The sequence below is a fragment of the Medicago truncatula genome, chromosome 8 (genome assembly GCF_003473485.1).
Source record: "Medicago truncatula cultivar Jemalong A17 chromosome 8, MtrunA17r5.0-ANR, whole genome shotgun sequence".
In the NCBI taxonomy this organism is placed as follows: domain Eukaryota; kingdom Viridiplantae; phylum Streptophyta; class Magnoliopsida; order Fabales; family Fabaceae; genus Medicago; species Medicago truncatula.
The window spans coordinates 25,385,845-25,457,933 of NC_053049.1; the positions used below are offsets into that span (position 1 = coordinate 25,385,845).

The 72,089-nt window shown below is 35.8% G+C and overlaps 4 protein-coding genes, 1 long non-coding RNA gene and 1 other non-coding gene across 6 annotated transcripts; 5 read left to right on the top strand and 1 right to left on the bottom strand.

Annotated features, from left to right (window-relative positions):
• Window positions 1-14,764: 14,764 nt before the first annotated feature.
• LOC112417282 (universal stress protein PHOS32) lies at window positions 14,765-21,889 on the top strand. Its single transcript, XM_039828650.1, has 3 exons — window positions 14,765-15,636; window positions 20,885-20,928; window positions 21,601-21,889. Exons 1-2 carry the CDS (start codon window positions 14,892-14,894, stop codon window positions 20,890-20,892), a joined length of 753 nt encoding a protein of 250 aa, XP_039684584.1. The 5' UTR covers window positions 14,765-14,891; the 3' UTR covers window positions 20,893-20,928; window positions 21,601-21,889.
• Window positions 21,890-26,013: 4,124 nt separating this feature from the next.
• LOC25502590 (uncharacterized) lies at window positions 26,014-27,107 on the top strand. The gene is made up of 2 exons (XR_005643447.1): window positions 26,014-26,225; window positions 26,852-27,107. It is a non-coding gene; the product is annotated as an uncharacterized lncRNA (long non-coding RNA).
• Window positions 27,108-28,407: 1,300 nt separating this feature from the next.
• LOC25502591 (G-type lectin S-receptor-like serine/threonine-protein kinase At1g11300) lies at window positions 28,408-34,665 on the top strand. The gene is made up of 7 exons (XM_013590139.3): window positions 28,408-29,721; window positions 31,794-31,925; window positions 32,846-33,042; window positions 33,132-33,342; window positions 33,436-33,673; window positions 33,787-33,934; window positions 34,097-34,665. Exons 1-7 carry the CDS (start codon window positions 28,452-28,454, stop codon window positions 34,403-34,405), a joined length of 2,505 nt encoding a protein of 834 aa, XP_013445593.1. The 5' UTR covers window positions 28,408-28,451; the 3' UTR covers window positions 34,406-34,665.
• Window positions 34,666-37,472: 2,807 nt separating this feature from the next.
• LOC120577514 (G-type lectin S-receptor-like serine/threonine-protein kinase At2g19130) lies at window positions 37,473-38,889 on the top strand. Its single transcript, XM_039829078.1, has one exon. The coding sequence runs from the start codon at window positions 37,579-37,581 to the stop codon at window positions 38,887-38,889; it is 1,311 nt and encodes a 436-aa protein (XP_039685012.1). The 5' UTR covers window positions 37,473-37,578.
• A 1,096-nt stretch (window positions 38,890-39,985) lies between these two features.
• On the top strand, window positions 39,986-42,003 carry LOC25502592 (G-type lectin S-receptor-like serine/threonine-protein kinase RKS1). The gene is made up of 6 exons (XM_024772982.2): window positions 39,986-40,114; window positions 40,224-40,423; window positions 40,513-40,723; window positions 40,817-41,054; window positions 41,165-41,312; window positions 41,474-42,003. Exons 2-6 carry the CDS (start codon window positions 40,253-40,255, stop codon window positions 41,780-41,782), a joined length of 1,077 nt encoding a protein of 358 aa, XP_024628750.2. The 5' UTR covers window positions 39,986-40,114; window positions 40,224-40,252; the 3' UTR covers window positions 41,783-42,003.
• A 24,250-nt stretch (window positions 42,004-66,253) lies between these two features.
• Window positions 66,254-66,360, bottom strand: LOC120577788 (small nucleolar RNA R71). Its single transcript, XR_005643770.1, has one exon. It is a non-coding gene; the product is annotated as a small nucleolar RNA R71 (small nucleolar RNA).
• Between the last annotated feature and the right edge of the window lie 5,729 nt (window positions 66,361-72,089).

Here is a 72,089-nt window from a genome sequence, read left to right on the forward strand (position 1 = left end):
TGACTCTAAATGCATTGTGTTTGATGTATGAAATACCCAACGTGTTCTTATTTTCATTTGTTAATAATTAACGTGAAAAATATTGATATGAGGTATCTAATTAAAATTCGAGAGAAGCTTGATGCCTAAATTAAATTCATAACTTTGTTCCATATAATTAGATAAATTTGCCCCTAATAGTTACTCTTCCTCCAACAATGGAGGCGGTTGTGATTGTTAAGGCCATGAATTGAATTTTTTGCAAGTTGAAATCTATTCGAAACTACCTCCATCAAAACAAAACATCTGCAGACACAGGTTATAGAGGAGGTTCTAGATCCAAATTTCCTATGACCGTGGCACCATGGATAGTTACTAGTGAGGCGGTGATTGGTGAAATACCAGTGTAGAAAGGGGGTAGGAGGATATGGTGTACCGTATACTTAGATTTGGATTTTAGTTTTTTTTTTTGTTACAATTTGGATTTTAGTTAAGAGTTGACTAATTCAAAAGCTTTGTCACGTCATTCTTCAAATTTCGTAAGCTGTTTTTCGTACTAAACAACATTTTCGGATTCGAACCTGCGCGGGCAAAGCCCACATGATTTCTAGTCATGCCCGATAACCACTCCGGCACGTCCACTTTGATGCTAAAGAATTTCATTATCATATATTTATTGGTAATGCCGTATTTTAAATCACCATCATTGCTCATTGAAGCTAATACACGAAGAAAATTCAGGATCTCAAGGCTTTAAGTTTCCTTTTCTTAGTGTTATCAAGGCTCGAAGCTGTCCATCAATAAAAACGAAACTTCACATGCCAGATTGCACAAATATTAGGATATACTACTCATCTGTTGTAAAAAATAGAAGACACTAGAACATTTTAAATATACTAAATACAAATCACTATATTTTTTTTAACTATATGTAAAAATGATAAAAGGGACATATTGAGTATGCTTTTGATTTAGTTTTTGACATTGTAAGATAATATTAATACCAAGTATTGTAGACTATGTTTAGGACTTTAGCGGAGAGGGATGAGATGGCTTTGGAAAGAAATAAAAAGGAGAAAATGAAAAAGAATGGAAGCATAGTCCTTGGAATTGAATGAGGTGTTTTTTTCGATGACACAAAATTATCTCAATATGGAGAACAAAAAATGTTGAAAACTGTTGTTGATACATCTTGTTTGGCTGCAAATCACCTCAAGATCCATGATGTAACAATCACATCATATGTAAGATTTTACACCCGTCTTACATTATCACCGAAGTTAAAGAGCACATCCCTTTTACAGCCACAAGACTCAACATGACTATGATGCATGGACATACAAGTAAAGACTCGACAATGCAACATCATCTCATAATAATCAAAACAATATAAAGGACAACTTCCAATTATATTGATCACCTCAACAACATTTGCATTATCAAGTGTTTGCGTCCACACAACAATCAAGTCATAATTCAAATAAGAGTCATCATCACATTTTTACCAAACATCAATGATCATCAATATCATTCAACGTCAAATACATCATATAGTTTCACCATTTCAAATATTTCTCATATTCCAAGTAAGAGAAAATACAACATCTCATGATAAATATCATATACAACATCTAACAATTCATCACACATCATCATTTAGTCACATAAGTAGTTACGAAAAATTATAAGATAATTGGCTAAAAAGAATCATTTCTGATAAAGTCTGTATCAAGTGGCAAAAGCCCAACATTGATAATTTCCAAAGTAAAGTAACTTGTTCAAGTTTGAAATTTCACAGAGTAATCTTAATCAATCATGTAGTCACGAGCTAAAGCCGCTTACAAACTATTAGACATTAGTTCAAAGAATAGCTTAAGTTCGTATGAGAAAACCCAAGTTCACATTCTTCATATTCCCACCCAAAATTCAAGTTTGACATGATTAAGAGAACTAACCAACATTACAAGTCTTGCCTAAGTCTATAAGAGCTGTAGACTCAACTTGTAACATTAGTTAGTTCACAAAAGTTCATTTCGACAAAATCCGATAATTCCTAAAATTTCAAGTTCCAACCCAAAATGAAGAATTCCAAATTTGATTGAGCAAAACATGTTCCAGTAGGTTTAGGAGTTCAAACAGATGTTAAACAAGTTGAAAGGATCATTTTACAAAGCTCGGATTGGCCTCCTAAGACCCGGAACAAAAATCAAAAGTGGCTGAAACTAGGCAGGTTCGCTTAAGCGACCACCTGGTTCGCTTAAGCGAACAGGTTCCAGTAGCTACCAGTAAGTGTTCGCTTATAGTTCGTTTAAGCGAACAACTTCCATAACTGACTATGCTCGTTCGCTTAAGCGAACAGTCATAGTTCTGCAGAAAAATATTAACATGGTTCACAAGAACCCCCAATTTTGATCTCCCAATGCCCGAATGTGTTATAACATGGTTCACAAGAACACAACAAACATGAAAACAATGGTCATTTGAACATAATTCACCAATCAACCCATTTCTTACAAAACCAACAACAACAACTCATTTTTCATCATCAAATCATGAATTATGAATACTCAAGCCATGAATCATCAACAACAACATCACTTAGCAACAAAAACAACTATTGAACATGATTCTCATCATAATTCAACAACTTAGCATAATTCAACCAATTGAGCATAATTCATACCATACCACTTTCACATATTTTGAATCATGAAATTTCACCAACAACAATTCATTTATCACTAGTTTCATGCATTCAAACATATCATCATAATTGGAGCACGAATTTTAACAATTATGAACAATTAATCATTTACTCAATTAAGCACTTACTCATACAACAATGAAAATTAAACTAAATGATTATGATGAATTATAACCCCCCTTACCTTAGTTAGCAATTAATCCTAGCCCAAAGCTTCACTTTAGCTCCTAGGATCCTCACCTCTTCTTGAATCTTCAAGCTTCTTCTCTCTAACCCTTTTCTCCTCTTCTCTTGCACTTTCTCTCTCTACCTCTCTCAAAATATCTCTTATATTGAAATGAATGAGATTTTTCCTCTTAAGACATGGCTTATATAGGCTATTCCTCTAATGGACTTAACCTAATACCCTAGTGTACTTAACCCACTCAAACACAATTCTAAAATGTTTCTACTTCTTCAACGGTAAAATACAAATAACGTTCACTTAACGGTAAAATACTAACAACGTTGTCTTAACGATTCACTATTAATTACCACACTAGTAACTTAGTAAAATAATGTTTCTCACTAAACACTAAAAATAATCCTCATTAAAAATTACTAATTTACCCTTACTCGCAAAATGAACAATATACCCCTAAGTCTAAAATGACTAAATTACCCTTCTAACACGAAAACCCATAAATCGCACCCAATGATAAATGATCATACACAAGCACATATAAACACATAATAAAACAATTAAAAAATAAATCTAACCAAAATCGGGCTGTTACAACTCTCCCCCCCTAAAAAGAATTTTCGCCCTCGAAAATTACCTGAATTAAACAACTCCGGATACGAAACCTTCATCGTACTCTCCGATTCCCAAGTGGCACAATGACTAGTTGGTCCAACCTAAATCACTTTCACCAAAACAATCTCTTTGTCATGCAACCGCTTCACTTCACGATCCTCAATCCAAACTGGCCAAGTCTCAACGGTCAAATTATCCCTTACTTCCAATTCATCCACTTGGATCGCATGAGACGCATCATACACATACTTCCGCAATTGAGACACATGAAACATATCATGAAGATTCGACAAAGACGATGGTAACGCATTCTGATACGCTACAACCCCAACCTTCTCAACAACATCAAAAGGACCAACAAAATGAGGAGTCGACTTCCTACACTTTAAAGCACGCCCAACACCAGTTACAGGATTTGTAACAACCCGATTTTCGCTAGATTTATTTTAATTGTTTTATATGAGTTTATATGTACTTGTGTGTGATTATTTATCGTTGGGTGCATTTTAATGGGTTTTCGAACTAGAAGGGTAATTTAGTCATTTTGGACTCAGGGGTATTTTGGTCATTTAGTGAGCAAGGGTAAATTAGTAATTTTTGGTAAGGATTATTTTTAGTGTTTAGTGAGAACCATTATTTTACTAAGTTACTGGTGTAGTAATTAGTATTTTACCATTAAGTGATCGTTGTTAGTATTTCACCGTTAAGTGATCGTTATTAGTATTTTACCGTTGAGTGTGTAGAATTGTATTGGCGTGGGTTAAGTCCACTAAGGTATTAAGTTAAGCCCATTAGAGGACTAGCCTATATAAGCCTTGTCTTAAGAGCAAAATCTCATTCATTTTCATCATAAGAGATATTTTGAGAGAGGTAGAGAGAGAAAGTGCAAGAGAAGAGGATAAAAGGGTTAGAGAGAAGAAGCTTGAAGATTCAAGAAGAGGTGAGGATCGTAGGAGCTAAAGTGAAGCTTGGGCTAGGATTGATTACTAACTAAGGTAAGGGGGGTTAGAATTCATCATAATCATTTAGTGTATTTTCATTGTTGTGTGAATAAGTGCTTAATTCAGTAAATGATTAATTGTTCATATTTGTTAAAATTCGTGTTCCAATTATGATGATATATTTGAATGCATGAAACTAGTGATAATTGAATTGTTGTTGGTGAAATTTCATGTTCAAATTGTATGAAAGTGGTATGAAGTGAATTTTGCCCAATTGGTTGAATTATGATATGTTGTTGTTGAATTATGATGAGAACCGTGTTCAATTGATGCTGTTGTTGCTATGTGATATTGTTGTTGATGATTCATGGCTTGGGTGTTCATAATTCATGAATTGATGATGATAAATGAGAAGTTGTTGTTGAAATGGGTTGATTGGTGAATTATGTTCAAATGACCATTGTTTCTATATTTGTTGTGTTCGTTGTGAACCCTTTTAGTTGTATTAACCTATAAACAAATTCTGGAAACACATTTGGGTATTTAAGAATCAAAATTGGGGGTTTTGGGTGAAAAAGGGTTGAAAAACCGTAGGCTTAATTACTCTTTTGGTCCCTTAATATATTTTTTGGTTTCGTTTTGGTCCCTTAATTATTACAAGTTTCGTTTTGGTCCCTTAACTTACTTTTTGGTTTCGTTTTGGTCCCTTAACTATTAAAAGTTTCGTTTTCGTCCTTTAACTTACTTTTTAGTTTCGTTTTGGTCCCTTAATTCTTCCTCCGTCAACCACTTTGGTCCTTTATGTTAGGATGAATGTATTAGAGTTAAGGGACCAAAGTGAAACCAAAAAATAAGTTAAAGGACCAAAACGAAACCAAAAAATAAGTTAAGGGACCAAAACGAAACTTTTAATAGTTAAGGGACCAAAAGAAAACCCAAAAATAAGTTATGGGACCGAAACGAAACTTTTATAAGGAACCAGAACGAAACCAAAAAATAAGTTAAGGGACCAAAAGAGTAATTAAGCCAAAATCGTAATATTTTTCTGCAGAACTATGACTGTTCGGTTAAGCGAACCGTAAGTGACCAATAAGAGAACACTTACTGGTAGCTATTGGAACTTGTTCGCTTAAGCAAACCAGGTGGTCGCTTAAGCGAAACTGCCCTGTTTCAACCACTTTTGATTTTTGTTTCGGGTCTTAGGGGGCTAATATGAGCTTTGTAAAATGCTTCTTTCAACTTGTATAACATCTGTTTGAACCCCTAAACCAACTGGAACATGTTTTGTTCATTCAAATTTGGAATTCTTCATTTTGGGTTGAAACTTGGAATTTTGGAAATTGTCGGATTTTGTCGAAATGAACTTTTATGAACTAACTAAGATTGCAAGTTGGGTCTACAGTTCCTATAGACTTAGGCAAGGCTTGTAGTGTTAGTTAAGTCGTAATCATGTCAAACTTGAATTTCGGGTGGGAATGTGAAAAATGTGAACTTGAGTCTTCTCATATGAACTTAAGCTATACTTTGAACTAAAGCTATACTTAAGCTATACTTCTCATTATCGAGTCTATGCTTGTATGTCCATGCATCATAGTCATGTTGAGTCTTGTGGCTGTAAAAGGGATATACTCTTTTACTTCGGTGATAATGTAAGACGGGTGTGAAATCTTACATATGATGTGTTTGTTACACCATGGGTGACGATCTTGAGGTGATTTGGTACCACATGCATATATGTGTCGGTTTAGGCGCATATCATTAGACATGAGTCTTATTTGTGCATATGAATGATGAATGTTGGTGATAAATGTGTTTTTTTAAATACGAATTGATTCATGGCTTAAATATGCAAACCGTCCCTGTAATTTGGGCGCATTTTGATTCGTCCCTGTAAAAAAAAAAAAATTTAAAAACATCCCTGTAAATTTTTTTTAATTTTAAAAAGGTCCCTGGCCCCACTTTTTTGCTGACATGGGATGGCTTTGGCCACGTGGCAGTTGATGACTGTGCAACTTTTGCCACGTGGCCGTGACGTGGCAGTCCACGTAATTATTTTTTATTTTAGAAAAAATCTGAAAATATTTTTTAAAATTAAAAAAATTCCAATTTTTTTTTTTGAAATATGAAGAAATTTTTTTGGAAATTAGTGTTTTTAAAATCTAGAAATAAATTTATAAATTTTGAAAATATAATTTTCAGTTTTTTTTATTTTTAAAATTAAAAAAATTCAGATTTTTTAAAATTTTTTTAATTAAATATCGAAAAATTTAATTTTCAGATTTATTTTATGATTTTTAATTTTTTTTTCAGATTTTTGAAAGAAAAAAATTAATTAAAAATCGAAAAATTTAATTTTCAGTTTTTTTAATTTTTTTTATGATTTTTATATTTATTTTCGGATTTTTTATTTTAAAAAATGAATTTTTAGAATTTTGAAAAAAAATATAAAAAAATAAATTAAGTGCCATGCCACGTGGCAAAAGTTGCACAGTCAGCAACTGCCACGTGGCCAAAACCATGCCACTTCACCTGAATAGTGGGGCCAGGGACCTTTTTAAAACAAAAAAATTTTTACAGGGATGTTTTTAAATTTTCTTTTTTACAGGGACGAAAATCAAAATGCGCCCAAATTACAGGGACGGTTTGCATATTTAAGCCTTGATTCATTCATGTTTAACTGTCTATGTGAAGTACTTGAGATTGAATTAATTCTTCTATGCTCAAATATATTTCAATGATTATGTTTGATGTAATGCTTATCCCTAGTGGTTTTGACCGCCTATCTGTCTGTATGGATGGGTAGACGTTGTGCAGGATTAGTTGCTTGGTGAGTTGCTTGTGGTTGCTTGGATAGTGGGAGCTATCTCCACTATCGTGTCTTAGAGTCTAGGTTGGCTCTGATCTAGGTGTCCTTTGTGTTTACCCTAGATTGTTTGTTGGATTTTATTTATGGTTGGTTTGTGTAGAATTGAGATGGCTGGTGGTAGAGATGATGCTGCAATTGCACAAGCTTTGGCTGCAATGGCTCAGGTGTTGGCTCAGTCAAATGAGCATGCGACGATTGGTCGTCGGAATGAGGGAGAAGTTGAGGGGCGGAGGCTTGATCATTTCTTGCGAAACAATCCACCTAAGTGTCATGTTAATTATGGTAATGTTGATTTTGAGTTTGATCTTGTGTATCTTCCGTTGAAGCATATGGATGTGATTTTGGGATGGATTGGTTGTTGTCTTTTGGGGTTAGCATTAACTGTTTGACTAAGAGTGTAACGTTTTCGAAGCTGGTAGAAGAGTTAAGTAAGAAGTTCTTGACCGCGGAGCAAGTGAAGAAGTCTTTGGACGGTGAAACTTGTGTGTTTATGATGTTTGCTTCGTTGAATGAAAGTAGTGAGAAAGGAGTTGGTGATTTGCCGGTAGTGCAAGAGTTTGCAGAAATTTTTTTGGACGACATTACCGAATTACTGTCGGGGAGGGAAGTTGAGTTTGCAATTGATTTGGTGCCAGGAACGAGTCCTATTTCGATTTCGTCGTATCGGATGTCTTCATCAGAGTTGGGTGAACTCAAGAAACAGTTAGAAGAATTGCTTGAGAAGTAGTTTATCAGGCCGAGTGTTTCTCCGTGGGGTGCTCCAGTGTTGTTGATTAAGAAGAAAGATGGAAGCATGAGGTTGTGTGTGGATTATTGGCAGTTGAACAAGGTGACGATTAAGAATCGGTATCCGCTTCTGAGGATTGATGATTTGATGGATCAGCTGGTTGGTGCAGAAGTGTTTAGTAAGATTGATTTGAGATCAGGATATCATCAGATTAGAGTGAAGGCGGAAGATATATCCAAAACCGCGTTCCGAACGAGGTATGGACACTGAGTATTCTGTGATGCCATTTGGAGCACCCAATGCGCTAGGTGTCTTCATGGAATATATGAATAGAATATTTCATCCTTATTTGGACCGTTTTGTGGTGGTGTTTATTGATGATATTTTAGTGTATTCGAAGTCTGAGGAGGATCATGTTGAGCATTTGAGGATTGTGTTGTAAGTCTTGAAGGATAATCAGTTATGTGCTAAGTTGTCTAAGTGCGAGTTTTGGTTGCAGGATTTGAGTTTCCTTAGTCATGTGATTTCTAAGGATGGTATTTCTGCGGATCCGTCGAAGGTTGATGCAGTGTTGCAGTGGGAATCTCCTAAGTCTGTTTTTGAGATTAGAAGTTTTCTTGGTTTGGCAAGTTACTATCGAAGGTTCATCGAGGGATTCTCTAAGTTGGCGTTGCCATTGACGCAGTTGACTCGGAAAGGACAAGCTTATGTTTGGGATGCTAAGTGTTAGAAGAGTTTCCAAGAGTTAAAGAAGAGGTTTACTTCAGCTCCAGTGTTGATTTTGCCGAATCCGAAGGAATCGTTTGTTGTGTATTGTGATGCTTCTAAGATGGGTCTTGGTGGTGTGCTTATGCAGAATTGTCAGGTTGTGGCTTATGCTTCAAGGCAGTTGAAAGTGCATGAGAAGAATTATCCGGCTCATGATTTGGAATTGGCGGCAATTGTGTATGCATTGAAGATTTGGAGGCATTATTTGTATGGTTCTAAGTTTGAAGTGTTCAGTGACCACAAGAGTTTGAAGTACTTGTTTGATCAGAAAGAGTTGAATATGAGGCAAAGAAGGTGGTTGGAGGCATTATTTTCAGAAAGGCTAATGTTGTTGCAGATGCCTTGAGTAGAAAGACTTTGCATATGTCTACTTTGATGGTTAAAGAACTGAAATTGATTGAGCAGTTTTGAGACTTGAGTTTGGTTAGTGAATTGACGTCAGATGGTGTGATATTGAGAATGTTGAAGCTGGCAAGAAATATTTTGGAAGAGATTAAGAATGGTCAGAAGGAAGATTTGGAACTGGTGGTTCGAGTGGTGTTGGTTAATCAAGGTAAAGGTGGAGACTTCAGATTGGATGAGAACGGTGTTTTGATGTTTCGTGATCGAGTTTGCGTGCCAGATGTGCTTGAGCTTAAGAGACAGATTTTGGACGAAGGTCATAAGAGTAGTTTGAGTATTCATCCAGGAGCGACTAAGATGTATCAGGATTTGAAGAGGTTGTTTTTGTGGCCTGGAATGAAGAAGGAGATTGCGAAATTTGTGTTTGCTTGTTTGGTTTGTCAGAAGTCGAAGATTGAACATCAGAGACCGTCGGGTTTGATGCAACCGTTGTTTGTACCAGACTGGAAGTGGGATAGTATCTCTATGGATTTTGTTGGAGCGTTGCCGAAGACTGTTAAGGGTTTTGATTCGATTTGGGTGATTGTGGATCGGTTGACGAAGTCGGCACATTTTGTTCCTATCAAGACCGGTATGTCTGTGGCGAAGTTGCCTGAGATCTACATGGAGTAGATTGTGAGATTGCATGGTATTCCTTCTAGTATTGTGTCGGATCGGGATTCGAGGTTTACTTCTAAGTTTTGGGAAAGTTTGCAAGCTGCTTTGGGAACTAAGTAGAGATTGAGTTCTACTTATCACCCCCAGACTGATGGGCCGACGGAGAAGATTATTCAGAGTTTAGAGGATTTGTTGAGAACTTGTGTTTGGAGCAAGGTGTTAGTTGGGACGAATGTTTACCGTTGATTGAGTTTACTTACAACAACAGTTTTCATTCTAGTATCGGTATGACACCATTTGAGGCTTTGTATGGTCGGAGGTGTAGGACACCGTTGTGTTGGTTTGAATCAGGTGAAAGTGCTTTGTTAGGACCAAAAGTTGTGCAAGAGACTACGAAAAAGGTTAAGATGATTCAAGAGAATATGAAAGCATCTCAGAATAGATAGAGGAGTTATCATGATAAGAGGAGGAAGGACATTGAGTAGGATGAAAGTTTCGTATCCGGAGTTGTTTCCTTCACGTAATTTTCGAGGGCGGAAATTCTTTTTAGGGGGAGATTGTAACAGCCCGATTTTCGCTAGATTTATTTTAATTGTTTTATATGAGTTTATATGTACTTGTGTGTGATTATTTATCATTGGGTGCGTTTTAATGGTTTTCAAGTTAGAAGGGTAATTTAGTCATTTTACAAAGCTCGGATTGGCCTCCTAAGACCCGAAACAAAAATCAAAAGTGGCTGAAACTAGGCAGGTTCGCTTAAGCGAACAAGTTCCAATAGCTACCAGTAAGTGTTCGCTTACGTTTCGCTTAAGCGAACAGCTTCCAGAACTGACTATGCTCGTTCGCTTACGCGTTCGCTTATGTGAACCATCATAGTTTTGCAGAAAAATATTACGGGTTTCAACCCCTTTTCACCCAAAACCCCAAATTTTGATCTCCGAATGTCCAAATGTGTTTCCAGAGTTTGTTTACAGGTCAATACAACTAACATGGTTCACAAGAACACAACAAACATGAAAACAATGGTCATTTGAACATAATTCACCAATCAACCCATTTCGTACAAAACCAACAAGAACAACTCATTTTTCATTATCAAATCATGAATTATGAACACCCAAGCCATGAATCATCAACAACATCACTTAGGAACAACAACAACTATTGAACATGGTTCTCATCATAATTCAACAACAACATAACATAATTCAACCAATTGAGCATAATTCATATCATACCACTTTCACGTATTTTGAATCATGAAATTTCACCAACAACAATTCATTTATCACTAGTTTCATGCATTCAAACATATCATCATAATTGGAGCATGAATTTTAACAATTATGAACAATTAATCATTTACTCAAATAAGCACTTATTCATACAACAAGAAAATTACACTAAATGATTATAATGAATTATAACTCCCTTATCTTAGTTATCAATTAATCCTAGCCCAAGCTTCACTTTAACTCCTAGGATCCTCACCTCTTCTGGAATCTTCAAGCTTCTTCTCTCTAACCCCTTTCTCCTCTTCTCTTGCACTTTCTCTCTCTACCTCTCTCAAAATATCTCTTATATTGAAATGAATGAGATTTTTCTCTTAAGACGAGGCTTATATAGGCTATTCCTCTAATGGGTCTAACCTAATACCCTAGTGGACTTAACTCACTCAAACACAATTCTAAAATGTTTCTACTTCCTCAACGGTAAAATACTAATAACGTTCACTTAACGGTAAAATACCAACAACTGTCACTTAACGGTTCACTACTAATTACCACACTAATAACTTAGTAAAATAATGGTTCTCATTAAACACTAAAAATAATCCTCACTAAAAATTACTAATTTACCCTTACTCGCAAAATGACCAATATACCCCTAAGTCTAAAATGACTAAATTACCCTTCTAACACGAAAACCCATAAAATGCACCCAATGATAAATAATCTTACACAAGCACATATAAACACATAATAAAACAATTAAAAATAAATCTAACGAAAATCGGGTTGTTACAGTTATCACAAATGTCTTTATTGTTTTTCATAAAAATATGAACTTAAATAATGTTTTTTATGTGCCATTAATTCAATCATTCCTTATATATAAATAAAAAAAACGTTTTTCTTTGATCCTTCTTATCACCCTGGTTTTTTATTTTCTTGCTTCTACAAATATTATGAACTTTTTTTTCGAAAGAAATAATATGAACTTAATCAATGCTTTTTATACACCACTAAATCATTCCTTATAGAGAAAACTAAAAATGCTTTGCTTTGACGGATGTTTCCTATATGTAGAATATAGACATTGATTCTACTAATTTTTGCTCCCTTATTAAATAATAGCAGCTATGTTATTGTGAACTTAACTCAATTCATATGGACAATGCATAATATATGCAAGATTCGGGGTTCAAACCCCGACCACCAAAAAAAAATAATAGCAGCTATGTTGATACATGTTATCCTTCAAAAAAAATGTTGGTTCATGTTATATTTGTTTTTTTATACCTTTTCCCTAGTTTAGATGCTATCAATATTATTAATTTTTTTTTTTGTTCTGATTTTATAGAGAGAAAACCTTAAATTTCGCACATAAGTTTTTCAAAATTTTGAAAACATACAGCCGAAATTTTATATAAATTCTCATGATGCAAAACAAAAAATATGTAAACTATAATTAGTTATGATAGTGCTACGTATAAGAAACTTCAATACTGAATTAAAAAATGTCAATAAAATTTAAGGCATTATTGCATACATATAAATTGTTTATCGCAAATTAATTTCATTTCATATTCATTCTCCCACATTGTTATGGGTAAAGTTAATTTGATTAAATGTCATAATATTTTTAAATGAACTTTAATATGACAGTAAAGATAACTGGGACAAAGACAATCACTGAAATTAATGAAAAAGATTATGTTGTCTCTTTTTTTAAACTCGGTTTATATATGTCCAGAATTGTTTATTGGGCTAGGTTTATGACCTTTAGTTTTTTTATTTTAAATTTTTTTATTAATAAATTTTTCGCCTAAAAAGTTTGTTAAAAAATATGCTTAAAATATCTATAATTTACTATTTTAAATTCGAAAACTATCTTCAATACTACTTACAAATAAAAGACAAACTATTTTATTCATTATCATAGTTGAAAAGTGATATCTTTTATGTATTGAATTAATAAAAAAATTATCATATAAAATAAATGATTTTTTTAATGACAGATATTTGTATATAGTTGCAAAAGAAAACCATTAAGTTCATTAATTGGACCATTTCTTTAGAGTTGGAAGTCGTGATTATGTGTCTAGAGAAACCATGTCTCAATGGCTGATTGAAGCTTTTGATACATTCTATTGAAAAAACTATGATAAATGAAAAGTCATCATAGTAAATCAAGATGAAGTTAAGATGTGTTCTTATTAGTTTGTCCAAATTAGATCACGTGAACCAATTGCATGCAACCATTAGGATGATATGTAACATATCGGAAGATGTGTTAAGAATTTATCAAATAAAAGTTAATGTGTAATACAACATTTATGGAAGACAAATTTTTATAAAATAGATATAGATAAAAGCTAAATCAATCTATTGAGTAATATTCAAACAACATAAGGCATCTAATCTGTAACATATTGATTCTATATCAAATACAAAACAATGCTTTGACTTAAATTTATATTGCTGATTTTGAATGCCTTGAAGTCGAAGAATGGAGACACATGCTCTCCAATGGAACCTTGAGAAAGTAGAATTAGCAATAAACAATTAGATACACATAAAAAATAAAATCAGCCCCATAATCTACAACCAATTGATTAAATTTTCATGCTTTTTTTTTTGACAAAAAACTTTCATGCTTTTAAACCATAGAAAATACATTTTTTTTTTGAATTTTTTTATGGGGGAAGAGACATATGAAAATAATGAAAAAAAATTGTTTATTTCTAGGGAAAAAATTATGGCATGATCAATTTTGATTGGCCTATGAAAACTAAATGTGTCATGATTCATTTTGATTGACTAATAAAAAAGAAATGAGTCATGATTCAATTTGATTGTATGTTAAGAAAACATTAAATTATATGAGAAATGTGAAGATGCCACATGTACTCTTGATATGAAGGAAGGTAAATGTTTATAACAAATATATATATATATATATATATATATATATATATATATATGATTTGCTAGAACATACCCACTAGTTTTCATGTGGGAGTGTTTTAGCAAGCTACACCTTAATGTGTATTTAACTACTTTTTAGTTATAACTTGCTAAAACACACATTCTAAAAAATAAGTGGGTGTATCCTAGGAAATGCCTATAGGAGTTGCTAACATACACCCACTTATTTTTTAGAAGGTATGTTTTAGCAACATTCACCTTAAGTGTATTTAACAACTTTTTAGTTATATATTTGCTAAAACACACCTTAATAAAAACTAGTGAGTGTATCCTAGCAAACCCATATATATATATATATATATATTTTCTTCTATATCTCTCTAAATTACATCTTCCATTTAGTTTGACAAAGAGCATCTTAACTCCAAAACCTTAATGTGTATTTAACTACTTTTTAGTTATAACTTGCTAAAACACACATTCTAAAAAATAAGTGGGTGTGTCCTAGGAAATGCCTATAGGAGTTGCTAACATACACCCACTGATTTTTTAGAAGGTATGTTTTAGCAACATTCACCTTAAGTGTATTTAACAACTTTTTAGTTATATCTTCGCTAAAACACACCTTAATAAAAACTAGTGAGTGTATCTTAGCAAACCCATATATATATATATATATATATATATATTTTCTTCTATCTCTCTCTAAATTACATCTTCCATTTAGTTTGACAAAGAGCATCTTAACTCCAAAACACAAGAGCCCAACTTGTAGGGCACATGTCCTCCCATAGTCTCTCTCACTATTTATACCCTATCCAATCACTAACTTTCCATAATAATAAAATCCCAATCCCTTGATTAACACACTTCCCTACTTCTTAGCAAGTAAGAAACACATCATCTCTCTCTCTAGAAAACCCCTCTTTTTTCTCTCTTCTTGTCCAAAAAACCAAAAAAATGCAGAACCCCAATAACCCCGCATACGAATCCGACCCACAACTCCCCCAAATCAGAATCCACCACCCTTCCTCCCCTCGCCACCAGTCCGCCGCAACACCAACTCCCACTGCCGGCGCCCGTCGTAAAATCGGCGTCGCCGTTGACCTCTCCGACGAGAGCGCGTACGCTGTACGCTGGGCCGTACAACACTACATCCGACCCGGTGATGCTGTCATCCTCCTCCACGTCAGCCCTACCAACGTCCTCTTCGGCGCTGATTGGGGTTCCATCGATCTCTCCATCAACACCGATCCAAATTCAGAAGAAGAAGCCATAAACATTGCCACCAATAACACTGAGATCTCTTCCACGCCGAAACGGAAGCTAGAAGAAGACTACGACGCTTTCACCGCGACGAAGTCTGCTGATCTCGCTAAACCGCTCAAAGAAGCTCAGATTCCGTATAAGATCCATATTGTGAAGGATCATGATATGAAGGAACGGTTATGTCTGGAAGTTGAGCGTCTTGGTCTTAGTGCTGTGATTATGGGAAGCCGTGGATTTGGCGCGGTGCGTCGAGGGAGTGATGGGAAGCTTGGGAGTGTTAGTGATTACTGTGTGCATCATTGTGTTTGTCCTGTTGTTGTTGTTCGTTATCCTGATGATAAAGATGCTGCTGAGGCTGTTGTTGCTGTTAAGGAAGGTGATGAGGGTGAAGCTGTTATTAAGCCTGTTGGTTCTGTTGCGCATGAACATAAGAAAGGTTAGGGTTTTTGATGAATTTTGTTTTTGGTTGTGATGATTTTGAAGGTTTTTTTGTTGATTGCATAATTGAATTGAATTTGATGATGTTTGTGGTGGTAGTGTATAGTTTGATTGTTGAAGTAGCGTGTGATTTTATATGGCATGTGGTATGTTAGTGTATGGGATATGGATTTTATGTGGGGCAAACCACCAAATTAGTCGTTGATTTTGTAGGGATTTTTCTAATATATCATGACAGTGACGTTATGGATGATTAAAAAAGGTCTTTGACTCTATTAAACCGTCAAGTTGGTCCCTATATTTAGCCACCTACTATCAATTAGGTCCTTATATTTTAGCAATTTGCTCGTAGTAGTGACAAATCAATGTCCACTGTGATTCATGAACCATCCTTGATAGGCCGTGGACTTTCGAAGTTGGATTTATTCGTATCAATTATGAATCATGTGATAACATATTTGGTTTTAATCACAAAGCTTATGATATGGATTCTCATTTGATTCGTGTGACCTAGCAAATGAATCCAAATAACTCATTTATGATTTAGCTGGTCTAGGGTATTCCATAAGCTTTGTGGGTGTGGGGGAGGAACCTTGTGCGCGACAGCTGCAAGCATGAGATTTTCCAGGCTGTTGTGCTTGTGAGCTTAACGAGCCATTTCCACTTGCTTGATCAGCTTGTTGTTGAATTGTTTCAATATTGTGCTTCTCTGATTTGGAGTAAATGCAAATTGGATTGGATTTTAAAATTCAGATTCTTAAAAATATCTGTGACGTTATGGATGATTAAAAAAGGTCTTTGACTCTATTAAACCGTCAAGTTGGTCCCTATATTTAGCCACCAAATTAGTCGTTGATTTTGTAGGGATTTTTCTAATATATCATGACAGTGACGTTATGGATGATTAAAAAAGGTCTTTGACTCTATTAAACCGTCAAGTTGGTCCCTATATTTAGCCACCTACTATCAATTAGGTCCTTATATTTTAGCAATTTGCTCGTAGTAGTGACAAATCAATGTCCACTGTGATTCATGAACCATCCTTGATAGGCCGTGGACTTTCGAAGTTGGATTTATTCGTATCAATTATGAATCATGTGATAACATATTTGGTTTTAATCACAAAGCTTATGATATGGATTCTCATTTGATTCGTGTGACCTAGCAAATGAATCCAAATAACTCATTTATGATTTAGCTGGTCTAGGGTATTCCATAAGCTTTGTGGGTGTGGGGGAGGAACCTTGTGCGCGACAGCTGCAAGCATGAGATTTTCCAGGCTGTTGTGCTTGTGAGCTTAACGAGCCATTTCCACTTGCTTGATCAGCTTGTTGTTGAATTGTTTCAATATTGTGCTTCTCTGATTTGGAGTAAATGCAAATTGGATTGGATTTTAAAATTCAGATTCTTAAAAATATCTGTGACGTTATGGATGATTAAAAAAGGTCTTTGACTCTATTAAACCGTCAAGTTGGTCCCTATATTTAGCCACCAAATTAGTCGTTGATTTTGTAGGGATTTTTCTAATATATCATGACAGTGACGTTATGGATGATTAAAAAAGGTCTTTGACTCTATTAAACCGTCAAGTTGGTCCCTATATTTAGCCACCTACTATCAATTAGGTCCTTATATTTTAGCAATTTGCTCGTAGTAGTGACAAATCAATGTCCACTGTGATTCATGAACCATCCTTGATAGGCCGTGGACTTTCGAAGTTGGATTTATTCGTATCAATTATGAATCATGTGATAACATATTTGGTTTTAATCACAAAGCTTATGATATGGATTCTCATTTGATTCGTGTGACCTAGCAAATGAATCCAAATAACTCATTTATGATTTAGCTGGTCTAGGGTATTCCATAAGCTTTGTGGGTGTGGGGGAGGAACCTTGTGCGCGACAGCTGCAAGCATGAGATTTTCCAGGCTGTTGTGCTTGTGAGCTTAACGAGCCATTTCCACTTGCTTGATCAGCTTGTTGTTGAATTGTTTCAATATTGTGCTTCTCTGATTTGGAGTAAATGCAAATTGGATTGGATTTTAAAATTCAGATTCTTAAAAATATCTGTGACGTTATGGATGATTAAAAAAGGTCTTTGACTCTATTAAACCGTCAAGTTGGTCCCTATATTTAGCCACCAAATTAGTCGTTGATTTTGTAGGGATTTTTCTAATATATCATGACAGTGACGTTATGGATGATTAAAAAAGGTCTTTGACTCTATTAAACCGTCAAGTTGGTCCCTATATTTAGCCACCTACTATCAATTAGGTCCTTATATTTTAGCAATTTGCTCGTAGTAGTGACAAATCAATGTCCACTGTGATTCATGAACCATCCTTGATAGGCCGTGGACTTTCGAAGTTGGATTTATTCGTATCAATTATGAATCATGTGATAACATATTTGGTTTTAATCACAAAGCTTATGATATGGATTCTCATTTGATTCGTGTGACCTAGCAAATGAATCCAAATAACTCATTTATGATTTAGCTGGTCTAGGGTATTCCATAAGCTTTGTGGGTGTGGGGGAGGAACCTTGTGCGCGACAGCTGCAAGCATGAGATTTTCCAGGCTGTTGTGCTTGTGAGCTTAACGAGCCATTTCCACTTGCTTGATCAGCTTGTTGTTGAATTGTTTCAATATTGTGCTTCTCTGATTTGGAGTAAATGCAAATTGGATTGGATTTTAAAATTCAGATTCTTAAAAATATCTGTGACGTTATGGATGATTAAAAAAGGTCTTTGACTCTATTAAACCGTCAAGTTGGTCCCTATATTTAGCCACCAAATTAGTCGTTGATTTTGTAGGGATTTTTCTAATATATCATGACAGTGACGTTATGGATGATTAAAAAAGGTCTTTGACTCTATTAAACCGTCAAGTTGGTCCCTATATTTAGCCACCTACTATCAATTAGGTCCTTATATTTTAGCAATTTGCTCGTAGTAGTGACAAATCAATGTCCACTGTGATTCATGAACCATCCTTGATAGGCCGTGGACTTTCGAAGTTGGATTTATTCGTATCAATTATGAATCATGTGATAACATATTTGGTTTTAATCACAAAGCTTATGATATGGATTCTCATTTGATTCGTGTGACCTAGCAAATGAATCCAAATAACTCATTTATGATTTAGCTGGTCTAGGGTATTCCATAAGCTTTGTGGGTGTGGGGGAGGAACCTTGTGCGCGACAGCTGCAAGCATGAGATTTTCCAGGCTGTTGTGCTTGTGAGCTTAACGAGCCATTTCCACTTGCTTGATCAGCTTGTTGTTGAATTGTTTCAATATTGTGCTTCTCTGATTTGGAGTAAATGCAAATTGGATTGGATTTTAAAATTCAGATTCTTAAAAATATCTGTGACGTTATGGATGATTAAAAAAGGTCTTTGACTCTATTAAACCGTCAAGTTGGTCCCTATATTTAGCCACCAAATTAGTCGTTGATTTTGTAGGGATTTTTCTAATATATCATGACAGTGACGTTATGGATGATTAAAAAAGGTCTTTGACTCTATTAAACCGTCAAGTTGGTCCCTATATTTAGCCACCTACTATCAATTAGGTCCTTATATTTTAGCAATTTGCTCGTAGTAGTGACAAATCAATGTCCACTGTGATTCATGAACCATCCTTGATAGGCCGTGGACTTTCGAAGTTGGATTTATTCGTATCAATTATGAATCATGTGATAACATATTTGGTTTTAATCACAAAGCTTATGATATGGATTCTCATTTGATTCGTGTGACCTAGCAAATGAATCCAAATAACTCATTTATGATTTAGCTGGTCTAGGGTATTCCATAAGCTTTGTGGGTGTGGGGGAGGAACCTTGTGCGCGACAGCTGCAAGCATGAGATTTTCCAGGCTGTTGTGCTTGTGAGCTTAACGAGCCATTTCCACTTGCTTGATCAGCTTGTTGTTGAATTGTTTCAATATTGTGCTTCTCTGATTTGGAGTAAATGCAAATTGGATTGGATTTTAAAATTCAGATTCTTAAAAATATCTGTGTGATTATGGTGCTAGATGGCTGGTCTGATATGTTTTGTATTACTATACAGTTAATACTTATAAACACATAATTGCTACTAATTGAATCAAATTACTCAATTCATGAAATACTTATAATTCATAATTAAAAACAAAAGTCATAAGCAAAAGATACATTTAAATACCGACGTATTTTGAGGAGTATTTTGGTGCAACATCAGGCTACCTTAAAAATCAATTTTGTATCATCGGGTATTTTGGTGTGGCAACCTGCAGCTCTTTTTATTCCCAGCTGATATTTTTTGCACTAGTAATTCCTCCTAAAGTAGTTTTACCACAGAAATATCATGTAACCTTCCCATCCTTCTTGTCCTTTAAACTATTTCACTGTCATGATATGTCAATGTTATCCCACTTGGTCTAAACATATGGGCACAAGAATCCGCAGAGCCACTTGTTAATGATATTGATGGTTAAGAATGAGTAAGAGTTGTCATGGCTCTTGGAATGAGAATAAAGAGGCTTGGCCGTCCGCGACTGGTTCACAATAGATGGGAAAGTGAAGAGGAAAGAAGGAGTGTGTGTTTCTGGTCACAGTGAAGAGAGATATACAGGGATTCTCTGTTTGAGCCAAATCCTTAAAATACCACCGTAATGACTCAGTTTTAGGGTTTTCAAATCCCCCTAACACAATAACGGTCCTGTTGTTGTGTCACCACTGTAAAACGCAAAGCAAATCTCAGTTGCAAACGTGGCTCTAACTTCATTCTGCTTTGCATTGCTACATGTGTGGGTGGCTAGCCATTGCTCCGCCCCTCCCCAGTACTATCGGCTACAATGTGCCACTAGCCAACTATTGACAACATAGGTTAAATATGTGGCTGAATGTGCTTGTGTAGTTTTATTTATATGTCTTGTGTGTTATCTTATTCATATGTTGTAAGTCAAATATGGAAGCTGGATTTATGCATTTTATCTGTATGTATGCTTTGTTTGTTTTAACTTTTATGCATTTTATCTGCATTGCTTGGATATAATGTTGATATAATTTGACATTATTCCTGCTCTCTTCTAATATATTATCATGTACTTGACTTATCATTTTTCAACGTAATTTAGAGTTGTATCTACATGTCATTTCAAGACACTGGTGGATACTTGTTCTTTTACATCTTTGATACATTTACGTTGGTTGTGTAATTGAAAATTAACGCCATAATTGTTGGTTGGTTTGGTGCAGAAGATTAGTGGGAGCCCAATTCATCACCTCAACTGTCTCTGCAGGTGTGCCCTTTCTCCTTTTTGTACCTGCTATAACATATAAATACCTTGTTTTGTTGTTTGTCAGTGGATGGGATCTTGCTCATTATCCTTTAGTTTGAGCAAATAATGCTTGCAGACTTATAGCTATTGCAGATGCAAAAACGATGAAAACTGTTTCTTCTTCAAGTGTGTAGTTTGGTTCAAACCAGGGGATGGTAGGGGAGGGATTGGATGAGATATTTTGTTTGATTTATAAGATTGGTGTTTGATAGATTTTAATGGAGAGCAAGTGCTACATTACTTTTTACACCTTTGGCTTTTTAATATATGGTCCGAGACAATGTTGGAATTAATTTTAGTCAATATAAACTTTATAGCAACTCTTGGGCCTAATCACCCCAATTATTGTAGGGGAGCAAAATTTCTGCTAGGAGAATATTGCTTCGGATTCCCCTACTCCCGTTTTGCTTCCAAAATAATGAACCAAACAAGAAAGACTTATAGTAATCCCCCCACCACCTCCCTTAAATGCTTTCCTGTGAAATAACTTCAAATGGTCAAATCTCTGTCTTGATTTTATCCATTTCCTTTTTTTTTCCTTGGTTTTTTTTTTTAACTCCATTGCAAAATGCACCTGATCTAAAATGGATTGTTGGAAATATTTGTTAAGTGATCTCTTTCTCTTCTTGTCAGGTTGCACTTTAAAGCATTTTCCTGGATGTTACAACTCTGGAAAGATTATGGATGGTTTTGTATGGCTTGATGATTTTGGTTCTTTTAGGCTGTTGTAAGATTGTATTTGGTTCCGAACTGGTATATACTCTTTCATGTAGATGTACAAATTTGCTTGTGACTGTTTTTGGGGTTATGTTCCCATTCTGTATGTGGGAGATCGGATTTATCTTAATGCTCTTTTAATTAACTACTAGATAATTATGAAAAACTATTTGCTGGTCATGGAACTGTGACTATGTTTGTGCTAGGAAATTCTTGACATAGTAAATTGATAGGATTTTTTTTACTTTTTTTTTTTTTTTTATCAATATAATAATATTTTAAAGGAGCCATGAGAGTTGGTATTTTGGTAATCCAGAAAAACTTCATCTTCCAAAAAATTAAAACTTCATCTTCTCATTCTTGATAATCCAGAAATTAAATAATCCAGAAAAATTGATCTTTATCATCTGGTTCATATCTTGATAATTTTGTTCATCATCTTCATTGATGAACAAATACATGTTGAACAAACAAAAATTTTCTATAACAATTGGAGATTACTTGTCGTTGCAACCTTCCCCAGCTTCAATCTGTCACGTACATGCTATGAAAATATATTAAATAAAATAGAGGAATCACTTTATATATTTGTAGTGAAATATTTGTTATGTGACTTACATGTTTAAATTCATCTAGCTTCATAAACAAAAATTTGCTTCATCAAACCCAGCAACAAGTTGAACAAACAAAAACAAAACATTCACTTCATCTTCAACCCAAATAATGCTATTCTACGGTTCCTATTTTAAGCAAACCATAAATATCAATAACAACCAGATCAAATTGATTTGGATATGGAATTAAGTTTCCAGGTTGATATGGAGCACAAAAACAGCAGCAAATTGAATTTAAACAAATACATGTACCAACAGCAGGAGGAAAATGCAGCACAAAAACAGAAGAAAAAAAAAAAGCTAGAATGCCTAGAGAGCAAAACAGAACCAGCAACAACAGGCATAGTATTAGGCCAAAAAACTCCCTCCAACCGTATCAACTCTGCGGCCACAGAACCACGAAGCCTCAAACACGCCTTAGCCACGCTCAAGTACACGCCTATATGGGGGTTGTAGACTTGTAGCTACTATGGAGTACTTGAGGGTTTTGTTGGGAAGGTGATGGGTTCAAGAGGAAGAAGAAGAAGCCATTGGAATGGAAGGTGGTGCCGGTGGCTGGGGTTAGTAGAGAGGCTGGGGTTAGTAGAGAGAAAGAAGGGAGATTGAACCAACCAAACACATAGATTGGAAGAAGCCATTGGAAGTGAAAAGAATTGATTTTTTTTTCTTCTGATTTTTTAATTCTTTTTTTAATTTATTTAATTTAAAAATAGATTTTTTGGTTTTTTAAATTATTTAATTAATTAATTAAACACATGGTCTGCCACGTAGGCATTGAATAAGTCAAAATTGACCAAAAGGATTAAAGATGCAATTGAGCTAAATCATAAGGGACCAAAATTATAGTTTTTGACTTTTTGTACTTAGGGGATCAAAATTGCAAGTTTTTGAAAATTAGGGGGGAAAATGCACTTTAGCCCTCAATAAATAGGGCTCAACAATTTTTTTTTTTGAACAAGCATAGGGCTCAACAATTGGCTTTGACCTAGAGAAAATAGAGAAATCCCCACTTATACAACACCAATAATTACCACAAGAGATTTACCACCAACTTAGTTTTTGAGCATGAAATCAAAGGTTTGAGAAACACAATTCCAAAATTCCAAAATTCTTCATATACAATCCAAAAGTTGAAGAAGATTTGCAGCAACAACAACTCAGAAATGCTTACGTATGAGTTCAGTTCGACACAATACAAAAGGTCAAAGAAAGTTTCAACGTAAAATAATCAATACAAATTTTAGTAACGGAAACACGGTGCACAAAACAAATGATTAGAGAAAGTCTCACCGGCAAGTTAGAAATAAAAAAATCTCAAATTCTAAATATCTTTTAGTTTTTCAAATGAGAAATGTTTTTTTTTTGAAGGAACGAAATGAGAAATGTTGAATGGTGCGAATACAGTGCGTACAAAATTTCACAACAAAAATAGCTAGCTGTATTTCTTTTTGTTCTCTAATCAGAATAGAAGCAGCAACTCAACACTGATTTGATTTATGTGTGCCATATACCTATTTTGTCGGTTTCTAAGAAATAAATTGATTTCGTAACACTTTTTTTCGCTAATATGGGGGATTTTATCTTCCATGGTATGAGACATGATCACTATAATTTTTTTCTGCTGAAGTGTGAGACTTATTACTCAAAGTCTCTTTAAACAAAGTAATTAATCCCTAACATATTATGCCAAGATTTTTGAATCGAGCATTGCGAACTATCACGACAGGGACTTCTGCTAATGTTATCATTTTATTGCAATAATATGTTTGCGTGCTTGTGATAGTGCAAACAACTCGCATGACACCAGCAAGTGAAGCTTAATGCTTATCTATTTTGGTTGGGATTAAATTACCATCCCTACACTAGGGGATTTATTATCATATCTGACAAGTACTTTATCACATTGTATTTACGTTTCGAAAGGTGCTTGAGGGGCAGAGGACAATGGTTTTGAATATTAACTCCACTTGACATACGTGCTAACCTTCCGACAATCAAGTACGAATGCGCTGATATGTGAGGTTTTAAGGTAAAAATATATATGTGGGCAAATGCTTTGAATTAGCCTTTATAGTGAAGAATTAGTATTTGAGAACCCCAAAACCCTAGTCTGGACGTCTGCGAGCATATTAGGGTGAGTCTGGACATCTGCGGATCCGAAATGAACGGTCCAAATACCTTTGTGCGGCCTTGGTTGAGTGTATTTAGGGTGAGTCTATACAATGATGTGTATTGGCTGCTAGTGAGAGCTGAGAGGACCAATTTTTCAAGGAATTGATCAATATGAATATATAATTTGTTCCAGATAATTATTGTGAAAGTTAGGAGAAATATGAGGTACAGACTGGGTGTAAGGGATGTTATCGAGTATATTTTTCCACTCAAATTCTAGAACGTGTTAACTTAAAAGTTGCTTCACCCACGGCCCACGTTAAATATAATGTGTGGATTAAATCAATATCTATGTTGTATTTTACCTCTAAAAAAAAATCTATGTTGTATTTTAGTTTAATGACTTTAATCAGCTTGGACCACCAAGATGGTGAAATGGGAGACTCACTATTCAAAGTCTCCTCAAATAAATGAATTAATAAATTAATCAGCAACTTACTATGCCTATAGTTTTGAATTAAGCATTGCAAAGTGGGAACTATCATGGCACTGCATTCTAACATTGTTTCCTTGCTAATCATCGCAGGTCTACGATAGAATAAAGAAGAAATATAAAAAGAAACTAACATTGATTTTGAATAAAAAAGAAACTAACACTCATTTTGAATAAAAAATAAACTAACGAGAACTTGAATCAAAATCATACAGTTTGTTCATGATAGTAGATTTGCCAACTAGGATGAGGTTCACTTGGCGGCTTTCGACACACTACACATCCTTCGTCAAACTTCTTCGCGTGCATGTGCGGCTACGAAGTTAAATTACGAAGTTTGAGGAATCAAGCTATTTTTTCTCTGCAAACAAAAAAAGACCTATATAAGCCTTCTAATTGGATTAGTGATTCTTTATTATTTATTCATACCCAGTTGTATTTAACTTCACCAATATTTTATAGCCATAAGAAAATCATGAACAAGATGCCATATCAAAATATGTGACAACAAGATAACCAAACAAGCAACTATGACTTACCTACAATAAGGTCCACACGAATATTTCTTTACATACAAAATAAGAAAGCAACAACAAGAGAGAAAAAATTAACAAGTGTTTTTCTTTGACAATCTAAGGCAACTTATTTAATATTGTGGTGATGATTTTGACAAAAGATAAACTTTGAAATTTCAATAAAATAACGATGTCACCTTGGTTTCGTCAAACTTACCGTGAAGCATACATACTGGACAAAACACTAAACTAATTTCCATTAAAATAAATCATATCAAGTCAAATTGAAATTCATGACTTCGTGAAATAACCTGATTATATTACGCGTAAACGAGTAATAACATATATCTGAGTGTCCCCACGTTTAAGCTCATTTAAACATAGTGAATCTTTCAAACCATATTCATTAGCATCTAAAGGCTAGCTAACTAAGGATTTCATATCTTTATTGACAACACAGTGAACTTATCAAACCATGAATCTAGAAACAGAATACTAGAACATAATAGATTCAAACTAACTCACAAATCACTTAATATATTCTCAACTCAGCAAAATCACACCTATTAATTTTGTACAAATTTCACATTGAAAAGGTGTGTGACTTTTATATAAGGTTATCTTCTTTACACTAAATTAGCCATTACTAGATGCTGCATAACAAACCATAATTTTTCTTCAGTTCAGATTTGTTGATCATGATTACAACCAAAAAACAAATGTCACTGATTCTCACAGGCGTGCTCACAAAAAGGACGGTGAAGAGGACAGTTTACACATGCCTGTTATGCAGATTTCTTTGCACAGGTAAACAACTAGCCTAATCGCACTCGGACAATTTACATAATATTCTATTGAAAATATTACTCCTCACTTACTGTCCTTGTGAGAATAGTTAACGACTTTGTTATTTTTATTAAAATAGCTTATCAATTATCATTGATTAATTCCTCCCACGTGGGAGGTTATTGATGGAGCGGAGAATAAATAAGCTATTATACGAGTTCCTCCTACAATTCGGGAGTAGTCTAGTCCCCTTGCACTTTCAAAGATTTCCACTATATTATAAATTGCAGGACACAACCAAGAGACTTCCAATGCTCAAGCACACAAGCAAGAAACTTCCAAATGCTCAATTACAACCGAAAGAGTTTCAAAAAGATTACAAATAACTTGTTTTGTAGTTTGTCTGTGGATGAGATCTTGCTCTATGTCCTTTGTTTGAAGCAAATAATGCATGTAGACCGATAGATATTGCAAATGCAACAATTATGAAATCTGTTTCTTGTTCTAGTGTGTGTTTGGTTCAAACCAGGGGATAGATATTGCACATGCAACAATTATGAAATCTGTTTCTTGTTCTAGTGTGTGTTTGGTTCGAACCAAACAATAAAGACTTGACATTTTACCATTTCTTTTCTCTTCCTGTGCAGAATGCACCTGATCTAAAATGGATTGTTGGAAATATTTGTTAAGTGCTCTCTTTCTCTTCTTGTCAGGTTGCACCTTAGAGCATTTCCCTGGATGTTATAACTCTGGAAAGATTATGGATGGCTTTGTATGGCTTGATGATTTTAGTTCCTTTAGGCTGTTGTAAGATTGTATTTGGTTCCGAACTGGTATATACTCTTTCATGTAGATGTACAAATTTGCTTGTGACTGTTTTTGGGGTTATGTTCCCATTCTGTATGTTCCCATTCTGCATGTACGTTTCAAAGTAATCGTTGATAAGGACAATTCAGGGAATGGTGCTAAGAAATTCCTTATAGGATTTTTTATTTTTTGACAAACACGATTCCTCGTTCCAAATTTTTTCGCACAAATCCAAAAGTTGAAGAAAGATTTGCATATTTTTGTAATGGCTAGTGACTTGAGATGACCCGATTTAATAAGGAATTGATCAATATGAATGTTTTATTTTTGCTCTGGATATAAAAAACTTAATAGAATATATATTTTTTGCTCCAGATAATTATCGTAAAAGTTAGGAGAAATATGAGTTACATGGACCAGGTGTAGGTGATGTTATCAAGTATATTTTTCCATTCAAAATCTAGAACATGTTAACTTACACGTTGCCTCGAAAATTGTTGTTGACACTTCACTGTTGACTGAAAACACTAGAAATTAAAATTACTGAAATGTCATCAATGGCAATTAACTTCCGCAGAAATTAATCGACTGTAATTAACTGCCGATCTACAACCATTTTAACATATACATGGAAAGAAAACAATCTTTATCGGCACTTAAGTGCCATGGAGCTATTTCTCTGTCAATTATACGGTGAAGTCAGAAAATTGACTTTTTTGAAAATTATACGGTGAAGTTAGAAAATTGACTTTTTTGAAAAAGTTATTTTGTTTATTCAATAGTATAATTTCCGATATCATGTCAGCTAGTGTCATGTTGATGGACCACTCTAAAACTAAGCTTTATCTTATTACAAATTAGTCCTCATACAAAATATAAGGGGAATTTCAATCTTAGTGCACAAATGAGAATCTATGTTTAATTTTGATTTAATCAGGGACACAATTGCAATAAGTATGGGCAGATTTGCAATACACCATATAATGACGTGACATGCATTAAGTACACAAATATTCAATGATTGGTCATTTAACTTCACCAAAAAAGTCATTTTCATGACTTCACCATAGAAATTTTCATATGTTAAAATGGTTATGGATCGGCGGTTAACTACCGGTTAATTTCCGCAGCAATTAACTGTCGATGGGGGCATTTGAGTAATTTTCTGGTGTTTTTCAGCCAACGGTGAACTGCCAACCACAATTTTCAGTTGCCTCGGACATGGCCCACACTAAACATAATGTTTGTCTCTCTCCTTGCTTAGCTAAAAAAAAATTGTTGTATTTTAGTTTAATGTCTCTAATCTGCTTGGACCACCAAGATGCTGAAATGGGAGACTTACTATTCAAAGTCTCCTCAAATAAATTAATTAATAATTAATCACCAACATATTATGCCAAGAGTTTTGAATTGAGCATTGCAAATCAAGTGCGAACTATCATGGCACTGGGTTCTACAATTATTACCTTGCTAATATTATCATTATTTTATTGCCGCAATTTACTTTGCATATATGCAACATCCTATAGAGAATTGCTAGTAGTGGGACAATTGATTAGAAATTCAGACACACTTGTTTCAAAGGGTGGGAACTACGAACTGGGATTTTTCACTCGAATCAGAGAGAACTCGACCAAGTACTATGTAGGTATATGGTTCAAAAAGGTAGCAAATGACAAGATTGTTTGGGTTGCCAACAGAGACAACGCATTTCAAACATCCTCGGTGTTTCTTACCATTGACCATGATGGTAATATTGTAATCATAGATGGAGATATGATGTCCTACGTGACTGGTGCTCCAAACAGCAGCAACAATAGCATTAGGAATAGTACCTACGCAACCCTCTTGGACACAGGAAACTTGGTACTGGTGAATAATTCTAACCAAGCAATTTTATGGCAGAGTTTTGATCACCCCACAGATACCCTTTTGCCTGGAATGAACATAGGCTACGATACTGACACAGGACACACTTGGTCATTGAGATCATGGAAGAGTACAGACGACCCCTCTTCAGGACCATATACCCTTCAATATGATTCTCGCTCTGCGAATCTGTCTGTTAGTAAAGGTTCAAATGTTTTGTGGATTGACGGTAATTCCAATTTTTCTTTTCATGATGTTTTGAACCGAGCGGAGTTCAAACAGAGCTACGGCTTGAACAACTATACTACTATTCCAATTGATAGCACTTCTCGCTTTATACTAGAAGCGTCTGGGGATCTTAAATACCAAGCCTGGTATGAGGAATCTAAGCAATGGATTTTTCTACGGTCATCAACGTGTGTGACAAACAATTCATGTGGATTTTTTTCCATTTGTAATCCGCAAACTCCTGACCCTTGTCAATGTCTCAGAGGTTTTAAACAGTCTAGTGCTGGTGGATGTGTTAGGATAAAGAAGTTGTCCTGCAACAACAATAACATTAAACATGGATATTTCTCATCCTTTAATATGTCAGTGAAATCACTTCGACGTCATCGTGTGCACAGGCTGGTGGATACCGGAGCACAGTGTAATTATACTTGCTTCAATGATTGCTCTTGTGTTGCTTATGCTTATGATTTTTTTGACGGTGCCTGCATGTTATGGAATGATCAAGTACCGACTCTAACCATCACATCAACCGGGGATTCTTATAAAAATATTGATAATTATAACCTAACGTTTCATCTCAGAGTTGCTGGCTCGGACAAACGTAATCCAAGTAAGTTGAAGGAATTAATTATTTTTTTTTCCCGTAAAATATAAAAATAGTTTCATCTCAGAGAGTTGCTGTTTTTGTTTGTTTGTGACCGTTACTGCATTTTAAGAGGGGGCCTTTGGTGTTTCTTGTCTGCTTTTCTTTCGTGGTTTGCGAATGTTGTTTTACTACAGCTGTTGGGTTTCTTAATTGTTGTGTTTCTGGTGACTTTACTGTTTCTTGAAGTTGTTCTTCATTCCGTATAAAGTCACATTCTATTAATATGATATAGAATGGCTTCAGTCTTGAAATCATTTTATCCTTGCTCAAGAAGCTTGCATTATTGATTTTGTGTCATTCATTACAAGTCATTTAATTCTTTATTTTTTGAGAGAATGTCATTTTTTTTTTTTTTGGTCAAGTAGCCTAGTGGCTAGAGCTCACACAATTAAATTGTGAAGAAGTGGAGTGTCCGGGGTTCGAACCCCGGCCCCTGCATATAATATGCAATATCCCTACCAACTGAGCTAAGCTCACGGGGAGAGAATGTCATTTAATTCTTGGCCTTTTTGACTTATACTTCTCCTTCCAGCATTCCATATATTTACCTAGGCCAAATACCATTTTGGTCCTTTTAGTTTGACAGAATTCCCAAGTTAGTCCTTTAAGTTTCAAGTAGGTCGTTTTAGTTGATAAACTATCTCAGCATTACCCCTACTGTCAGTTAATAATTGTTAATTAAGTTGTTGACTTGGATCAAAATACTGTCTTTTAAAAGCTTCAGAGTGTCAAAACGCTACGTTTAATGATCACAAATGAGAGCTATGATCTGTCAAAAATAAATAAAATTGTGAGCTATTGCGGATGAAAATTGTGCTAGAAAATTTGATGATAAAGCGAGAAGGTCCCTTGGAATTTGATGATCAGCCATCAATATTGCTTGTAATACTCTTCAACATGACACAGAACACATTTAGATAGACTAACATGTTGTGAATTCGTTGTGAAAACCACACCAATAAAACTTGATGCGTGGAGCAAATTAATACCAAGTAATCAAATCAAGCGGGTAGCAAATAATTCAAACAAAAGTAAACAGCAAGAGATAAAAGGAAGAAGAAGAAGAAGAACACAAGAATTTGTTTACCCAGTTCGGTCTAATGATGACCTAGTCTGGGGGAGAGAGCAGCTATCCGTTCCACTATAATGATATGAGTTTCTTTACAAAGAGATATTGAGTTACAAGAATCAGTCTTCAAACCTAATTTTACCAAAGTCACAGCCTCTTCCGGTGACCAAGAGACTCAATCCTAATAGTGCTTTGTTCAAGGTGAATCAAAACAATCCCAACCCTAGTGTTGTTGCCAAGAGAAATTCTCTATAAACCCTAGTTTGTATGTTGGCTTCTAAACCCTGTTTTTCTACTCTTCTTTTCATCTGATACAAGACTTATATTTATAGTGGAAAGTATCTCTTAAAATATGGAACAAATCTTCACTGAAAATACGTTTCAATTATTTCCTTCAGCGTACCATCGTGCCACGTTACGATTCAATCGTGACACGATTTTTCCAGTGACGACCTCAGAATCTTGTTTCAACAATCATAGCACGATGCTTCTCCATCGTAGCACGATTCTCCAGATTCCTGATTTTAAGTTAACTCTCACATAACATATTATTGAAACAAAGTTAGATAATGGGTTGATAACTTGGTCGTACCTTCTTTCTGGGCATATACCAACTTATGTTTATTTTTGGAGGAACTATAGCATAATTTATAACAAAGAGCATACCAATAGAGCGACCTAACCAACTTATTTGCATGCTCATAATGTTAGATATCCATGCACAGCTTGAGGTGGAGTGTTTTAAATAACGTATATTTATAATAATTGTACACGGTCCATATAATACACATTAGGTTTATATTTGTCTATTTTAAAAAAAAATATATTTTCTCCACTCAGTTTATTTTTTCTTTTCTTTCATACATGATTAATGACATCATTTAAAGGAATATACAATGAACACCAAACTAATTAAATCATTGGAATGAATGGAAGTATTTTGCTAATTGATAATTCTCCTTTTCAGATTCTAATGCAATTGGAAGACATGGAAACGGGAAGAGGAATCTACTTGTAATTGTTATTTTGATCTCATTTCTACTATTTCTTGTACTGGTTTGCCTATTTGTTTACCGGACTAGAAAGCAAAGTGGGGAAGGTAAGAAGTTTACTACCTCACATTCAGTGGTGTTGCTAGGACCCTGGTTTAGGGGGTGCAATTTTTTTGTCTCATAAATTACTTTGACTAGCCGTTATGCTGGAAATTATTCGAGTCGAATCGAACATGTATGAGCTCGACTCGACTCGACTCGTTAAGAATTTGTTCGGTTCGAACCTCGGTTCGAGTTTGACAGGAACTTTTTTTTCATCTCAAGTTCGACTCGTTTAAAGTTTACGAACAGTTTGGTTCGGCTCATTAGGTTCATTTCGACTGTTCAAAACACATAACTTTAAGTATGAAAATGAGTAAAGCCACTTGAACCACCTAACTCAAAAGTCAAAGAATTTTAAATATTTTATACACAAATATATTGGAATTTATACCAATTTTTAAATTCATTTGTTCAAAGAATTCTTTTGTCTTCCTTTTTAAAATATTTTTAAATGTTATATATATATATAATCGAGTCATCGTGAAATAAACGAGTCGAACTACATCTAGTTCAAGTTCAGCTCAATTAGTTTACGAACTTAATTTTCAGTTCAAGTTCGGCTCATTTGGTTCATGAACCAAATTCGACGAATCAATTGTCGAATCGAGTTGGTTCGGTTCATTGTCAACCCTAACTAGAGGTAATCATATTGAGATGTGTTGCAAAAAGAAAGGCATGTGTTGGTATAAAAGGAAGAGAGTCGATGCAAATGAGGTGCATGGTTTGTATTTTAGGGGGTTCATGATAGATAAAAGATAGAAAATTAATGTAAAAACAAAACATTGAGCAGGTGCATATGAACCCCCTGAGTATAAGGTGGCTCCGCCACTGCTCACATTGCAACTATAATTTCTCATTAATGCGATCCGTATAGCATTAAAATTACCAAACTTATCACATTAACCCGACTCTATAAATTTTGTAGGTGATGATTTGCTCAATTTTCAAGTAGGCATGAGCATGAAAGTTAATAAAGACTCAGACATTGCAGACAAGAGTATAAAAGTAAGGAGGAAAGAAGTCAAGTTGCCATTATTCAGTTTTGCAAGTGTTTCAGCAGCGACTAATAACTTTTCAGATACAAACAAGCTTGGTGAAGGTGGCTTTGGACCTGTTTATAAGGCAAGTTCTAAAGTTCTTTTTATGCAATATTTTTAACAAACCATTTACACTTTATGCTATTATCACTTTTTACAACTTTTCCATTGTAGGGCATACTATTGAATGGGGATGAGGTTGCTGTGAAAAGGCTATCCCGAAGATCCGGTCAAGGATGGGAGGAATTAAGAAATGAAGCATTGTTGATTGCAAAACTCCAGCATAATAATCTTGTTAGACTTCTCGGCTGTTGCATTGATCGAGATGAAAAAATGCTTATTTATGAATTCATGCCCAATAAAAGCTTGGACTGTTTTCTCTTCGGTTTGTACTTTTCAAAGAAATTATTATACTCTTAAACATGCTCCATTCATTATAAACAAGACTCTAGTTGTGACATCTTTTGGTGCAAAACAGAAGCTGTAAAAAGAAGGATGCTAGATTGGGGATCACGGGTTCGAATAATTGAAGGAATTGCCCAAGGACTACTTTATCTGCATCAATATTCGAGGTTCCGGATCATTCATCGAGATTTAAAAGCTAGTAACATATTGTTAGACGCCAACATGAATCCTAAAATTTCAGATTTTGGAATGGCTAGGATATTTGGTGAGAATGAGCTTCAAGCAAATACAAATCGGATTGTTGGAACTTAGTAAGTACAATGAATTAATATTAGTGTCATCTTATGCAACGAAAATTGGCTTCGGATTTTTAGACAAGTGATCAATGAACAACTAATAATAACTCTTTATTCTTGGTTTTTAGTGGCTACATGTCTCCTGAATATGCTATGGAAGGCCTTTTCTCAGTTAAATCCGACGTCTTCAGCTTTGGAGTGCTTTTGTTAGAGATTATAAGTGGCAAGAAGAATACTGGTTTTTATCAAACAAGCTCTTTCAATCTTCTTGGATATGTAAGTACCTAAATTCAGTTAAAGTCATTGTTATAATGAGTTTTTGAGTTGAGGGATTAAATATGCTTTAATCATACACATTGTACAGTATTATAATGCCCAATAAAAAAAATTATCTATCTATGTGATAATTTTGGGTTCTTTACTTGTTGATTACTCAAGGCTTGGGATCTTTGGACCAACGATTCTGGAATGGAGCTAATTGATTCAGAATTGGATGATATATCCAACAAGCATTTAGTACTAAGATACGTGAATATCGGACTTCTCTGTGTTCAACAAAGTCCGGATGATAGGCCAACCATGTCTGATGTTGTATCAATGTTTGGTAATGACACTGCATCGCTTCCGATTCCAAAGCCACCAGCATTTCAAAATGTGAGAGGCATTAAAAGTTCAAGACTCTCAAAAAGCATAGAAGGAAACATTTCTGTGAATGGCATCACAGATTCAGTCATTGAAGCAAGATGAGTTTTAGAGTGACGACGTCACTATCTGTAAGAATTGAATACTTACTTGTTTGGGTAACATTGAACAAACTTGTGTCAATGCTACTATTATAATTTCTTTCCTTTATCTACTCCAATGTTGTTTTAGTAAAATCTGTCAAGGATAATCATTAGGAGAATAAAATTAGATAGTAGTTTAGAAAATTAGTTAAAATTTAAATATGCTCTATAAATAAAGATTTTGTATTTCTTTGGCTTAATTATATTTGTGATTCCTATCAATATATCTGATTTGATTTTAGTCCTATAAAAAAACGAGTTTTGATACGAGAAGAAAGATTGATCAAGAGTAATGAAAAATTCAAGCAAAAAATGAATAGAAAAAAGTATATGAAACACAGAGAATGATGAAACAAATCATGGAGATGATCCAAAGATAAGCCCAACCTTAGTTGCACAACTTTAGCTTGTTTAGTTTTTATCTATTATTTGTTTTCTGCTCACTGTTTTTATGCTTCTTAAGTTCTACTTCTGATCAATTCTGTTGTTGCTTCTGAATGAAATGATTATGCTTCTGAACTTCGCTCTTGCTCTGAAATATATATATATATATATATATATATATAGGGGGCATATCACATGAGAATGGGTAACTTATGTGAGAATGATAGGAATAAATTCCAACCATTAGATCAAAATCGTATGGATGAGATTAGAATCCAAATTTTTTGAAGTCACGTGACTCTATCTATTCTTCCTGTTTTCCCCAAAAAACCTTTGAATTAAATCAATGAAAGATGAATTCATAAATCTACAGCATTTGTCTGGGGAAAATCTGTCGTGCCTTAATACCCTTTACACTTCAAGCTGACCTATAACCATCTCCCACTCCCATAAAGCATTTTCAAAACCGAACAAAACACACACAATTTGTTTTACCTCAATTCCTTTTGTCAAAGATGCAGCTATGAAGTGAAATTTGGTTTTTTTTTTTTATCAATCTACTTATTCAAATCGATTCATGCTAAAAAAAAAAAAATTAAAATTCCCAATTCATGAAATTAGGTTTAATCTATCACATCGAGACATTAACTTCAATCCTGTAAATAAACATTAAGAGGAATATAGAGATGGCAATGGGTGGTATTTTACCCAAAACGGTTTTTAGAGGAGAAGAGAGAAAAGTCACAGCTTTTGGGGAAGAGAGCATCACTTGACTTCAAAAAATTTGGATTCTAATCTCATCTATGCGATTTTAATCTAATGGTTGGGATTTATTCCTATCATTCTCATATAAGTTACTTATTCTCATGTGATATGCCCCATATATATATATATATATATATATATATATATATATATATATGATTTTTATTGCTTCTGAATTAATTCATTTACAAAATTTCTCACTGTTTTTCTCATCTCTTTCCTTTTGTATTTATGATTATTTTTTTGTTGATGACAAAAGGGGGAGTAGATGTATAATATTTATAGGCTCTGATCCCCATTAATTTAATCCTAATCAAGTTAAATTAATAGGATCTCCTTCCAATCTCTTAGTCTATTAATGTGAAATTTTTTTATGAGAGTTATTGCGGTTTTAAATGATAAATTTAATTAACATGGATAGAATTCAGGGGGAGTTTACAAACCTCACCTTAAAGTACTATTGAACTTAGGGGGAGCTTACAAACCTCATATCTTTATAGTCAACGTGTTAATTAGATTAACAACAATTGAACATTTTAAATACTAATGTTTGTCATCATCAAAAAGGGGGAGATTGTTGGAACAAAATATGTTTAACATTACCCTTTGAAGGTTTTGATGATAACAAGGTATTAAAAAATTGTCAATTGGATATGCTAATATTTTTTCAAGTGTATAAGACCATAGACAAAATTTGACATCTTAAAAAGATTTTGGAAGAACAATAGAGAGCAAATGAACTAACAAAAAGGAAGCTTAAAGCGTCTGAAGAAATTTGCTCTTGAAGACAAAGTGCTCCTGAAGTAGTGATGTCATCAGAAGCAAGTTCATCAGAAGCTGAAAATCACCAGAAGCTGCAGTTCATCAGGAGATGCAACATAAAGCTTCAAAGGTTGTTCAATGGATTTAATCTCGTCTAAGCATTGCAGAAGACTGGAAAAGTGAAGCAACGACTAGTTTGAAAGGATTTGAAGGCATTGGATGCTTATTCTTCAAAGAGCGTTGACAAAGTACAATTGTACGAAGTGTACAACCACTACCTCCACTGCTCTGTTTTTGTCTCTGCTACAAGACAAGAAAAAACAGCTCTTCCTGCAAAGATGTTCCTTCACAATGGGAATGCATTTGAAATTGATCCTTCATAGGACAATAACCATATCAGGCAAAAGATCATTGGTGATTGATCAAAGCTTCAAACGACCTATGTAAATTGCTTTGTGTCTTTCTTTTCTCTTTCTCTCTCTGTTTTATCCGCTACATCTAGTTCTGAACATCGCTTCAGAAGTAGAACTCTATCTGCTTCTGATCAGTGTTTTCAGCTTAGAAGAAAAAGAAGAAAAAACCAACACAATTCAACCCCCCTTTGTGTTTTTCTCACCTTTAATCTCCTGGTATTCAAAATTTTTAAAAGACTTTTTACTTATAAAAAAATCTCGAGGTATTCAATCAAGATTTTAATATATTAGAAATAATTTCGTTGGTATTCAATTAGGATTTTCAAAAAATTTTATAGGATCCAATAAAATCTGGTGGTATTCAATCAAAATTTTTCACAACTTAAAAATTGTCTCCTGGTATTAAAAAATGTATAGATCTCAATAGATTAGTTGGTATAATGAATTTTGAAGGAATTGATCAATATGAATATATAATTTGTTCCAGATAATTATTGTGAAAGTTAGGAGAAATATGAGGTACAGACTAGGTGTAGGGGATGTTATCGAGCATATTTTTCCACTCAAAATCTATAACGTGTTAACTTAAAAGTAGCTTCATCCACGGCCCACACTAAACATAATGTGTGGATTAAATCAATATCTCTGTTGTATTTTAGTTTAATGACTTTAATCTGCTTGGACCACCAAGATACTGAAATAGGAGACTTACTACTATTCAAAGTCTCCTGAAATAACTAAATTAATTAATCACTAAACATTTTAAGCCAAAAGTTTTGAATTGAGCATTGCAAAGTGCAAACTATCTATCATGGCACTGGCTTCTAAAATTATTTCCGTGCTAGTATTATCATTATTTTGTTGCCTTGATATGTTATGCGTAAATGCAACATCCTACAGAGAAATGCTAGTAATGGGGCAATCGGTTGGAAATTCAGACACACTTGTTTCAAAGGGTGGGAACTACGAACTTGGATTTTTCACTAGAAATAGAGAGAACTCGATCAAGTACTACTACGTAGGTATATGGTTCAAAAAGGTAGCAAATGACAAGATTGTTTGGGTTGCCAACAGAGATTACGAACCTCAAACATCCTCGGCGTTTCTTACCATTCACGATGATGGTAACATTGTCATCATAGATGGAGGTATGATCCGCTACGTGACTGGTGCTCCAAGTAACAACAATCGTATTAGTACCTACGCAACCCTGTTGGACACAGGAAACTTGGTACTGGTGAATAAGTCTAACCAAGTAATTTTATGGCAGAGCTTTGATAACCCCACCGATACCCTTTTACCTGGAATGACCTTAGGACACGATACTTACACAGGACGTACTTGGTCATTGAGATCATGGAAGCGTACAGACGACCCCTCCACGGGACCATTTACTCTGCGCTATGATTCTGGCTTTGGGTATCTATCTGATAGTAATGGTTCAAATGTTGTATGGATTAATGATGATTCCGATGTTCCTATTCAGGAAATTTTTAACCAAGTGGATTTTAAATTAAAACCGAGCTACGGGTTGAATTATGCCACTCTTACAATTAATAGCAATTCTCGGTTTATATTAGAAGCGTCTGGGGATCTTAAATACCAAGCCTGGTCCGAGGAATATAGGCAATGGATTTTTCTACAGTTTTATCAGTGTGTGACAAACAATTCATGTGGACATTTTTCTGTTTGTACTCCAAAAGCTGTTGATGCTTGTCAATGTCTCTACGGTTTCGAAAAGTATGATTCCGATTCTTGGAGTAAGGGGGATAGGTCAGCGGGATGTGTCAGAATAAATAAGCTGTCCTGCAACACCAACAACAATAAAGATGAATTCCATCCTTTGAATATTTCAGTTAAATCACTTCCACATCATGTACACCGGCAGGTGGATAAGTTATCACAATGTAATGATATTTGCTTCACTAACTGTTCTTGTGTTCTTTATGCTTATGATATTTCTAACGGTAACTGCATGCTGTGGAATGATCAAGTACCGACTCTGAAGAACACCTCGACTGAGTATGCTTATAATAATATTAATAATTATAATCTGAAGTTTTTTCTTAGAGTTGCTGGCCCGGACAGACCTAGCACAAGTAAGTTGAAGGAATTTTTATAAGCAAGTTGAATGAATCTACATTCCCTTTATCATGTCATATTTCTGTTGTGAATAATGTATATTTATAATAAATGTACTTCACTCATTTGGCAATCACATTAGATTTCAATTAGTCTAAACAACTTTTTGTTATCTAATCTTGTCAATTTTTTATCAGAGCCGAGTAAATGGTTGCAGTATGGGTAGTGGACCCAGACCCAAGCTAGAGTGTATAAATGTGTTTCTGAGGTGTAATTTGTTTGGAGTCTTGCATTTCTCAGGTTTTTGGACAATTGAGTGTATGAATGTGTTTGAGTATTATAATCCTTTGAGTTAGCTTTTAAGATGAGATCCAAGCACATTTAACGCACCACCATGCACAACATCTTCTCCGTCACGTGACCACCACACAAAGCCGTTACTCTGGTGTGGCGTATGACCACCACACATCACCTTCCATGACTCTTTTAGCATGATAATTCTTCTTTAGAAGAGGTGGAAGCCCCCCCCGCCCCCCCCCCCCCCCCCCCCCCCCCTCCACACACACACACATTGGTGTTGATTATAAAAGTTAAGTGAATAATAGAATATTTACATCAGACTATCATGCTTTCCTTTCTGGCAGCCCTGTATCATAGAGGAGTAAGAGACACAATTTAGAGCTATGACACAAGAAATTAGTGAGCTATTCTTTCAAAAATAAATAAAATTGTGAGCTATTGTGGATGATAATCGTGCTAGAAAAATTGATGATAAAGCGAGAAGGTCCCTTGGAGTTTTTTGTGAAAATAAATCAGCTATCAATATTGCTTGTAATCTTGTTCAACATGACAAAACAAAACACATTTAGATTTTAGACAGACTAACATTTCATTGAAACAAAGTTAGATAGTGGGTTGATAACTTGGTGGTACCTTCCTTCTGGGCATATACTAGCTTCTGTTTATTTTTTGAGAGGAACTATAGCATATTTTATTTGCAAGCTCAGAATGTTAGATATCCATGCACCAGCTTGAGGTTGAGTGTTGTAAATAATGTATATTTATAGTAATTGTACTGGTCCTTATCAGACACATTAGGTTTAGATTTGCTAATTGACAATTCTCTTCTTCAGATTCTAATGCAATTGGAAGACAAGGAAACGGGAAGAGGAATCTACTTATAATTGTTATTTTGATCTCATTTCTACTATTTCTTTTACTGCTTTGCCTATTTGTTTACCGAACTAGAAAGCAAAGTGGGGAAGGTAAGAAGCAAACTAGCTCACATTGCAACTATAATTTCTCATTAATGTGATCCATTTAGCATTACAATTACCTAACTTATCACATCGACCAACTCTTCAAATTTTGTAGGCGATGATTTGCTCAATTTTCAAGTAGGCATGAGCATGAAAGTTAATAAAGACTCGGACATTGCAGACAACAAGAGTATAAAAGTGAGGAGGAAAGAAGTCAAGTTGCCATTATTCAGTTTTGCAAGCGTTTCAGCAGCAACCAATAACTTCTCAGATGCAAACAAGCTTGGTGAAGGTGGCTTTGGACCTGTTTATAAGGCAAGTTCTAAAGTTCTTTTTAAGAAATATTTTTAACAAACCATTTACACTTTATACTATCATCACTTTCTACAACTTTTCCTTTGCAGGGCATATTATTGAATGGGGATGAGGTTGCTGTAAAAAGGCTATCTCGAAGATCGGGTCAAGGATGGGAGGAGTTAAGAAATGAAGCATTGTTAATTGCAAAACTCCAACATAATAATCTTGTTAGACTTCTCGGCTGTTGCATTGAGCGAGATGAAAAAATGCTTATCTATGAATTCATGCCCAATAAAAGCTTGGATTGTTTTCTCTTCGGTTTGTACTTTTCAAAGAAACAGTTATACACTTAAATATGCTCCATTCATTATATCCCAACCTTAAGTTGTGACATCTTTTTGTTCAAAACAGATGCAATAAAAAGAAGGATGCTAGATTGGGGAACACGGGTTCGAATAATTGAAGGCATCGCCCAAGGACTTCTTTATCTGCATCAATATTCTAGGTTCCGGATCATTCATCGAGATTTAAAAGCTAGCAACATATTGTTAGACACCAACATGAATCCTAAAATATCAGATTTTGGAATGGCTAGGATATTTGGTGAGAATGAGCTTCAAGCAAATACAAATCGGATTGTTGGAACTTAGTAAGTACAATGAATTAATATTAGTGTCATCTTATGCAACGAAAATTGGCTTCGGAGTTTTAGACAAGTGATCAATGAACAAATAATAACTCTTTATTGTTGGTTTTTAGTGGCTACATGTCTCCTGAATATGCAATGGAAGGCCTTTTCTCAGTTAAATCCGACGTCTTTAGCTTTGGAGTTCTTCTGTTAGAGATTATAAGTGGCAAGAAGAATACTGGTTTTTATCAAACAAGCTCTTTCAATCTTCTTGGATATGTAAGTACCTAAATTCAGTTAAAGTCATTGTTATAATGAGTTTTTGAGTTGAGAGATTAAATATGCATTAATCATACACATTGTACAGTATTATAATGCCCAATAAAAATATTATCTATCTATGTGATAATTTTGGGTTCTTTACTTGTTGAATACTCAAGGCTTGGGATCTTTGGAACAATGATTCTGGAATGGAGCTAATTGACTCAGAATTGGATGATATCTCCAACAAGCATTTAGTACCAAGATACGTGAATATCGGACTTCTCTGTGTTCAACAAAGTCCGGAAGATAGGCCAACCATGTCTGATGTTGTATCAATGATTGGTAATGACACTGCATCCCTTCCGATTCCAAAGCCACCAGCATTTCAAAACGTGAGAGGTATTGAATATTCAAGACTCTCAAAAAGCATAGAAGGAAACATTTCTCTGAATGGCATCACAGATTCACTCATTGAAGCAAGATGAGTTTTAGAGTGACTTCGCTAGTTGTAAGAATTTAATAGTTACTTGTTTGGGTAACATTGAAAAAACTTGTGTCAATGCTACTATTATTTCTTTCCTTTATCTACTCCAATGTTGTTTTAGTAAAATCTGTCAAGGATAATCATTAGGAGAATAAAATTTGTTAGTAGTTTAGAAAATTAGTTAAACTTTAAATTATATGCTCTATAAATAAAGATTTTGTATTTCTTTGGCTTAATTATATTTTTGTTTCTTGATTTTAGTCCTATAAAAAACGAGTTTTGATATAGAGGATAGAAAAAGCGTTATTTTCAAAAAAAAATCAAGCATGGATTTTGATTGCTTTGTGAAGTTTCAACGGCGATGATCAGAACCTGCACGATGACGGTGCCAGAAGGCACAACATGCAGGGTATAAAGCTAATGTCGGATTTACATGAACGGGTGTAAAAAACTACACTAATGCAAGAAGAAAAAGAAGTATGGTGTACGATGAGGTTGGATGCATTTCATAATATTTTCAACAACAATTGTGGAGAATCTGTCTCTCTTTCATGCATATGAGATGGATGTACACGAACAAACCCCAAATGCTTTTTGGTATGATGAAAATATGATTTTGGATTGATTTATTTAGACGATGTTGTGCATTGTCACTACATATTGTACGAACCATGTGAATAGACCACTTGCTTTGTTTTTTGGTTTCAACCACTATAAGGGGTCAATAATTGTTGGTGCAACACTACTGTACGATGAGACAATTGAATCATTTAAGTGGTTGTTTCATACATTCTAACAGGTTCACAACAACATAAAAAACCAAGGATTGTCTTCACTTGACCAAGATCATGCATTGGTCAGGGCACTTGTTGAAGTGATGCATAAGACTCACCATGGTTTACGCACCATTCACTTGTTGCAAAATGAAATTAAACATGCTTGAAACTTGATGAATGTAGAAAGTTATTTTTAAGAAATTTCAAGAAATGCCGTTAAGGCATCACCTCGTGAAGAGGACTTCAACATTGTCGATTATTGTGTGAATTCCATGTGAACGAAAATAATGGCACATCACTCACAAGGCAAAGACAATGAAAACCATAACAGTGATAACCCAACGTTTCCAAGTTATGATGCAAATAAGGGATTCAATAAACAACTTGGTTTAAAAAGACAACCGCAAAAGCAACATAAGAGTTGTGTTGAGATCTAGCATATTCCCTAAAAAAAAAAAAAAAAACTCATCCTAGAGGGCAACCCCGCAATAGAGTCTCCTAGGTATATATATGTTGATGTATATGTATATCTAGCATATTTTGTTATGCTATGCTCTAATATTTTAATTTTATGATTCTAATATTTTAGCCATGCTCTGATGTTATAATGCTTAGAAATATTCCATGTTTTTCTTACTTCTCTTTTTTATTTATTTTTTGTTGATGACAAAAGGGGAGTAACATATAGTACATTTAGGCTCTGAACCCACTAAATTAAAGTTAAAATTAATTTAGGAGAACATTCTTCTCATCTCTTAGTCTCTGAATTTCATGTATACTATTTCTGAGTGACATTTTTAAGATTAAAATGAATATAATTAACATTGATAGAACTTAGGGGGAGTTTACAAACCTCACCTTAAAAATTATCAGACTCATGGGGAGCTTACAAACCTCAAATCCTAAAGTCAACTAGTTAATTAGATTAACAACATTTGACCATTAATACTGGTGTTTGTCATCATCAAAAAGTCGGAGATTGTTGGAACAAAATGAGTTTAACATTACCACCTTAAGTTTTGATGATAACAAGGTATTAAAAAGTCAATTGGATATGCTAATATTTGTTCAAGTGTGCAGGACCATAAACTAAAAATTTATAAGTCTTAAGTCAAAATGAGTTGTGCTTGAGCATATGAAATCTCTTGCTTGTGTTCTTGAGTATTAGAAGTCTCTTGCTTGTGTGCATTTGTAATCAGATATTGATTTTAGTGAATTCTCCTTGGAAAGGCAAGGGGGACAGGACTACTTCCGAATTGTGGAAGAAACTTGTATAATTGCTCTGTGTCTTTCTCATCTCTCTCTCTCTCTCTCTCTCTCTCTCTCTCTCTCCCTCTCTCTCTCTCTACATTATCCACTGCATTAGACTCTGAACTTTGTTCTTGAATCTGAACTCTATCAGACTCTAAACATTGGACTTAGTTTAAAAAGAAGAAAAAACTAACACAATTCAACCCACCCTTCTTGTGTTTTTCTCTCCTTCATAGTTCTGCCAGTAATAAGCAAAATTCTTGTAGTGGGAGAGGATCAATGCCCCACAAGTTTCCTCAACCACAGTTAGAGCTGTCAAAAGGGGCAAGCCCGTATGGACCGGCACGTTAAGCCCGATTAATTATAGGTTTTGAGACTTAAATATTGAGACCGAATTTTTATAAGGATTTTTAACCCGACCCTAAAAAGCCCGGTGCCAGTTTGGGCTAGCCCGTATGGGCCGCGGGTAGCCTGTGAGCCCGCATAACAAATAAATATCTTGATATTATATATATTTTAAATAATTTTATACTTAGTTGATTATTAAAAAAAAAAGTGAAAATTCAATGAATTAACACACAAATATTAAATAGCTATAGTACTTTTGTTGCTTATAATTTTAATGATCGAATATATAAATATCTATAATCATAACATTACTTAAAAAAAAACATCTATAACCATAACATACGTAATTTATTTAAAATTGTTTTTTGCGCCGTGTCAGTTTGCGACGTTTGTACAAAAATGGTTATAAATATTTTTTTTGCTAGAAATTATTTAAACACATTTAAAATATTATTTATAAGAAATTTTATAGGAGGTATTTGATAGTAATTTTTATTTTTAAAAAATAAAATGTTATTAAGTGCCTTGGGATTATTGGTTCATCTAAATAACAAGCTCTTCACAAACAAACCCTAAACCGGAATTTTATATTGGATTTACTTTCTAAAATCTAGTTTCTCTTAGGCCTATCACATCTCCTTTCGGAAGTGAGTGTGTTTCTCTAGCAACCACGCCTATTCTCGTGGTTGATTGCTATTTGAATCCTTGAAGAACGAAACTTTATTTGTCTCAAGGTTTGCTAGACTATTCTCATGTTTCGCAATCCTTGTCTAATTTCACTTGTTCCAATATCAAAACTCTACTTTCGCTTTATGAATTGACATTTGAGATGATGAATTAACAAATACTAACCCTCCACTTTCGCTTCATGAGTTTGATATTTGTTAATTCATTATAACAACGGTGAAATTAGATTAGAAAGTAGATTTATATAAAATTAAGGTTCAAGGCTTGATTTGATTAAGGTTATGTCATTTAGACTTACCCAACAATCCCGAGACAAGAAGAGTCTACTCACTCACGTTTATTGTAGACATAGAAGAGAAGAAGAAGAAGAAGAAGAAGAAGAAGAAGAAGAAGAACATAAAATAAAGGGTGAACTTTTATTCAAAGAAACAATTGTCAGTTATTATTTCCAAGAACAAAAGATGAATTGTTATGATAACTAGTGTTATCATGGTTTTTGGGTGCCAAGCCATTAATTGGACTTGAACCTTTTGACCGTTGATATCCCTCTTTTTTCTTGGGAAGGGTAAAAGGAGAAAAACCCTTGAGTTTCCGGATTCGGGGGTCGTTTTCGCTACGGGAAGGTGTTAGGCACCCGGAGCGATTATGGTATTCCATAAGAACCGCTCTCCTAAGTTTATTTCTACGCTTATTTTTACTTACTTTTGAAAATGGGAGGTTTATTTAGTTAAGAATGGGGGTGAGAAGAAGTAGAATTTGGTTTTATTTTGGCTTGGATGAGTTTTGACTCATTGCCTACGTACACTTTTAAGGGATCAAAACCGTTCGTAGTTCTTGCTAAAAAAACTTGTTTTTTATTTTAATTGTTTGATTTTAAGTTTTGAAAAAAAGTTTTGAAGAAGGAGATTGGGAGGCTTCATGAGCGTTAGATTTAGCAAAAAAAGTGAGGTTTGATTAGTGATTAGAAAGAAAGTCTAAATGGTTAAGATGAATTGAATTTTTCTTAAGAAAAAAGAAAGAAAAAAAAATGAAGTGTTGACTTCATATTTATTATGAAAATTTTGAAGTGAAGTTCAATTGTTTTTTTTTTGGAAAAAGGATGGATTTTCTCTAAGTGTTTAAAACCTAAACGCTTATTTAACCATACAATCCTATGCATACATCTAAGGTGAGTGTGTGCGTGTCGGTGCGTCATAGTGTCCATAGTCCATATTACAAAAATTGCCTAAATACATTCTATGGCCCCTTTGCCAAGCTACAAAATAATGATGACAAATTACATCTCTAAAATGAATTAAAACTTGCAAAAATAAATGCTAGGCTAAAGAAGGTAGAGGGAATGCTAAATGAGATGCATGAAACATGGAAATAAACTTGTTAGTGAAAAGAAAAAAACATAACAAGTACTAAGAAATAAAAGCATGCAAGATGGCACAAAAAGTTAACAAAATGACATTAAACCCTAAAAACTTAGGTATGAAACCTAAAGCATTCTTGGCCTCTAATTCTCATGCTCTAACAAATTTTGAAAGAGTTTTCTTTATCTCAAGTTATAGCATGGAATTATTGGAAATATGCAAGCATGGTTTCATGCCATATTTTCTAGAATAAACTTGGCATTTCATATCTTTCAAAATATGCACATATTGTTCATAAAATCAAGAACTTATGAACCAAATCAAAACAGCAAATCAACATGAAATTATAAGCACAAATCTTTCATATTATCACATCAAGTAGCTCTTATCACATATTCTCACATCAAGGAAAAATGTGTGAAAAAGAATCCATAACAAATAATTCAAAGAGAATTAAAATGCTATGAATTAATTATACAAAAATTTCATAGATCCTTAATGTTCAAAAATGTCATAAAAACACTAAGAAAATATCAAGAAACATGTGATAATTTTTGGAGATTTTTTGGAGAAAATTTTAAGCATGCAGGGGTTCAAACAGCAAAGAAATATGGTGCAAATAGCAGGAAAACAAACAAAAACGTAAAAGAACAAAGCCCAAATCAAAGGCCCAGTACACTAGAAGATCCGGTTGCACAGGAACCATACGATTGATCCAGGATTCTGAAACCCTAGATCAAACGGCCAGGAAACGAAGGGGAATGGACCGGACTGGACCGGTCCGGTTCGCTGGCTTATAAAAAGGGAGGAACTCCGGTTTGCTTCATTTTGCTGCTCTCATTCTCTCTCTAACTCTTCTCTCTTCTCTCGCCTCTCTCTAGCCCTCACCGCCGGTGAGGATGAAGCCACGGCGGAGACCTTGAAGGTCCGCCGGAAACTTCATCTTCTCCGGCGAGACCTAGCAGTTTCCGGTGAAAAATTTCCAGAACTCAAATATTTTTGCATCTTTTGATTCGTCCTTTAACCCTAAACACGAATCTATCAAGAAATTTCTCAAATACAGCTTGAAATGATGTAGATCTGGAAAAACTTTGTACGGTTTTGAAACTGATTTTTTTTGATCTTTTTGAACGAAAGCGTTTGGATCTTTAAGAATCTACATCGTTTCGTTATTCACTGCTTTTCTGGTACTTGTTCTTGCTTTCAAAACTTTGATCCTCACGGATCTAGGTTTTGGTGTTTACGGTTATAGTTTTGGCTTTGAATTCTGGAAATTTTGAATCTGTTTTGCTTGCGTGATTTTTAGGTTTAACAGTGATATTATTTCTGAGAAAAGATTCTGAGTTTTACCTAAGGTTTTGGTTGAAACCTTTAATGGAGGAAATCTTTGGGAAAACTTGAATGTTCTTGCTGGTTTTTGATGCTTCTGCTTGTTCTTTGGACCGAAAATAAATCGGTGATTCACCGGTTCTGTTTCTTCATCTTCTTCGCCGGTTTAGAACCTTGTTTCTTTCCCTCTTCTTCTCGCTGAACCTTCTTCGTGATCGGTACTGGAATTTGCTGCTTCTGCAGTGAATCCGTGCCTTGAATTGCGAAGGAGATGATTCAATGATGATGATTCCTAAGGAATCTCTGAGAATCAATGGAAAATCCAACGAATTTTGATGATTCTTGCTTTCTGGAAAACGGTTAGGGTTTTGTGTTCTTGGTGTTCTTGAGAAATTCTGAGAATTTTCTGTTTTTGATCTAATTGCTGAGAAAGAGAAAAATTTTTTGTGTTTATGAGTTGGCGTGTGATGAATGGAAAAACGTGTGGCACTGTGCACCTTTTATAGCTTGACATGTGTGCATTGGAACCAATAGGATAGTGACACCTGGATTTGTATGGAAATGGCACGGCCTTGGACCTAGAATTAATTTGGGACCTTTCTGCAAAAATTGAAAAATTAAGGGACTAAACTGCAATTGGCAAAAAGGACTGAAATATAAAAAAAGAAAATTCTGGACTGACACGCAATTTTGGACCTCTTGGGGACCAAAATGTAAAATAAAAATAAAATTGGAATAAAATTGGCAATCTGACAAAACGTAAAGTGAAACTAAAATAAAATTGACAAAACGGACTAAAACGAACCAATGGCCTAAATGAGGTACTTCAAAGTAACCTCCCCATGCCAAAATTTTATGTGAAATGACCAAAATGCCCCTAGGGCTAAAAAATGACCTAAACAGACTCAAATTGACTTGATACTGACTCAGACGCAAGTTTGAAATGAATTTTAACAAAGTTTACTGATGAAAGGTTTAAAAATAATCTGAAAAGACTCAGAGACAGTCACAAGGATGAAAATGGGTCCCACTGCAGGAAATGACCAAAATACCCTTCTGTATGACTTTTTGCAAATTTTGAAATAAACTGTAGAAAAGCAATGTAATGATTCAGAGACACTTTTAAATGACTTACAAGACAAGTAAAGACATTTCGAAAGGTTTTATGCAAGAAAAACATAGGTAAAATTGTGATTGAAAATACTGCGAGGCAGAGACAATTTGAACTGTGCAGTTGAAATTTGATAATTGACAAAGTTTGAAATGAAATTGGGCCCAGTATTTTTAGGTCCAAAAACAGGGTATAACAGCTGCCCCTATTTAAGTTTCTTTGTCTGGAGAGTCAAGAGACGGAGTCTTTGGCTTGACAGGACGAAGATACTTAAATATTAGCATTTGCACTGTGTTTGGACGTAAAAATACGCCTACCCATTTTCAAATAATATGCATGCCATGCATCATTTGGATTATGAATGCAAGACCTCATGGGGATTGGAATTAACAAAATATGTCGTATCCATTGCGGGATTGGTAGACATTGACAAAGATAGTGAATAGCAGAGTAACGGGAAACTAGAAACAAGTTGGACAGGTACAAGCTGTTCTTGGATTCAAACTAGCCACTTGACCGGGAATGAAACAAACAGACAACTGCGAGTTGTTCTTATGGATTCGAACTGGTCACATCACAGGGGATAGAGGTTACTTGGACAAACATGAGTTGTTCTTATGGATTCGAACTGGTAACTCACTTGGGGATATTGGAAAGTGCGAGTTGTTCTTATGGATTCGAACTGGTGACTCGACTGGGAAAAAGAGAAAATTGGCAAGTACGAGTTGTTCTTACGGATTCGAACTGGTGACTCGACTGAAAACATGTAAAATTGGCAGGTACGAGTTGTTCTTAGGGATTCGAACTAGTGACTCGACTGGAAAAAGAGAAAATTGACAAGTACGAGTTGTTCTTATGGATTCGAACTGGTGACTCGACTGAAAACATGTAAAATTGGCAGGTACGAGTTGTTCTTAGGGATTCGAACTAGTGACTCGACTGAAAAAAAAAAAAGAAAATTGACAAGTGCGAGTTGTTCTTATGGATTCGAACTGGTGACTCGACTGAAAACATGTAAAATTGGCAGGTACGAGTTGTTCTTAGGGATTCGAACTAGTGACTCGACCGGAAACATGGAAAATTGACAAGTGCGAGCTGCTCTTGGGCTTGAGCTGGTTACTCGACTGATAACGGAGGTAAATAGACAGGGACAAGCTGTTCTTGGATTGAACTAGCCACTTATCCAAACATGGATGGAAATCACTGGGGATTTGTAATGGGATTAGAATTGACTTGACGTCGTCCTGATTTGAAAGGTAGCAATTGGCCAAACTGCACCGGCTCACAGGATAACAGAGGTAGAAGTAAGTTGACTGGGACAAGCTGTTCTTGGACTGAACTAGCCACTTATCCGAACATGTATGGGAATCACTGGAGATTGAAATAAGAATTTGAAACTGACTTGACGTCATCTTAGTTTGAAAGGTGGAAAGTGGCCAAACTGCACTGGCTCACAAGGTAACAGGGGTGTTGATTATTGACTTGAAATTGGCATTGCTATTTGAATTGAAATTGACATTGATACTTGAATTGAAGTTGACATTGACATTGAATTTGAAATTGACATTGACATTGAATTGAAATTGACATTGACATTTGAATTGAGATTGACATTGACATTTGAATTGAAATTGACATTGATATTTGAATTGAAATTGACATTGACATTTGAATTGAGATTGACATTGACATTTGAATTGAAATTGACATTGATATTTGAATTGAAATTGACATTGACATTTGAATTGAGATTTGTATTGGAAATTGAATGTGACATTGACATTTGAACTGAAATTTGACACTGACATTGATATTGGAAATGCAACATGTATGGATGGTATAACAATTTTTATCAGATGTATAGACATGTAATATGCATGATCATGCATGCATGAATGATTGAAATGCATGATGGTTGACAGTTTGTAGACACGACTTCATGGGGAAGACAAGACATTAGAGTATTGGGCACGTGGTGGCTCGTGCTATAACACATGTTCACTAGGGAAATAGACTTCCTTCATGGGGAATCTTCTCTGGGGATAACGTCGTTTGAGAGACGCACCGAGACTATAACTGGGGACATAGAAAAGGTAGACAGGTACGAGTTGTTCTTGATTCGAACTGGTCACTCGATTGAAAGCAAAGGCAAATAGACAGGTGCGAGCTTGTTCTTGGATGCGAACTGGTTACTCCACCGGAGACAAAGACAAAATAGACAGGCGCAAGCTGCTCTTGGATCGAGCTAGCCACTTGAGCGAACAGAAACAGATAGACGGGTACAAGCTGTTCTTGGACTTGAACTAGCCACTTGACCAAAATCATAGACACATAGACAGGTACGAGCCGTTCTTGGATTCGAACTGGTAACTCGACCGATAACATTGAAAAGTAAACGGGTACAAGTCGTTCTTGGATGCGAACTGGTAACTTGACCAAACAGAAACATATTGACAGGTACAAGCTGCTCTTGGATTGAGCTGGGCACTTGACCAAAATCATAAACACATAGACAGGTACGAGCTGTTCTTGATTCGAACTGGTAACTCGACCGGGGTCATGGAAAAGTAGATAGGTACGAGTTGTTCTTGGATTCGAACTGGTCACTCGACCGAAAGCAAAGGCAAATAAACAGGTGTGAGCTTGTTCTTGGATGCGAACTAGTTACTCCACTGGACAGAAACATATAGACAGGTACAAGCTGCTCTTGGATTGAGCTAGCCACTTGACCAAACGGAAACATATTGACAGGTACAAGCTGCTCTTGGATTGAGCTGGGCACTCGACCGATAACATAAGCAAATTGATAGGTACAAGCTGTTCTTGGACTTGAACTAGCCACTTGACCAAACAGAAACATATTGACAGGTACAAGCTGCTCTTGGATTGAGCTGGGCACTCGACCGGGAATAAAGGCAGACAGACAGGTGCGAGTAGTTCTTGGATCTGAACTGGTTACTCGACCGATAACATTGGAAAGTAAACGGGTGCAAGTCGTTCTTGGATGTGAACTGGTAACTTGACCAAACAGAAACATATTGACAGGTACAAGCTGCTCTTGGATTGAGCTGGGCACTCGACCGATAACATAAGCAAATAGGTAGGTTCAAGCTGCTCTTGGATTGAGCTAGCCACTTGACCAAGCAGAAACAGAATCACTGGGATTTAGTTTTTTTTGACAAAATATAGATTGAGATTGACTTGACATCGATTTGAATTGAAAGGTAGAAATTGACCGATATTATTGGCTCACAAGGTTTTAACAGGGAACCTGACATGAGTATTGAATGGAGACTGATGTTGACATTGGAAATGCAATATGCATGGATGATATAACAGTTTCATTAAATGCATGGGCACGTAATATGCATGATTATGCATGTATGAATGCTTGTAATGCATGACTGTTGGCATTTTGTAGGCACGACTTCACGGGGAAGACAAGACATCAGAGTATTGGGCACGTAGTGGCTCGTGCTATATTACACATTCTTGGAAATCCTCTTTGGAGATGACGTCGTTGGGAGACGTTTCGGAACCATGGCTGAGGGCAGGTAGCTATGCATCTTGCTGGGGATAGAATCTTGGAAGACCCGACTGGGGAAAACGCCGTTGTGCTGGGCATTTCAGCGCTGGGTATGTTGTAGACATTGCATCTGTGGTCAATGCTTTTGCATGTTATATTCTCATTTTCATTCATCATTTTTTGCATCCCATTTTTGCCTGGATCGCCCTTTCGGGTTTTCGGTCCACCGGGGAAATAAATTCTTTTCAATGCCCCATTTTTGCCTGAATTGCCCTTTCGGGTTGTCAATCCAGCGGGGTGCTCATTTTTGCCTAAGTCGCCCTTTCGGGTTTTCAACTTAGCGAGCTCATTCATTTTCATGCATTTTCATTCTGTTTTTTCATTCTTGCCATTGACCACAGACTATCCCGGAGGAGAACCTGCTTGTAACATATATTGAAATAGACATCAACATACTCTCGCTCATGCATGTTTCATTTGAATGTACCCTGTTGCTCAGGTTTGCTTTTCAAAATAGACAAAAAGTTTTCAATTTTCAAAAATGTTCGTTTCAGGCATTGTCATTATCAAAATAGAAAGAAAATATTTTTGTATATAACTTTGAAAGTAGAAGAAAATAGAGTTTTCAAACAAAAGCAAAGGCTCAAATTGATGTATAAGAGTGGTGGTCAGCCAAAGGCATGACTCCACGGATTCACAAAGCTTGGAAAATGGTAATTTTATTGGTTGGTGGTACATTGAACACAGCAATCATTACACTTCCTGGAAACTTTGAATTCGCAAGCGTAGGAGCTTTAGATGAAGATAGTCATTAACAGCAGCAGATGTCCCAAGGGGGACGGTGGTTGGTCAGATATAGTTACTTGCCTTTTGTTTCAATCTCATTTTTGCATGAACCGCCCTTCCGGGTTTTCGGCTCATCGAGACGCTCATTCTTGCCTGAGTTGTGTACAATCTCAGCGAGCTTTTCATATATATTTTTTGTCCCTTATTTTTGCCTGGACCGCCCTTTCGGGTTTTCGATCCACCGGGAAGCGCATTTTTGCCTAGGCCGCCCTTTCGGGTTTTCGACCTACCACGCTGTTCTTTTCATATTTTTAGGCAAAATATTTCTTGACTATATCGGCATTCACTGGATTTGGAAGTTCCACACCATCCATGTGTGTAAGGATTAAAGCACCACCGGAGAAGGCCTTCTTGACAACATAAGGACCTTCATAGTTAGGCGTCCACTTGCCCCTTGGGCCGGGTTGCTGGCTTACCCTCCTTTTCAATACAAGTTCCCCTACCTTGAATCCTCGAGGATGGACTTTCTTGTCAAAAGCAGTCTTCATTCTTGCTTGATATGACTGTCCACGAGCCATGGCATCCATACGTTTTTCCTCAATCAAATTCAACTGATCATACCGGCTTTGGCACCATTCAGCCTCGGATAACTTTGCTTCCATGATCACACGGAGAGATGGGATCTCCACTTCCAAAGGAAGAACTGCTTCCATACCATATACAAGAGAGAAAGGGGTTGCCCCGGTCGAACTGCGCACAGTAGTACGGTAGCCATGCAGAGCATAGGGTAACATCTCATGCCAGTCCTTGTAAGTGGTTACCATCTTCTGGACAATTCTTTTGATATTCTTGTTGGCGGCCTCAACTGCACCATTCATCTGAGGTCTATAAGGAGAAGAGTTATGGTGCTCAATTTTGAATTCTTCACAAAGAGCTTGCACCACATTGTTGTTCAGGTTGGTACCATTGTCAGTAATAATCTTGCTGGGAACACCATATCGACAGATGATGTTGTTCTTGATGAACTTAGCTACCACTTGCTTGGTCACATTGGTATAAGATGCTGCTTCAACCCACTTGGTGAAGTAGTCAATTGCCACTAAGATGAAACGATGACCATTTGAAGCCTTCGGTTCAATTCTTCCAATCATGTCAATGCCCCACATTGAGAACGGCCATGGGGACGAAATAACATTGAGAGCGTGCGGAGGCACGTGAATCTTATCAGCATAGATTTGACATTTGTGGCACTTTCTGGCGTGCTGGTAGCAATCATGCTCCATGGCCATCCAGTAGTAACCTGCTCGTAACAACTTCCTTGACATAGTATGCCCTGTAGCATGGGTCCCGAAGGTACCGTCATGTACATCATGCATTAACTGCTCTGCTTCATGTTCATCAACACATCTTAATAATACCATGTCATAGTTTCTCTTGTACAGAATATCTCCATCTAACAGGAATCTACTGGCCAATCTTCTCAGGGTCTTCTTATCTTGTTTGGAAGCACCCGGCGGATACTCACGGCTCAGCAAGAACTGCTTGATGTCATAGTACCAGGGTTTATAGTCAACCACATTTTCACCAACCTGATCGATCACATCCCCAATAGCAAACACATGCGAAGGTCTTTCAAGGCGTTGCACTTTGATTATTGGCACATCATTCCAATGGTTTACTCGAAACATGGAGGATAGAGTAGCAAGAGCATCAGCCATTTGGTTCTCATCACGAGGAATATGGTGCAGCTCAACCTTTGTAAAATATGTCAGCAAACGTCTCGCATAATCACGATAAGGAATCAACTTAGCATGGTGGGTCTCCCATTCACCCTTTATCTGATTGATGACGAGCGCAGAATCTCCATAGATGTCGAGGTGTTTGATTCTCATGTCAATGGCTTCCTCGATCCCGAAGATACATGCTTCATATTCAGCCATATTGTTGGTACATTCGAACAGAATTCGGGCGGTAAAAGGAATGTGATGCCCCTGTGGGGATACAATGACTGCCCCAATTCCTTTACCATAAGCATTGACAGCACCATCAAAGACTAAACCCCACTTGCTATTGGGATCTGGACCTTCATTAATCAACGGTTCTTCGCAGTCTTTTGATTTCAGATACATGATCTCTTCATCAGGGAAATCGAATTCAATTGGTTGATAATCATCAAGAGGTTGGTAAGCCAGATGATCGGCAAGAATGCTACCTTTGATTGCCTTTTGAGTTTTGAACACAATATCATATTCAGACAAAAGCATCTGCCAGCGTGCAATCTTCCCAGTAACAACAGCTTTCTCAAAGATATACTTTATCGGATCCATTCTGGATATCAACCAAGTTGTATGATTCACCAAATAATGACGCAGGCGTTTGGCAGCCCAAGCTAGACCACAACAAGTCTTCTCAAGCATTGTATACCGAGTTTCACAGTCGGTGAACTTCTTGCTCAGATAGTAGATAGCATGTTCTTTCTTTCCAGTCTCATCTTGTTGACCAAGCACGCATCCCACATATTCATCAAACACTGACAAATACAAAATCAAAGGCCTTCCTTCCACGGGAGGGACAAGGATAGGTGGTTCCAGCAGGTAATTCTTGATGCTATCAAAAGCTTCCTGGCATTCATCGTTCCATACAATAGGCTGATTCTTGCTCAAGCAGTCGAGTGATCTCATATGGTATATCATCATCCTCTTCATCTTCGGCTTCATACACAGGGAATTCAAAATTTGAAGGAACCGTAGGATTACTGTGTTCAACGGGTTTATTATGGTTCAAACTGCATAGAATGGTTGAATGATTTTAGAAAATGGTTTTTTTTTTTTCTTTTTATGCAGTTCTTTGAAATTGATAAGAAAAATAAAGATGTTTTGGTTTTTTCTGGTATTACCATTATTTCCAAGAAAAAAAAAATCACTAAAAAATAAAAGTCGTGAAAGAAACGACGATTTTTGTTAATAACGGCGATGCCGAAACAAACACGCCCTTTCAGAAATATCACTTTCGCTTCGGGCAGAGCGAGAGGATGGTTATTTTGAAAAACAAAACACTTAAGCAACAAGACACATTATTCGGAAACATGCATGATTGAATGAATGTTGATGGCATCACAATTTCTCGCAATGCCTCCTGGTATAACAAACATAGGCCTAGGACTACATCCAGTCGCCTCTTCAGTAATTGCATTGATAAACTCAGCACTGTAGAAGATTCATGTGGCATTGTACTTGTAAGGAATAGCCTTTGTAGAAGTGTAAGGTACTGGTCCGGGCAGCCTTATCACTAGAGGCTCAACATTCTCTTTTGAAGGCACGCTCTTGACGGGCGGATCATGAAAGACTGGCACAATCACACAGACGTCGCTGACAGTCAAATGATTGTTGTTCATCAAGCTCTGGATGTCATTTTGAACAACGCAGCAACCCAAAGGATTACAGAATCATTCTTGGCAATTGGCATGATCATGGTCAAACAGAGAGGCTTGACATAACTTGATGTGTAGAGGTACCAGAGGAGTTGCGACGTTGCGGACATCAAGTCTCGGAGCTTCTTCACACACTTCGATCATATTCACAGCGGCATGATTTGGAAGAGGATTGTCGAGGACGTGTGGGACATTATTCTCAAAAGTCAGCTTCCCTTGATCGATGAGCTTCTTCACGATATACTTCAAAGCATAACACCCCTCGACATCATGACCTAGGGCACCTTGATGAAAGTCGCATTTGAGATCAGACCGGAACTTGGGAGGCGACGGATCAGGTGGAGGCTTGCCCTGTCTGGTTGTGCAGTGCCCTTTGAGAAGTAGAGTCGGGAGTAATTCAGCATATAACATTGGTATCAGAGGAAAGGTAGGTCTAGCTGGTTGCTGCTGTCGTTGTTGAGCTGGAGGCTGTTGTTGCATTCGCTGGACGACGGCATTAACGGGTACCTGAGGTTGACCCGATGGCAAAGGATACTGATGATAGAATGGTGGAAAGAAGGGATGCTGAGAGTATTGCGCATACGTGTACGACGGAGGTAGCTGAGCAGCATTGATGTCCATGACCTGGAACGTGATCAGAAAGGTTTCGGGACAGATAGTTATTGGCAGATCTATCTCCCCAAGAATGTTCTTACGGGATCCGTCGAAGGCTTTAACCAGAAAGGTGCTCATTCCCAAGGGAGTTCCCCGATAGCTCAATCGATCCAGAGTGGCCGTTGTCTGAGGCAAGGTGGTATTGACAGAGACATGGTTCTTCCCAGGAATCTGGCCATTATTGACAGTACCAGAAACGCCAGCTGCAGTACTGGGAGTGAAGAACGGTGGAAGCCCATACGGAAACCCAGCTGTCATAGCAAAGCGAGCGTCTGCAGATGTGGTTGGGAGCACGCTTGTAGTCACCGGTGCAGCTGTGGCTATAGGGATAGCCGTAGCTGATTGCTCTTGAGCAGCTAGTAGAGCAGTCATGACGTCATTAGCTTTAGCCAATTCCTCCTTTAGAGAGGCTAACTCGGTGCGAAGTTGAGCGTTCTCTTCTTCCATAGCCCTTTTCTTTCTTCTGTACTCTCTGGTTCGATCGATTCTATCAGGTTCGTAGACCTTCTGAGCACGAGCCACTTTTCAAACTGTGGCAGAGGAACCAGGAAGTAGTGAGCAATTGGAAGCCTTTGTGACCGATGTATGATGCATATGATGCATGATATGCAGATGTAAATGCAAAAACGACTCTTTTTAATGTCATCGAAGGACTTTTTAAACAAATTCGAAACATTGTAAACACTGTTAAACAAGCAAAATAAGGTTTTACAATGGTAAACTTATGAATACAAGTTCACACCTGCGGTGTCTTACAATGTTTCGATCTGTCTAAAAAAAATCTTCGATGTATGCGTGAAAAAAAACTTATGCATGAATGCATGTATGCATGGTTGTTTTGTTTAGTTACAAAGAACAAGGTGGGTTGAGATTCAAAGTAACAGGGCCACGGATGGACACGGCGTCCGGTGAACTAAGGCTTTGGATAGTAGTAACCAAGGTTCTAACACAGTTCCCAAACTGCAACCTCTCTCACATATATCATGGTAGTACAGGACGACACCCGTTCCATGATTATTTGTGAGAAGGTCTAGTTTGAGTGTAGTATCGCGTGACGACTAAAGTTTGAGACAACACTCAATTTAGCCACCGCACTACGTCCTAAAAAGGCTAGGATGGGTTTGGTAACTACGGTTCATAGCTTCGTCGAACAATTGAAAGTGAAGTGCCTAAGCATGACAACACACGCCGACAATATCACCTTCAAAATGCCTCAGCTATGTGAGATTGATCGCATAATCCAATACACGAGGCAACCCCCGGATCGAATTGTCGATTATATCTCTACCTAAACATAAGTTCACTCAGCCCGGGTATAGGACTTTTGATATTCTCACCCCACACGTCAAATGAAAATAAACAAGTATTCACATATGTAAGCAATAAAACAAAACGTAAATATAAACTAAGGAAAACTAGGCGCGACCCGCTAAAAAGAATCCCCAGTGAAGTCGCCATTTCTGTTATCATGGTTTTTGGGTGCCAAGCCATTAATTGGACTTGAACCTTTTGACCGTTGATATCCCTCTTTTTTCTTGGGAAGGGTAAAAGGAGAAAAACCCTTGAGTTTCCGGATTCGGGGGTCGTTTTCGCTACGGGAAGGTGTTAGGCACCCGGAGCGATTATGGTATTCCATAAGAACCGCTCTCCTAAGTTTATTTCTACGCTTATTTTTACTTACTTTTGAAAATGGGAGGTTTATTTAGTTAAGAATGGGGGTGAGAAGAAGTAGAATTTGGTTTTATTTTGGCTTGGATGAGTTTTGACTCATTGCCTACGTACCCTTTTAAGGGATCAAAACCGTTCGTAGTTCTTGCTAAAAAAACTTGTTTTTTATTTTAATTGTTTGATTTTAAGTTTTGAAAAAAAGTTTTGAAGAAGGAGATTGGGAGGCTTCATGAGCGTTAGATTTAGCAAAAAAAGTGAGGTTTGATTAGTGATTAGAAAGAAAGTCTAAATGGTTAAGATGAATTGAATTTTTCTTAAGAAAAAAGAAAGAAAAAAAATGAAGTGTTGACTTCATATTTATTATGAAAATTTTTGAAGTGAAGTTCAATTGTTTTTTTTTTGGAAAAAGGATGGATTTTCTCTAAGTGTTTAAAACCTAAACGCTTATTTAACCATACAATCCTATGCATACATCTAAGGTGAGTGTGTGCGTGTCGGTGCGTCATAGTGTCCATAGTCCATATTACAAAAATTGCCTAAATACATTCTATGGCCCCTTTGCCAAGCTACAAAATAATGATGACAAATTACATCTCTAAAATGAATTAAAACTTGCAAAAATAAATGCTAGGCTAAAGAAGGTAGAGGGAATGCTAAATGAGATGCATGAAACATGGAAATAAACTTGTTAGTGAAAAGAAAAAAACATAACAAGTACTAAGAAATAAAAGCATGCAAGATGGCACAAAAAGTTAACAAAATGACATTAAACCCTAAAAACTTAGGTATGAAACCTAAAGCATTCTTGGCCTCTAATTCTCATGCTCTAACAAATTTTGAAAGAGTTTTCTTTATCTCAAGTTATAGCATGGAATTATTGGAAATATGCAAGCATGGTTTCATGCCATATTTTCTAGAATAAACTTGGCATTTCATATCTTTCAAAATATGCACATATTGTTCATAAAATCAAGAACTTATGAACCAAATCAAAACAGCAAATCAACATGAAATTATAAGCACAAATCTTTCATATTATCACATCAAGTAGCTCTTATCACATATTCTCACATCAAGGAAAAATGTGTGAAAAAGAATCCATAACAAATAATTCAAAGAGAATTAAAATGCTATGAATTAATTATACAAAAATTTCATAGATCCTTAATGTTCAAAAATGTCATAAAAACACTAAGAAAATATCAAGAAACATGTGATAATTTTTGGAGATTTTTTGGAGAAAATTTTAAGCATGCAGGGGTTCAAACAGCAAAGAAATATGGTGCAAATAGCAGGAAAACAAACAAAAACGTAAAAGAACAAAGCCCAAATCAAAGGCCCAGTACACTAGAAGATCCGGTTGCACAGGAACCATACGATTGATCCAGGATTCTGAAACCCTAGATCAAACGGCCAGGAAACGAAGGGGAATGGACCGGACTGGACCGGTCCGGTTCGCTGGCTTATAAAAAGGGAGGAACTCCGGTTTGCTTCATTTTGCTGCTCTCATTCTCTCTCTAACTCTTCTCTCTTCTCTCGCCTCTCTCTAGCCCTCACCGCCGGTGAGGATGAAGCCACGGCGGAGACCTTGAAGGTCCGCCGGAAACTTCATCTTCTCCGGCGAGACCTAGCAGTTTCCGGTGAAAAATTTCCAGAACTCAAATATTTTTGCATCTTTTGATTCGTCCTTTAACCCTAAACACGAATCTATCAAGAAATTTCTCAAATACAGCTTGAAATGATGTAGATCTGGAAAAACTTTGTACGGTTTTGAAACTGATTTTTTTTGATCTTTTTGAACGAAAGCGTTTGGATCTTTAAGAATCTACATCGTTTCGTTATTCACTGCTTTTCTGGTACTTGTTCTTGCTTTCAAAACTTTGATCCTCACGGATCTAGGTTTTGGTGTTTACGGTTATAGTTTTGGCTTTGAATTCTGGAAATTTTGAATCTGTTTTGCTTGCGTGATTTTTAGGTTTAACAGTGATATTATTTCTGAGAAAAGATTCTGAGTTTTACCTAAGGTTTTGGTTGAAACCTTTAATGGAGGAAATCTTTGGGAAAACTTGAATGTTCTTGCTGGTTTTTGATGCTTCTGCTTGTTCTTTGGACCGAAAATAAATCGGTGATTCACCGGTTCTGTTTCTTCATCTTCTTCGCCGGTTTAGAACCTTGTTTCTTTCCCTCTTCTTCTCGCTGAACCTTCTTCGTGATCGGTACTGGAATTTGCTGCTTCTGCAGTGAATCCGTGCCTTGAATTGCGAAGGAGATGATTCAATGATGATGATTCCTAAGGAATCTCTGAGAATCAATGGAAAATCCAACGAATTTTGATGATTCTTGCTTTCTGGAAAACGGTTAGGGTTTTGTGTTCTTGGTGTTCTTGAGAAATTCTGAGAATTTTCTGTTTTTGATCTAATTGCTGAGAAAGAGAAAATTTTTTTGTGTTTATGAGTTGGCGTGTGATGAATGGAAAAACGTGTGGCACTGTGCACCTTTTATAGCTTGACATGTGTGCATTGGAACCAATAGGATAGTGACACCTGGATTTGTATGGAAATGGCACGGCCTTGGACCTAGAATTAATTTGGGACCTTTCTGCAAAAATTGAAAAATTAAGGGACTAAACTGCAATTGGCAAAAAGGACTGAAATATAAAAAAAGAAAATTCTGGACTGACACGCAATTTTGGACCTCTTGGGGACCAAAATGTAAAATAAAAATAAAATTGGAATAAAATTGGCAATCTGACAAAACGTAAAGTGAAACTAAAATAAAATTGACAAAACGGACTAAAACGAACCAATGGCCTAAATGAGGTACTTCAAAGTAACCTCCCCATGCCAAAATTTTATGTGAAATGACCAAAATGCCCCTAGGGCTAAAAAATGACCTAAACAGACTCAAATTGACTTGATACTGACTCAGACGCAAGTTTGAAATGAATTTTAACAAAGTTTACTGATGAAAGGTTTAAAAATAATCTGAAAAGACTCAGAGACAGTCACAAGGATGAAAATGGGTCCCACTGCAGGAAATGACCAAAATACCCTTCTGTATGACTTTTTGCAAATTTTGAAATAAACTGTAGAAAAGCAATGTAATGATTCAGAGACACTTTTAAATGACTTACAAGACAAGTAAAGACATTTCGAAAGGTTTTATGCAAGAAAAACATAGGTAAAATTGTGATTGAAAATACTGCGAGGTAGAGACAATTTGAACTGTGCAGTTGAAATTTGATAATTGACAAAGTTTGAAATGAAATTGGGCCCAGTATTTTTAGGTCCAAAAACAGGGTATAACAACTAGCTACCTATTTATAGTCTATATCGACTTAAGCCCTAAGCAATACATCACTAGAATGTTTCACAGGAAACCATCGGGTTTTAGGTTAGAAATAAACTAATAGGTAGCTTGTCTTTGAAGCAGAAAAAGCAAAAGAGCATCCTGGGAGTTGGCACGGCCGTGTGGCTGGTGGCACGCACCGTGCCAAGCTTCTGACTTGGGGGAATCGTAATTTTGTCTTCAATCTTCGTATTTTCAACCCGAATCAGCTCCTAATCCTCTTTCTTTTGCTCCAAGACTCAATCTTTCAATTATTCGTTCTTGAAATTAAATAAATAGCAATTGAAGTAAAATAGTTCTAAAAAGGAAATAATATTAAATAACACGAAATCAAATCTAAATAAAACGAACTCAAATATTATATTAAAAACACTAATTATTGACTCATCAAACTCCCCCACACTTGAATCTTTGATTGTTCTCAAGCAAAAGGCATAAATATAGCAGCATAAACCAAGATTAATATATGACAATACGATTAAATACTTATGTCTCCTCAAAGGTTTTATTTCAAGTGTACACTAATCATAACTTCAAGCATTCCTTGTGATCCTATTCAATCCAACAACAAGTTTCAAGTAAGTGTGTGTGTGAAGTCCAGCCCTTTTCTTACTCTTGTATAAGATAGATATTATTAGGAAACAGGTTCTAATCTTAGCACCAAACCAACCGAGAAAATTCCTTTCTTTATTTCATATAAGAGAGATGAGAATTAATTAGATTATTTTGACAATTTAAATGTCTTGGGGGACTGCAGATTGCTTAAGGGATACCACCTTCACATAGGAAGTCAGTGAGGGAGTATCCTTTCCGTCCAGAGTCAATGATGCCTCCTAAGTAGTGCTGCATAATTATAAGTTAAAAGACACCATCTTCACGTTTGAAGTCAGTGAGGGAGTATCATTTCCCCCTAGAGTTAATGATGCCTCCTAATTATGTATTTGATTCTTTCCTCCTTTTAGAAGGATTTATGGAAGCTACTTTTAGTTATTAGAGAAACACCACCTTCACGTAGGAAGTCAGTGAGGAGTATCCTTTCCCCCCAGATTCAGCTATGTCTCCTTTATAAATATATTTGCTTCCGCCCCACATTGATTTATCATTTTATTCCCCACACAAACTTATACTACTTTTACTCTAAAGATTTTTAAGGGTTAATGTACCACTAAAATTAGAACATGCTCCTTAAAATACCTACTCATACACTTGCTCAAGGGATGCAACTTTGTGCTTTTCTCAGTGAATATTTTTTTTTCACAATAAAACAAGATGTCAGTACAACAAGAACACTTAAAACACAAGAATTCACTTTCATGTACAAGAAACAATCATTTTAGAGAAGACAGCAAAAATTTATGTTATAATAAAAACAAGCCGCTTAATCATGCCTTTCGCAACAAAACATAACAAAAGAATTAAATTTCAAGGGTGTTTGGAAACACGACGACACTTAATAAGACAAGACACTTCATTGCCCCCCCCTAGAAAAGAAAAGATTAGAAGAAGAATAGAAGAGGAAGGGGAAGGAAAGAGAGGAGAAGAGTAGAGTAAAGGTAGAGGAAAGCTCACAATTTATTGAGGTCCATAAGGGTGACCTTGGAGGTTAAGGTGCTGCATCATCAAGAGCATGTGGTTGTTTTCTTCATGCATACGATTGCCCCATGTTCTTATCCCTTGAATTATTCATCCATGTCCACCGGTCATTGTCATATTATCCACCAGCTTCATGTTCATGTTGCAACGCATCATCGTGCTAGTGAGCATCTATCTCATCCTCATCATCACTATCATCACCATGATATTCTTGTACATGTGGGTTACTGCCAACAAAAAACAAATTTTTCCTCCTTTCCTTTTCTCTTTGAAGCCATTGACCTAGTTTGATTTGGGTGAAGGTTAGGTTTTGGTAAGGTTTTGGGTGGAAAAGGTGGTTTAGTAAGGGTTTTTGAGTTTAATGATGGAGATTGGTGAAGATATTATGGTTTTTGACTTAGGGTTAAAGGGATTGCGAATTTGGTGAATTTGTAGTTTGGGTGGATGAATGATGGTTTTGATGGTTAGTTTACGTTTGGAGTGAAGTTTGGATATTATTTGATGAAGAAATTGTGTGATTAGGTAGAGTTTAAAGAGAGATTGATGAGTCATTTATATGCTATTTTAATATGCTTTTTAGTTTAGTTTTATTTAGATTTTATATAATTTTATATTAGTATTATTTCCTTTTTAGGATAGTTTACTTTAAATTGCAATTTATTATATTTCAGGGAAGAATATTGGATGGATTGAGTCTTGGAGCAAAAGAAAGGGATTTGGAGCAGATTGGACACGAAAATACGAAGATTGGGAAACAAAATATATCTCCCACAAGTCAGAAGCCTGGCACGGCCCGTGCTAGCCTTGGCACGGCCGTGCCACCCTCCAGAGACCTTTTGCTGCTTTTTCTTGGACTCCAAGCTATTCTATTTTGGCGCACAATCTACCGAGGAATATTCTTGGAATATACTTGCTTAGATTTTAAGTCAATTGTGTACTATAAATAGAGTAGCTAGCCATCACAAATATTCATCTTTTCTTGGAATACAATATGTGACAATTGTCTTTCTAATAAAAGTTCATTTTACTTTCTTTGTTATTTACTTTTATGTTTTCTCTCTTCTTCCCCTTGTCTACGATGAACGTCAGTGAGTAGACTTCTCTTGTCTTGGGATTGTTGGATAAGTCTAATGACATAATCCTAATCAAACCAAGCTTTAAACCTTAATCTTATGTAACCCTAATTCCTTATCTAAATTCACCGCTTTAACATGGATCAACCATTATCAAACTGTGGAAACGAAAGTGGAGGGTTTGATAATTGTTTATCCATCATCTCAAATATCAATTCATAAAACGAAAGTGGAGCTTTGATATTCGAACAAGTGAATTTAGACAAGGATTGCAAAGTCAGCGAAATAGGCTTTGCAATCTTTGAGACATATAGTTTCGATCTTCAAGGGAACTAATAACAATCAAGTCAGCGAAATAGGCTTGGTTGTTAGAGGAACCAAAATCTAATAGTAATCAAGTCAGCGAAATAGGCTTGGTTGCTAGAGGAACAAAAGAGAAACTGTCTTGAGAAATTAGGTCTAACATAAAGTTATAAGTTTAATAGTTTGGTTTGAGAAGAACTTGTCGTTAGGATGAACCAATAACCCCAAGGCTTTTATCTTTTATTTTATTATTTACTTTTAATTAAAAACCCCAAAACTTTCTACCTTATAAACCTTTAGTCTAATCATTGTCTAAAGTTAATTGAATTCATAACTCCCAGTCGGAACGATACTCTTTTCATACTACTTCGGTAAGACCGCGCACTTGCGGTTTTATCCCATCAAGTTTTTGGCGCCGCTGCCGGGGAGTTATTGTAATTTGATTAACTTTTCAATAGTGGTTAGTCTAAAAAAAAAAAAAATATTTATAATAATAATATATATATATATTTCCTTTTTTTTACCTTTTTATTTTTTTATATATATATATATATATATATATATATTTAAAATATATTTTATTTCCTTTTCTTATCTTTTTATTTTATATATATATATATATATATATATATATATATATATATATTTGTAAAATATTTTATATATTTATCTCTCTCTCTCTCTATATAAAAATATAAAAAATAAAAAAAATAAAAATATATATATTTATATATAAAATCTCTCTCCCTTTCTTTCTCCTTATTTTATTTTATTTTATTTTATTATATTTTTATTTTGTTTTATTTTTTATTTTCTATCTTTAACCGCTTTGATTTCAGGGATGACTCAAAGAAACACACAGTAATAACGATATGGCTGAGAAACGTGCTCTCAAAGAGTATGCAATCACATCTTCAGATGAGCCGTACGATGCTATTGTGTACCCAACGGTTGAGGATATTAAATTTGAAATAAAGCCTGCACTTATTTACCTGGTGCAGCAAAATCAATTTTTCGGATCACCCACTGAGGATCCGAATTTTCATGTTTCAACTTTTTTAAGACTTAGTGGAAGGCAAACCAAGAGGCTGTAAGGCTGCACCTCTTTCCTTTCTCTTTGAGGGATATAGCTAGTGTTTGGTTTCATTCATTGCAAATTGGTTCTATCACTTCATGGAACCAAATGAGGAAGGCATTTCTTTCCCAATTCTTTCCCCATAGTAAAACTGCTCAATTGAGGAGTCAAATCACACAATTCACTCAAAAAGATGGTGAATCTCTTTACAATGAGTGGGAGCGTTTCAAAGAAATGCTTAGGCTTTGCCCCCATCATGGTTTTGAGAATTGGCTTCTTATCCACACTTTTTATAATGGTCTTTTGTTTTCCACAAAAATGAATGTTGATGCAGCTGCAGGTGGAGCTTTGATGAATAAAACTTACACAGGAGCCTATGATTTGATCGAGAATATGGCATACAACCACTATCAGTGGACAAGTGAGAGAGTTATCACTGAAGGTACTCCTCCACCCTCTAAAAAAGAGGAAGGTATGTGCCAGGTTTCTACCCTTGATCATCTATCTGCTAAGGTGGACACACTTCTTCAAAAATTTGATAAATTAACTGTAAGTGTCGTCACAACTGCTCTTGTCTCACCACCTTGTGAATTTTGTGGAATATTTGACCATACTGATGTTGAATGCCAACTAGGTAGTGTTGCTAAAAGCCCCGAGCAAAAATTTTATACCTTTGGACAACGAACAACACCACCCATTTGTGCAAACAACGAAAGAGTCTCTCAGAAATCCAGCTTGGAAATTTTACTAGAAAAATATGCTATGGAGCAATCCAAGCAATTTCAAGAACTTAAAAATCAAACTGGATCTTTGAATGACTCTTTTGTCAAGCTTACATCTAAAGTGGACTCCATTGCTACTCACACTAGAATGCTAGAAACTCAAATCTCTCAAGTAGCCCAAAAAGTAGCTACTTCCTCTCAAACCCCCGATGTCTTTCAAAGTCAAACTGAAGCCAACCCCAAAGGCCTTATAAATGCTATTCAACTTAGGGACGGTAATCAGTTAGAGGACCCCATTACGAAAACTAAGACAATTGAGGGTGAGATAGAGAGTGAAAAGCAACAAGGTGAGAAAGTCATAGGAGAGGGTAATAAACCAATCGTTTCACCACCTTATAAACTCAAAATCCATGTCCCACAAAGGCTTGCTAAGCCTAACCTCATAGTGATTGAGAGTTTTTCCACCCCTTGTGTGATTGAGAGTGAAACCATTGACAAAGCTATGTGTGATTTGGGAGAGAATCTCAGGTTGATGCCACTATCCCTTTGGGAAAGATTGGGTATTGGGTAGAGAAACCTTCTAATCGTCAAGCTAATGACTCTAAAAGAGCGCTTCGTGGGAGGCAACCCATGAGTTTTATTGCTTTTATTTTTTGTTTTGTTGTTTTGTAGGTATTTGTCCAAATATGATGCGAAAAAGATTTGAAGCCATTGACCAGAAACCCACCCAAAAAAAAAAAAAAAAATTTCTTCCCTCTTTTTCCAGAAAGTTAGCACGGCCCGTGCCTGAGTTGGCACGGCCGTGCCAACCCATCAGCAAAAAAAAATAAAAAAAAAATATTTTATTTTTTTCCCGTATCCAAATCAAATAACATCTATACTCCTTCTTCCATAATTCTCTCCAAACATTCATCCACCCACAACCAAACCAATCTAAGGTCAATGGCATCAAAAAGGAAAGGTGAGAAGATTGAAGCCTCCAAAAGTGGTGCAAGCAAGAAGCAATCAACAACCCAAATCATGGGATCCAATTCAAGGATTTCAAGCAAAGCAATAGGTACCTTCACACGGTTATTGCTTGCACCATATGGAGTAGAAAAGAGGTAGGAATGATGAGCTATTTATGTTGTCGGACATGCTTTATAACCACCATGTTAACATTTGCTATTTTTTGCTTGATTATCTTGTTTCAATTAATAAAAAGAAACCGGATGATAAGGGTGATATAATGGTAGGTGGAATCATCACTTTTATTGCTAAGAGGTTTAGGGTGAGTGTGAATCAAGGGATCAAGAGGATAGATGAAAATTATTATCCAAACTTATATACTCTCACTACTTTGTCTTTCCTTAGAACCCATGACCATACTCACAATTACCAATATGAATGGAGGATTATTAGAACTAATTGTTTGATTATTCTACCTAATTCGGACATTACTAATCCGGAGGTGGTGGAAAATTTGCTTTATGTTGGTACTAACCCACAGGTACAAGATGATGGTGATGATGATGGTGGTGATGAAGAGGAGGTAGGTGCACAACACCGTGAACAAAAAGCCGGTGGAAACTATAATGATAAACGGTGGGCATGGATGCAAACCAAAGTTCAAATAATATACACCGAGCAACAAAAACAAGGTGTTGAAATGGTCGGGATAAGAAACGATGTCCTAAGGGGCAACCAAATAAATGAATAACACAATCAAATGTTCCGATCATGATGCAATACCTTCACCTCCAAGGTCCACCTTGTGGATTTCCATAAAATTGTGAGCTCTCCTCTTCCTCTACTCTTCTCTACTTCTCTTCTTCTTCTTCTTCTTCTTCTTCTTCTTCTTATTCTCCTTCTTTTTCTTCTTCTTTTAAATCATTGAGGACAATGCTTCTCCTAAGTGTGGGGGAGCCTAATAAAGTGTCTTTAGTCGTAGTGTTTCCAAACTCCCTTGAACTTTATTCTTTTGTTTTGTTTTATTGTAAAAGGCATGGTTAAGTAGCTAATTTTTATTGAAAATATCATGGCACAAAATTTTCATTGTCTCCTCTTATTTGATTGATTCTTGTACATAAAAGCTAACTCTTGTGTTTTAAGTCTTCTTGATATACCCACATCTTGTTTTAAAGTGAATAAAATTCTCCAATGAGAAAAACACAAAGTTGCTTCCCTTGAGTAAATGTATGAATAGGTATTTTAAGAAAACACGTTTTAATCTTAGTGGTGCATTAACCTTTAAAGATTCTCAAAGTGCCAGTAGTATAAGTTAGTATAAGGGAGTTCATAAAAAGCCAAAAAGCCAAATAAATTCCAAGATCTCATCATTGAATCTAGATTGGGGAAGGAGGTAGGCCCTCCGACTTCCTACGTGAAGATGATTGTTATCTTGAGGAAAAACTTTAAAACGCATCATTGAATCTAGATTGGGGAAGGGGGTAGGCCCTCCAACTTCCTACGTGAAGATGATGTTTTAAGGGATACCATTGAATCTAGATTGGGGAAGGGGGTAGGCCCTCCGACCTCCTACGTGAAGATGTTGTTCCTTAAATAAAGAACTTAAAATGTGCAAATGGCAAAGAACAAAGATTCTCAAATACTCCCATCTCTCTTATATGAATTATAGAAGGAATCTTTCTTGGTTGGTTTAGTGCTAGGATTAGACCATGTTTCCTCATAATGCATATCTTATACAGGAGCAAGAAAAATGTTGGACTTCACACACACACTCACTTGAAACTTGATCGTTGGGTTGAATAAAAATTACAAGAAATGCTTGAGTTTGTGATTAGTGTACATTTGCGATTTAAGCCCTTGAGGAGACATATGCTTTAATTGAATTGTCATTTGATATAATTGTTGGTGCTACTATGTTTATGCCTTTTGCTTGAGGACAAGCAAAGATTCAAGTGTGGGGGAGTTTGATGAGTCATTTATATGCTATTTTAATATGCTTTTTAGTTTAGTTATATTTAGATTTTATATAATTTTATATTAGTATTATTTCCTTTTTAGGATAGTTTACTTTAAATTGCAATTTATTATATTTCAGGGAAGAATATTGGATGGATTGAGTCTTGGAGCAAAAGAAAGGGATTTGGAGCAGATTGGACACGAAAATACGAAGATTGGGAAACAAAATATATCTCCCACAAGTCAGAAGCCTGGCACGGCCCGTGCTAGCCTTGGCACGGCCGTGCCACCCTCCAGAGACCTTTTGCTGCTTTTTCTTGGACTCCAAGCTATTCTATTTTGGCGCACAATCTACCGAGGAATATTCTTGGAATATACTTGCTTAGATTTTAAGTCAATTGTGTACTATAAATAGAGTAGCTAGCCATCACAAATATTCATCTTTTCTTGGAATACAATATGTGACAATTGTCTTTCTAATAAAAGTTCATTTTACTTTCTTTGTTATTTACTTTTATGTTTTCTCTCTTCTTCCCCTTGTCTACGATGAACGTCAGTGAGTAGACTTCTCTTGTCTTGGGATTGTTGGATAAGTCTAATGACATAATCCTAATCAAACCAAGCTTTAAACCTTAATCTTATGTAACCCTAATTCCTTATCTAAATTCACCGCTTTAACATGGATCAACCATTATCAAACTGTGGAAACGAAAGTGGAGGGTTTGATAATTGTTTATCCATCATCTCAAATATCAATTCATAAAACGAAAGTGGAGCTTTGATATTCGAACAAGTGAATTTAGACAAGGATTGCAAAGTCAGCGAAATAGGCTTTGCAATCTTTGAGACATATAGTTTCGATCTTCAAGGGAACTAATAACAATCAAGTCAGCGAAATAGGCTTGGTTGTTAGAGGAACCAAAATCTAATAGTAATCAAGTCAGCGAAATAGGCTTGGTTGCTAGAGGAACAAAAGAGAAACTGTCTTGAGAAATTAGGTCTAACATAAAGTTATAAGTTTAATAGTTTGGTTTGAGAAGGACTTGTCGTTAGGATGAACCAATAACCCCAAGGCTTTTATCTTTTATTTTATTATTTACTTTTAATTAAAAACCTCAAAACTTTCTACCTTATAAACCTTTAGTCTAATCATTGTCTAAAGTTAATTGAATTCATAACTCCCTGTCGGAACGATACTCTTTTCATACTACTTCGGTAAGACCGTGCACTTGCGGTTTTATCCCATGAGAGATATGGAGGATTGAAGGTTGAGGTCATGGAGGTTTAGAGATAGAAGTTGAAGGATGAGGAAAGTTTGTGTTTGAGAATGAAGGGAGAAGAAGGGATTTTTTTTTTTTGGTTTTGTATGTTGATGGGTTGGCACGGCCGTGCCACCATAGGATTGGGCCGTGCCAAGCTTCTGGTCATGGCCTCCAAATATTTTAATTTTTTTCCGAATCATGTTTGGACAAATACCTGCAAAACAAATTAAAATAACACAAAACAAACAAAATAAAAGCAATAAAACTTGTGGGTTGCCTCCCACCAAACGCTCGTTTAAAGTCATTAGCTTGACGATTAGAAGGTTTCTCTACCCTATACCCAACCTTTCACAAAGGAGCTATGGCATAAACTAACACTATCCCCTAGATCACACATGGCTTTCTTAATGGTTTCACTCCCAATCACATAAGTGGTGGAAAAACTCTCAATCATTCTAAGGTTAGGCTTAGCAAGCCTTTGTGGGAAATGAATTTTGAGTTTATGGGGTGGTGAAACAATTGGCTTATCACTTTCTCCTATGGCTTTCTCACTTTGCGGTTTTTCACTTTCTATCTCACACTCAATTGTCTTGGTTTTCATAATCGGGTTCTCTAACTGCTTACCGTGCCTAAGTTTAATAGCATATATAAGGTCTTTGGGGTTGGCTTTAGTTTGGCTCGGAAAGACTTCGGGGGTTTGAGAGGAAGTAGCTACTTGTTGGGCTACTTGAGAGATTTGAGTTTCTAACATTCTAGTGTGATTAGCAATGGAGTCCACTTTTGATGTAAGTTTGACAAGGGAGTCATTCAAAAATTTAGTGTGATTTTTAAGTTCTTGAAATTGCTTGGATTGATCCATAACACATTTTTCTAGTAAAATTTTCAAGCTGGATTTTTGAGGGACTCTTTGTAACGTCATATTTCTATTAAAACGATAAAACACGCGAATAATATAAATATTCAAGAAATAGACGTTACGTCTTCAACAAATCCAAACAACATGCATATATAAAAATTCTCAACAGTTGCAGCTGATATAAACCATACACCTCAAAGTATACATGCCATGAGATCAAAATACATCATCATAAAAATTCTCCATTT

Excerpts from the sequence above, each read along its gene's own strand:
- LOC112417282 (XM_039828650.1), top strand. The coding sequence starts at position 14,892 with ATGCAGAACCCCAATAACCCCGCATACGAATCCGACCCACAACTCCCC.
- LOC120577514 (XM_039829078.1), top strand. The coding sequence starts at position 37,579 with ATGGCACTGGCTTCTAAAATTATTTCCGTGCTAGTATTATCATTATTT.
- LOC25502591 (XM_013590139.3), top strand. The coding sequence starts at position 28,452 with ATGGCACTGGGTTCTACAATTATTACCTTGCTAATATTATCATTATTT. Across the intron at positions 31,926-32,845 it reads TAGAAAGCAAAGTGGGGAAG|GTGATGATTTGCTCAATTTT; the intron begins GTAAGAAGTTTA and ends TAAATTTTGTAG. Across the intron at positions 33,343-33,435 it reads CTTGGACTGTTTTCTCTTCG|AAGCTGTAAAAAGAAGGATG; the intron begins GTTTGTACTTTT and ends GGTGCAAAACAG.
- LOC25502592 (XM_024772982.2), top strand. The coding sequence starts at position 40,253 with ATGAGCATGAAAGTTAATAAAGACTCGGACATTGCAGACAACAAGAGT. Across the intron at positions 40,424-40,512 it reads GCTTTGGACCTGTTTATAAG|GGCATATTATTGAATGGGGA; the intron begins GCAAGTTCTAAA and ends TTTCCTTTGCAG. Across the intron at positions 40,724-40,816 it reads CTTGGATTGTTTTCTCTTCG|ATGCAATAAAAAGAAGGATG; the intron begins GTTTGTACTTTT and ends TGTTCAAAACAG.